Below are 72,089 nucleotides of genomic sequence, written 5' to 3' on the forward strand. Positions count from 1 at the left end.
ACTCCCTGTCCCAGGCCATCACCCAAACCCTCTGCAACCCCCTCCCAGACCCTGCACCCCCTCCTACATCCCTCCCCCAGGCCAGAATCCTCTCCTGCACCCATACCCCCTGCCTGATCCTGCACCCCAAACCCCAACCCCAGATCACAGCCCCCTCCTTCACCCTCTAAGACCCCCACATCCCCTCCTGCACCCCAATCCCTTACACCAAGCTTCCTTCTGCACCTGACCTCCGTCCCATACCCCACACCTTCTCCATTCATATCTCGGAAGGATGAGGCCCTCAAGCACTTACCAAATTCTTGGTGTGACTCCCCCCATCAGAATTACTGCCCACCCTGCCCTAGGGGGTTCACAAAGCTCACAGGGCCGGCTGCTCTACGCCCCTTTGCAAAAGTGCGACCTGCTCTCTGTTCTGCGTGTGGGGGCCGCTGATTCCGGCTCCTTCTGGGGGTTTAGCACTAGGGGCCACCCTGTCCGGGAGCACTGATTAGGGTTGCCCCCTCTGTGAGGGAACAAGAGGGAAAGGGTCCAGGCAGGCCCAGGGCTCCTAGCTGCCACCACTACCAGTGTGACAGCAGCGGTGCCTATAGTCCCGGCCCTTTAAATCGCCGCCGGAGCACTGCACAGTGTGCTCCAGGAATCTCTGAGGGCTGGGGGAGGGGAGGGGAAGGGAGGGGAGGGGAGCGCACTCTGGACAGATGGCTGCCCTGGCCCCGCCCCTTCTACCTGATGCCACACCCCTTACGGAAGCACAGAGCTGGCCCCTCCCATCTTTCCCAGGGGCCCACCATGTCCGCTTCTCTGGCTCCAGGCAGCTCCTCACACTCACTCCGGAGCAGGGGTGATGGACCAATGTTACAGGGAGGCTGCTGAGAGCCATCGAAGCGAACGGTAAACCCTGTCTACAATGGAAGCCGCTTCAAGCCCAGGCCAGCACCGATGCCCCAGGGCACTGCCAAGCGCAGTGAACCTGCTGGTGAGCCTCCTCAGCGGGTCACCGGACACCGAGCAGTGGGGATGTGCAGCAAAGAGCATGCCTGGCTCCGGGCTCATTAACCCTTTCAGGCTTGCTCACTGCAAAGGTATTCAGCTCACATAATTCCTCTCCATGATTCTGTGCGGCCAGGCACAGACCATTACAGATCTGACCCTGGTAGGTGCTGGGCACTTATTTTCCATTGACACTATGGGGCACAAGACTATGCCCTATGTATCCACCAAAACCGACCCAACACTGCTCAGCATTGCTTTTCTTAGGGACACCTCCCCCAGGCTGCACTGCTGTAGACACAAGGCAACCCCCAAGATCTCTGCCTTACACAGTGGCTGTGTCTACATTGGCACCCTTTTCCGGAAAAGGGATGCTAATGTGACACTTCGGAATTGCAAATGCCGCGGGGGATTTAAATATCCCCCGCGGCATTTGCATGAACATGGCTGCCGCTTTTTTCCGGCTCGGGGTTTTGCCGGAGAAAAGCACCAGTCTAGACGGGATCTTGCGGAAAATAAACCCTTTTCCGGAAGATCCCTTATTCCTACTTCCAAGTAGGAATAAGGGATCTTTCAAGTAGGAATAAGGGATCTTCCGGAAAAGGGTTTATTTTCTGCAAGATCCCGTCTAGACTGGTGCTTTTCTCCGGCAAAACCCCGAGCCGGAAAAAAGCGGCAGCCATGTTCATGCAAATGCCGCGGGGGATATTTAAATCCCCCGCGGCATTTGCAATTCCGAAGTGTCTCATTAGCATCCCTTTTCCGGGAAAAGGTGCCAATGTAGACACAGCCACTGTGAGCAAGTGCAGGATTTAGCTCCTGGCCTACAATGGCCTCAGAGTGACATTCTGGGTTTAATTCCGCTTACGCACAGCCCCTGCTAATCCGTGCTACACCAATGTATGGCTGATGGGCCAGCTAGCGCCAGACTGCATGGCTGCGTCTTGACTGGCCAGTTATTCCGGAAAATCAGCCGCTTTTCCGGAAAAACTTGCCAGCTGTCTACACTGGCCGCTTGAATTTCCACAAAAGCACTGACTTCCTACTGTAAGAAATCAGTGCATTTTGCGGAAATACTATGCTGCTCCCGTTCGGGCAAAAGTCCCTTTTTTTGTGCAAAAGGGCCAGTGTAGACAGCTGAGATTTGTTTTGTGCAAAAAAGCCCCGATCGCAAAAATGGCCATCTGGGCTTTTTTGCGCAAAAGCACGTCTAGATTGGCCACGGACGCTTTTCCGCAAAAAGTGCTTTTGCGGAAAAGTGTCTGTGCCAATCTAGACGTTCTTTTCCGAAAATGCTTTTAATGGAAAACTTTTCCGTTAAAAGCATTTCTGGAAAGTCATGCCAGTCTAGACGTCCCATGTGCTTTACCTAAGCTCTGCCATCTGAAGCTCCACAGGGATGGGAGCTCTCTTCTGCCATCTACTGGTGAACTAGAGAAAGAGACAAAAGGAGCCAGGCCTTATTTGCATGTTGGCTACCCACCATTCCCGAGTTAACATTTTGGTCATTTTAGTTAAAGTTCATTTGTGTTTGGGGGGTCAGGATAATGAAATGTTATTACATTAATTATGTGACAAAAGGGTAACTGAGTTACTTCAAATATTACCTGAGTGAAGAGTTACTGTAACCAAAATCTCAGTCTTGTTCTGTTGGGCTTGTGTGACAGTCGTAGCAGGGTGGTTGTTGTTTTGGTTTTTAAGTTAGTGTATTAGAGGGTATCAGTACAGCTGCCTAAATTCTATTCAGGTTTTTCCTATCAAGTACTAATGCTGAAAACACCATCTATGGTGAGATTTGGCTCTGATCCTAGCAGTATTTCCCCTGAGAGTGACAATGGATTATCTGACTGCATTCCTGGATTCTGGGATTTTGGTAGCCACCATCAACAAGCCGTGAGTGTGATACTGGGGTGGGTGATGGGGAAGTGATGTGTTAAATGAGACATTGGTTCATCCTGCATTCACAGGAACAGCTGGGCTGTGTCTACACGGGCAGCTTCTTGTGCAAGAACATCTTGCACAAGGGTTCTTGTGCAAGAAGTCTCGTGCAAGAAAATGTCTACACTGCCATGTGCGCGCTGTGCTTTTGCACAAGAGCATCCATGGCAGTGTGGACGCTCTCTTGCGCAAGCAAGCTCTGATGGCCGTTTTAGCCATAGGGGTTTCTTGCACAAGAAATCCCTGTTGAGCGCCCACACTGCCCTCTTGCGCAAGAGCTCTGCGGAAGAGAGCTTACACCTGTTAGAAAAGAGCATAGCTCTTGCGCAAGACACCCTCTCTTACCACGCCGTACTGTAAATCTTCTCGCACAAGAGCGGGTGGGCAGTGTAGATGCTTTCCGGAATAACGGCCGTTCTCGCGCAATAACCCGCCAGTGTAGACATAGCCCTGGAGAAACTGCCCAAAATACTGTGGGATTGGGTGTTTTAATTATTTAGATAGTTGATTTATCATTGCTATTTTTCTCTCAAACTTGTGTTCCATTTTCCCTTAACGGAGTTTGCTTTGAGGAAGGGGCAGTATTATCTACTATACTGAAGGAAAAAAACGTTATTTTTCCCAATTATGGGCTGAGGGCTTGAGGAAAAGCCGTTATTTTTCCCAGTTACGGGGATGAGGGCTCAAGCTGGCGGTGGTATTTGCTCGTTTGAAGAGGCTCTCAGAGAGGTCTGCACCCGTCGCCTACGATACTAGCAGAAAGGTGACGTGTACAGTCATGTTCCACCTGCAGCAGACGCACAGCACCACGCTCATCCCTGTAGCAATTCCAGCAAAGTCACGAGTCATGTGGCCTTTGACCTAGGACATGGAGCCCGATTCTGGTGGCCTCAAACACAGGTAACTCCAGTAATGTCCATGGGCCTGATTCTGATCACATTGACATTAGTTTTACATCATATGACATAAACCCAGCCCTTCTAGACCAGACCAGTGGTCCATCCAGCCCAGTATCCCGCTCTGACAGTGGCTAGTGCCTGATGCTTCAGAGGGAATGAACAAAACTGGGTGATTCCAAGGGATCCACCCCTGTCACCCGTCCCAGCTTCTAACAGTCCCTGTTTTGGGACACACACAACATGGAGATGCATCCCTGACCAACCTGGCTAATAGCCAGTGATGCACCTGTCCTCCAGGAGCTGGTCTAGTTCTTTTTTGAATCCAGTTATGCTTTTGGCCTTTACAACATCCCCTGGCAAGGAGTTCCACAAGTGACTTTGTTCTGCTTCGTTGGTGGAGGCAATTTCCTGACACATATCAAACTGGGGTCAGAATTGGGCCTCAGGGATTTGAAAACTAATTTTGTCCCCATCCACACTGCCTGGCCAAAGTAGGATATAAACCAGATTAGAAGGGAGCCTTCTTAAAGATGGTTGTGAGGCCAGTGTAGATGACATGAGGAGAAGGGACATGAATGGGTAGCAGGTTTAAAACTAATAAAAGAAAGTTCTTCTTCACACAGTGCATAGTCAACCTGTGGAACTCCTTGCCAGAGGAGGCTGTGAAGGCTAGGACTATAACAGAGTTTAAAGAGAAGCTAGATAATTTCATGGAGGTTAGGTCCATAAAAGGCTATTAGCCAGGGGATAAAATGGTGTCCTTGGCCTCTGTTTGTCAGAGGCTGGAGATGGATGGCACGAGACAAATCGCTTGATCATTGTCTTTGGTCCACCCTCTCTGGGGCACCTGGTGCTGGCCACTGTCGGCAGACAGGACACTAGGCTAGATGGACCTTTGGTCTGACCCAGCATGGCCATTCTTATGTTCTTATGTGTGTAGGTTTAAAATGGGGTTGTTGTTTTTTCAATATGTCTTTCAAGTTGCTTGTACACCCATTGGCTACGTCTACACTGGCATGATTTTCCGGAAATGCTTTTAATGGAAAAGTTTTCCGTTAAAAGCATTTTCGGAAAAGTACGTCTAGATTGGCAGGATGCTTTTCTGCAAAATCAGTTTTTGCGGAAAAGTGTCCGTGGCCAATCTAGACGCGGTTTTCCGCAAAAAAGCCCCGATTGTCATTTTCGCGATGGTTTTTTTTTTTGCGGAAAACAGTACTGTGCTGTCTACACTGGCCCTTTTCCGGAACAGTGTCCGGAAAAAGACTTTTGCCTGAACGGGAGCAGCATAGTTTTTCCGGAAAAGCACTGATGATTTTACATGAGATCGTCAGTGCTTTTCCAGAAAGTCAAGCGGCCAGTGTAGACAGCTGGCAAGTTTTTCCAGAAAAGCCGCTGATTTTCCAGAATAACTTGCCAGTGTAGACACAGCCATCATCTTTGCAATAAAGCCACTGATGACAGAAAACTCCTCTTCTGCCTATTACGCAGAAGATCAGTATTCTACCAGCATGTGTGGCTGGATATTTTAACCCATGAAAAATGTCTGTGGATCCAAGTCAGATTCAATTCACATCCAAAGTTCTCAGCTCTGCAGAACTGGGTTGTAAGTACCTTTCCAGCAGCGTTGTGTTGTTGTTGTGTTTGTGTGTGTGTATGTGTGTTTTGTGAGAGGAGCAGAGATGTTCTGGTACCTGTTACTTCTACTCAAGCCCAGAATACCAAGACAAGTTGAACCTCTCTAGTCCAGAAACATCCGTGGTCTGGCATGTTGTTAGTGAGCCAGATATTCATTTACCATGGGGGTGGCCAAAGTTTCCCAAAGTCCCATAAAGTTTGTTTACAGCCACCAGTCCTGGCACTCGGTGGTCTGTGCTGTGATTTAGCTCTAATTCACCACTCAATATCCCAGTGAGCAGTGGAAGTGTTGGTAATACTGCTAGGCTGTGTCTAGACTGGTCAGTTTTTCCGGAAAATCAGCCACTTTTCTGGAAAAACTTGCCAGCTGTCTACACCGGCTGCTTGAATTTCCACAAAAGCACTGACTTCCTACTGTAAGAAATCAGTGCTTCTTGCGGAAATACTATGCTGCTCCAGTTCGGGCAAAAGTTCCTTTTGCGCAAAACTTTTGCGCAAAAGGGCCAGTATAGACAGCTGAGATTTGTTTTCCACAAAAAAGCCCCGATCGTGAAAATGGCGATCGGGGCTTTTTTGCGGAAAAGTGAGTCTAGATTGGCATGGACGCTTTTCCGCCAAAAGTGCTTTTGCGGAAAAGCATCTGTGCCAATCTAGATGCTCTTTTCCGAAAATGCTTTTAACAGAAAACGTTTCCGTTAAAAGCATTTCCGGAAAATCATGCCAGTCTAGATGTAGCCCTAGACAATATTGACCTCCCCTGCTCCGGCAAATTCTCTGGTTCTGCACCAGTCATGTCCCGAGGGTGTTGGAGTGGAGAGATTCAACCTGTACACATTTTGTTGGGGGGAGGGGGGGAGAGTTTGGTGTATCTGGATGTGGTTAGACCTAGTCAGAATCTGGAGAGACAGATGTAATAGACAATGAGAAGTCCTGTGGCACCTTATAGACCAAAGCTATGTCTACACTGGCGGGTTCTTGCACAAAAACAGCAGTTCTTCCGCAGACTGTCCACACTGCCCGCCTGCTCTTGCGCAAGAAGATTTACAGTAAAGCGTAGGAAGAGAGGGCTTCTTGCGCAAGAGCTACGCTCTTTTCTAACAAGTGTGAGCCCGTTTGCTCAAGAGCTCTTGCGTAATAGGGCAGTGTGGACACGCGGCAGGGGTTTCTTGCACAAGAAAGCCCTATGGCTAAAATGGCCATCGGAGCTTTCTTGTGCAAGAGAGCATCCACACTGCCATGGATGCTCTTGCGCAAAAGCATGTGGCAGTGTGGACGTGTTCTTGTGCAAGAATTCGCCAGTGTAGACATAGCCTAACAGAGGGTGTGTCTAGACTACAGGGTTTTGTCGACAAAAGTGGACTTTTGTTGACAAAACTATACCTGCGTCCATACTGCCTTGTTGGGGGGGGAGAGTTATGTCAACATAATGTCGACAAAACTCAGCAGTTTTGTAGACGTATGTAAACATTCTACGAGGAATAACGCCTTTTATCGACAGAGTTCTGTCGATAGAAGGCATTATTGCATCTACACTGTCCTTTGCGTCCACACTGTTATGTTGACAAAGCGGCTTGCTTTGTCAACAGAACTGGATGTAGTCTAGACGCTCTTTGTTGACAGAAGCTTTGTCGACAGTATCTGTTGACAAAACTTCTGTCAACAAAACCCTGTAGTCTAGACATACACAGATTTATTGGAGCATATGCTTTCGTGGGTCTTTGCCCACGAAAGCTTATGCTCCAATAAATCTGTTAGTCGATAAAGTGCCACAGGACTTCTCGTTGTTTAAGCAGATCCAGACTAACATGGCTACCCCTCGGATAGATGTAATAGATTGGCCAAAGTGTGCTTATCTCGTTACTGGTGCGTTGGTAAATAATAGCCTACTACTGTTATCTAAAGCTTCATGTGCTCCCATGGTGCTGAAAGTTATGTGTTTAAATCCCACGGAGGAAGTTACTGTACAAAGGTAATGTGGGCATGACAAATTGAATGGGACAAGGTCAACTTTATTAAAACTTGTTTGAAGCAGGAAAAGTCGTAACGAAGGGATTTTTTTTGCTTTTTGCAGGCAGTTGTGACCCACAAACTTGAAAAGAAGGGGAACATGAAACATAACTGGGTTGAAATTATTTTAACCTATCCCAGGCATTTTTCTCCTGCTCAGAGTTTGCGCTTAAAAACGGGGATGGATATTTATTAGCTATAGGTGAAAATGAGTACACCAGAGGGAATCTCTCTGGGAAACCGTAAGGACTGGGCTAACTCACAAGTCTGAATTCTTAAATGTTAACACCCTCCGGAGAAACTTCTCCTGGACTGGGGTCAGTTGGAATGCAACCTAATCTATTGCTTCCTGGCCCGGGTCAGAAAATCAGAACCAGACTTAGTTCTGATGATCTCCATATGGGGGTATATGACTTGGTCATAAAGAAAATTCTGAGCGGGGTTCACCCTGCAAACACCGACTGCAGCGAGTAGCATGTGTTTCATCCACAGCCTGGCTTGGGTTGGGTTTTTTTGCCCAGCACTTCTTGGGAATTCTCAGCAGAGGAAGCAGCTACACCCAACGGTCAATGTCAGCAGGATCAAGCCCTTAAGTTGGTCCTGACTCCTGTGAAATCCAAGTGTAACGCAGGACCTGGGACCAGCAGCGGATATAGGGCAGGGTGAGCGGGGCAGATGCCCCGGACCCCGCGCTGCAATAGGCCCCACACTGAGCTGCCGCGCGGGGCCCAAACGGCTGCTTGAGCCGCTTGCTCCCGCACAGCGGCCCGGCTGAGCGGAACAGAACTCAGCCGAGCGCCACGGCAGAAGGCAAAGGGGGGCGGGGTGGTGATGTACACGGCCAGGAGGTGGGAGGTGAAGGGCGTGACAGAGGCTCCAGGTCCCGCCCCCTGCCTGTGTACAGCACCGCCCCGCCCCCCTTCACCTCCCGCCGTGGCGCTTGGTTGAGTTCTGCGCCACTCAGCCGGGACGCCGCGCGGGGCCCAAACAGCTGTTTGGGCTCCGCGAGTGAGAGGCAGGAGGGGGATGACTAAGGAGATGAAAGAGAGAGAGAGAGGCAGGAGGAGAAGAGAAAGAGAGAGAGAGGCAGGAGGGGGAGGAGCAGAGAAAGAGAGAGTGAGGCAGGAGGAGGAGGAGACGAAAGAGAGAGAGAGAGGCAGGAGGAGAAGAGAAAGAGAGAGAGAGGCAGGAGGGGGAGGAGCAGAGAAAGAGAGAGTGAAGCAGGAGGAGGAGGAGACGAAAGAGAGAGAGAGAGGCAGGAGGAGAAGAGAAAGAGAGAGAGAGGCAGGAGGGGGAGGAGCAGAGAAAGAGAGAGTGAGGCAGGAGGAGGAGGAGACGAAAGAGAGAGAGAGAGGCAGGAAGAGAAGAGAAAGAGAGAGAGAGGCAGGAGGGGGAGGAGCAGAGAAAGAGAGAGTGAGGCAGGAGGGGGAGGAGACGAAAGAGAGAGAGAGAGGCAGGAAGAGAAGAGAAAGAGAGAGTGAGGCAGGAGGAGGAGGAGACGAAAGAGAGAGAGAGAGGCAGGAAGAGAAGAGAAAGAGAGAGAGAGGCAGGAGGGGGAGGAGCAGAGAAAGAGAGAGTGAGGCAGGAGGGGGAGGAGACTTAAATACAAATGAAAATTTGTAATTATTAATACAGAATTTTGTTTAAGAATGACTTACAGTATAATTAAAGTAAAAATTATCCAGCGAAATTAAGTTTCTATCAAATTTACCCAAATCACATTTAATATGAAAATAGCCTTCAATTTGCACATTTGACGCCTTTTTTTTATTTTTTCTCCAAAGGGGGCCCCAGAGAAATTGTGCTCATCTTCCCCTGCCTGGGACCTCTGGAGCTTAGTGCAGGAATCGCTACAACTGGAGCTAAAAGCCAGGTGGCGCTCAGTGAAGCTGTAGAGCACAAGTTAGCAGTAGGGTCCTAATGGGTAAGGCTTCCCAGCAGATGATTAAGGTACCAATAGGTAGGGCTCCCTGGGGGAAAAACAGCGTTCCTGTGTGAACGGCTCCATGGACTACTTAGAGGATTTTAAGGGGGGGGACTGTGTGGGAGGGACAGGGTACCAAAGGGCGTTTTCCCACAGGCTCGGGCCAGGGTTCCGGTGCACCAAGCTACTGATGGTTCTAGATCCCAGTCTGCACCACGCTACTGAGGGTTCTGGGTCCCAATCCGCACCACACTACTGCTGGTTCTAGATCCTAGTCCGCGCACACTGCTCAGGATTCTAGATCCCAGTCCACCCCACGCTGCCGAGGGTTCTAGATCCTAGTCTGCACCACGCTGCTGAGGGTTCTAGATCCCGGTCTGCACCATGCTACTGTGGGTTCTAGATCCCAGTCTGCACCATGCTGCTGAGGGTTCTAGATCCCAGTCTGCACCATACTGCTGTGGGTTCTAGATCCCAGTCTGCACCATGCTGCTGAGGGTTCTAGATCCCAGTCTGCACCATACTGCTGTGGGTTCTAGATCGGGGTGTACACGACAATTTTTGGAGGCTTCGAAGTGTGGTGCTGCTCTGAGACTTGTCCCCCCCAAAGAGGCAGCAGGGCCAGGGGCAAAAGGGGCTGTGTGAGGGGCTAGAGTAGGCAGAAGGGACCAGGCGTGATGGGGATCAGGCATGATGAGCCCTACTGCCTCTGGGAAGGTGAAGAACTCATATCAGCTGCTCGCTCCCGGAGCGTTTATGGCAGGGGTGGGCCAGATCCGGCCCTCGGGCTGCCCCGCCTGCACCCTCAGGCACAGAGCAACCCCAAGCTGCGGGCTGCTCCCTCTCTGTTTCAAGTGGCGAGGGGGGAAGCTTTGTGAGCTGCCCCTGCCCCCCAAGCCAAATCTCTCAGCTCCAATTGGTCAATAGGAGCTAAGAGATTTTGCTAGGGGCCAAGCCTTCCCCGCTCCTCACCTGGAGCAGGGAGCCACAGGGAGCAGCCAGCTGTTTTGAGAAACCTGGGGCTGCGGCAGGCAGGAGCTGCTGGCGGGAGCCATCTAGGTAAGCACTTTCCAGCCTCTGCCACTCCAGCCCCACTCCAGCCCCTCGCTCTGCCCAACTCCCTACCCCAGGCCATCACCCAAACCCTCTGCACCCCCATTCCCCACCTCCTCCAGGTCAGAACTCCCAGACCCTGCACCCCCTCTCACACCTCTCCCCCAGGCCAGCATCCTCTCCTGCAGCCATACCCCCTCCCGGACCCTGCACCCCCTCTCACACCTCTCCCCCAGGCCAGCATCCTCTCCTGCAGCCATACCCCCTCCCGGACCCTGCACTCCCTCTCACACCTCTCCCCCGGGCCAGCATCCTCTCCTGCAGCCATACCCCCTTCCGGACCCTGCACCCCCTTTCACACCTCTCCCCCAGGCCAGCATCCTCTCCTGCAGCCATACCCCCTCCCGGACCCTGCACCCCCTCTCACACCTCTCCTCAGGCCAGCATCCTCTCCTGCAGCCATACAACCTCCCAGACCCTGCACCCCCTCTCACACCTCTCCCCCAGCCCAGCATCTTCTCCTGCAGCCATACCCCCTCCCGGACCCTGCACCCCCTCTCACACCTCTCCCCCAGGCCAGCATCTTCTCCTGCAGCCATACCCCCTCCCGGACCCTGCACCCCCTTTCACACCTCTCCCCCAGGCCAGCATCCTCTCCTGCAGCCATACCCCCTCCCAGACCCTGCACCCCCTCTCACACCTCTCCCCCAGGCCAGCATCCTCTCCTGCAGTCATACCCCCTCCCAGACCCTGCACCCCCTCTCACACCTCTCCCCCAGGCCAGCATCCTCTCCTGCAGTCATACCCCCTCCCAGACCCTGCACCCCCTCTCACACCTCTCCCCCAGGCCAGCATCCTCTCCTGCAGTCATACCCCCTCCCAGACCCTGCACCCCCTCTCACACCTCTCCCCCAGGCCAGCATCCTCTCCTGCAGCCATACCCCCTCCCGGAACCTGCACCCCCTCTCACACCTCTCCCCCAGGCCAGCATCCTCTCCTGCAGTCATACCCCCTCCCGGACCCTGCACCCCCTCTCACACCTCTCCCCCAGGCCAGCATCCTCTCCTGCAGTCATACCCCCTCCCAGACCCTGCACCCCAAGTCCCTGCTCCAGATCACAACCCCCTTCCTTCACTCAAAAGCCCTCTCAGACCCCACACTTATAGAAGAGTGTGGCCCTTGACTACTTACCGAACTCTTGGGGTGCCCCCCCCCCATCAAAAATTCTTGCCAACCTCCCTCCCCTGGTTTATAGCTTCAGACAGGGACTGGGCTAAACTGGGGCTGGTAGCCCTGGGGAGGGACCTCTCATTTAACCCTCTACCCCCAGGCAGCCACAGCTGCAAGACAAGTCCCTGGTGGCCCCATGTGGCTGCGTTTAAGAAACTGTTCTAGATGGTAGGGCTGCCGGAGCTGGGGAGAGGGTTCCAGTGGGCAGACTTCTCCAGGCTGGTGTTAAGGGCCTAAGGGCCTGATGTTCCCAATTTTCAGGGCAGGCCGGGCTCCAGGCAGAAGGTACCTGGGGCAGGCTGCCAGGGGGCAGGGCTGCCCAGGTAGGGTGAGGGTACCAGTGGGTAGGACTTTTCCAGGGCCCCAAAGGGCAGGACTTTCCCAGTCGGGTAAGGGTGCCCAGGGGCAGGCCTCCTCAGACGCGGGTACCAGTAGCAGCGACACCATTGGCACACGGGCTGTACACGCCACCTCCTTTCTCAGAGCCCCGGGTAATTACGCTGGCTCCGAGCCACGGTGCAGCCCAGTGGCCGCGGCTTCTCTGCTCTGCTGGCCGGGCTCTCTAGCTTCATGCTTGCTCGGGTAAGTCTCCATCCCCGACAGCCACGCCCAGTGATGGCAGTGCAGACCTCCCCTCAGACCAGGGGTGGGCAACAAAATGGAGACCGTTCCCCAGGGCCAGCCCCTGTGGGGGGCTGCTGCCGCTATATTTACCTGCATCTCCGCAGGTCCGGGCAATCGCAGCGCCCATTGGCTGGGAATGGCGATCTGCAGCCAATGGGCGCTGTCATCCCCCGTACCTGCAGAGGCGCAGGTAAGTACGGCAGCGTGGGGGCCCGGTGGGGCTACCCCGTTAGACCAGATCTGGCTGGCCCTGCCTGCGACCAAGGGGCCAGCCGGCTGGACCCCTTTGGCTATGTCTACATGGCAGCTGGCTGCGAGTTTCCCCACCCCGGTGCACGTACACACACTCTCTCTCTCTCTCTCTCTCTCTCCCGCCCCCCCACACACTCTCTCTCTCTCCACACACGCACGCACACACACACACACTCTCTCTCTCTCTCTCTCCCCCCCCCCACACGCTCTCTCTCTCCACACACACACTCTCCCTCTCTTTCTTTACACACACACACTCTCTCTCTCTCCACACACAAACACTCTCTCTCTACACACACACACACACTCTCTCTTTCTCCCCCCCCACACACACTCTCTCTCTCCACACACACACTCTCCCTCTCTTTCTTTACACACACACTCTCTCTCTCCACACACACACTCTCCCTCTCTTTCTTTACACACACACACTCTCTCTCTCTCCACACACAAACACTCTCTCTCTACACACACACACACTCTCTCTCTCCACACACACACACACTCTCTCTCTCTCCACACACAAACACTCTCTCTCTCCACACACACTCACTCACTCTCTCTCTCCACACACACACATTCTCTCTCTCCCCACACACACACACACACTCTCTCTCCACACACACTCTCTCTCTCTCTCTCTCTCTCCACACACTTTCTCTCTCTCTCTTTCTCTCTCTCTCCACATACACACTTTCTCTCTCTCTCTCTCCACACACACTCTCTCTCTCCCCACACACACACTCACACACTCTCTCTCCACACTCCCTCTCTCTCTCTCTCCACACACACACACACTCTCTCTCTCTCTCTCCCCACATACACTCACACACACTCTCTCTACACTCACTCTCTCTCTCCACACACACACATACACACACACACACACTCTCTCTCTCCCCCCACACACTCTCTCTCTCCACACACACACATACACACACACTGTCTCTCTCTACACACACACACACACTCTCTCTCCACACACACTCTCTCTCTCCCCCCACACACACTCACACACTCTCTCGCCACCCTCCCTCTCTCTCTCTCTCCACACACACACACACTCTCTCTCTCTCTCTCTCTCTCTCTCTCTCTCTCTCTCTCTCTCTCTCTCTCTCTCTCACATGTTCAGCTCAAACAAGCACATTACCAGGAGTGGCAGTGCCCAGGCGGTGGCATGGGCTGTCACGGCCGCCCGACCCCCCCCCTTCCCCCCCCGTGGCTGAGCCTCCATGGCTCACATGAGTCTCTGCCCAAGCTGCAACACCCATGCGGGCTCTGGCTGGAGCCCAGCTAGCATGAGTGTGCACGCTCCGGTCAGGATGCTTCTGGCCAGCTGAGGTTCAGTCTGTCTCCTAAAAAAAAAAACCTAGTATGAGGGGGGACGGGGACACTGGTCACAGCCTGTGAGAAACAACATTTTTTATTTTAATTGACCCCTTTCCCTGAAGGGGAGAGACCCAATCCAGCGAGGGGCTCTGTTCCCAGGACAAGTGATGCCAAAGGCAAGGGAGGCAGGGATGGGCCCCTTCAGCCTGTTCTCTGAGTGGACTTTGAGCCTGGGCGTCCTTTTGTCGTGTGTGAGGTGGGGCGGGGGGAGAGCCGGAGTGGTGTGGGGCTGTCTCTGACGCTCTCCCGGGGCTGGACCCAGTTTGGCGCTCACATGACGCATCTTTTGTGATTCCCAGTTGAAAATCTCTGGGTCAATTCACACATGGTGGCTGTTTTCTTGCTTGAAATGTTTTGTGAGGAAAAAGAATCCTAGAATTGGAAGGGACCTCGAGAGATCATCCAGTCCAGTCCCCTGCCCTCATGGCAGCACCAAATACTGTCTAGACCATCCCTGATAGACATTTATCTAACCTGCTCTTCAATATCTCCACAGATGGGGATTCCACAACCTCCCTGGGCAATTTATTCCAGTGTTTGACCATCCTGACACTTAGGAACTTTTTCCTAATGTCCAACCTAAACCTCCCTTGCTGCAGTTTAAGCCCATTGTTTCTTGTTCTATCCTCAGAGGCCAAGTTTTCTCCCTCCTTCTTATGACACCCTTTTAGATACCTGAAAACGGCTCTCATGTCCCCCCTCAATCTTCTCTTTTCTAAACTAAACAAACCCAGTTCCTTCAGCCTTCCCTCACAGCTCATGTTCTCTAGACCTTTAATCATTCTTATTGCTCTTCTCTGGACCTTCTCCAGTTTCTCCACATCCTTCTTGAAATGTGGTGCCCAGAATTGGACACAAGACTCCAACTGAGGCCTAACCAGCGCAGAGTAGAGCGGAAGAATGACTCCTCGTGTCTTGCTCACAACACACCTGTTAATACATCCCAGAATCATGTTTGCTTTTTTTGCAACAGCATCACACGGCTGACTCATATTCAACTTGTGGTCCACTATAACCCCTAGATCCCTTTCTGCCGTACTCCTTCCCAGACAGTCGCTTCCCATTCTGTATGTGTGAAACTGATTGTTCCTTCCCAAGTGGAGCACTTTGCATTTGTCTTTATTAAACTTCATCCTGTTTACCTCTGACCATTTATCCAATTTGTCCAGATCATTTTGAATTATGACCCTTCCTCCAGAGCAGTCACAACCCCTCCCAGCTTGGTATCATCTGCAAACTTAATAAGCATACATTCTATGCCAATATCTAACTCGTTGATGAAGATATTGAACAGAGCCGGTCCCAAAACAGACCCCTGCGGAACCCCACTTGTTATACCTTTCCAGCAGGTTTGAGAACCATTAATAACTACTCTCTGAGTACGGTTATCCAGCCAGTTATGCACCCACCTTATAGTAGCCCCATTTAAGTTGTATTTGCATAGTTTATGGATAAGAATATAATTCGAGACCGTATCAAATGCCTTACTAAAGTCTAGGTATACCTAGGTTCACTGCTTCTCTCTTATCCACAAGACTCGTTATCCTATCAAAGAAAGCTATCAGATTCGTTTGACACGATTTGTTCTTTACAAATCCATGCTGGCTGTTCCCTATCACCTTGCCACCTTCCAAGTGTTTACAGATGATTTCCTTAATTACCTGCTCCATTATCTTCCCTGGCACAGAAGTTAAACTAACTGGTCTGTAGTTTCTTGGATTATTCTTGTTTCCCTTTTTATAAATGGGCACTATATTTGCCCTTTTCCAGTCTTCTGGAATCTCTCCTGTCTCCCATGATTTTCCAAAGATGATAGCTAGAGGCTCAGATACCTCCTCTATCAGCTCCTTGAGTATTCTAGGATGCATTTCATCAGGCCCTGGTGACTTGCAGGCATCTAACTTTTCTAGGTGATTTTTAACTTGTTCTTTTTTTATTTTATCTTCTAAGAAAGGGGGCTAGGCTACCACTAGCCTTCTATCCTAGGGCAGGAAGGGGGGGCTGGTAGATCAAGCAGTGGGGTAGGACTTGAGGGGTCCTATTCCTGGTCCAGACCTACTTCGGCAAGTCACGTCACTACCTTGTGACTCAGTTTATCACTCTGGGGATTCAGATTCTGCCCTCCTCTGTAAAGTGCTTTGAGATCCGCTGGTGAAAAGCGCTGCGTGAGGGCCAGGGATTATTATTAATGTAACAGAGACATTTTCCGAAGGGTATTGTTGATCTGTGTGGTGGCAGGTTCTCGTAGCTGTGGTCACAAAACCAGGTCCACGGTGTACAAGGTGCCGTACAAAGAACAAAAAAAAGTAGCCCTTGCCCCCAAAAGCTTACGGTCTAAGCAAGGATCTGCAATCGCCTTGCAAACCAACATGAGTTGGACATAACAAGCCCCCTGGAGTTAAGAGGTGTGGGGAAGGGAGGTATAATTCTCTTCAGCTGACATCTGGGGAAACTGAGGCATGGAGCGGCGAAGAGATCGTGCCAGACCAGGTTTGATCCGAGTCACTTTGCTTCCCAGTGTGCTACCGGCAGGGAGTAACGGAGCGTGTGTTTACTGCTGCCACCTTCTGTGTGGAACATGGCTCGCTGCCTCTTGGCAGATGCCTTGTGCTGTGAGGGCTACGGACTTACCAACCACATCTTAGCCCTGAGCTCAAAGGCTTGTTTCCTGTGGCTTATGTGGGGAAGGCCTTGGTGTTTCCTGTCAGGGCTCAGGCTGGCATGAGCCAACATAAAAGATCGGTGCCGCAAAAGCTTGATTCTTGCCGGAGGGCAGCTGTTTGGCTGCAGTTTTCTTTAGCGACTGATTCCATGGGGCGGAGCGGAAAGGCCTGGCCTTGTTGGTGAATGGGGGTCCTATGTGAAAGAGGGCTGGGACACGCCCTGTGCAGTCTGTCAGTCACCCTGCTGCTCCTGAGTGGCAAACCAGCAATCCTGTGACTGCGGCCACCTACCACAGCTGTGGGGTGTTTTAGAAGCAGCAGCTGTTGTTGTGTAACAACACTGGATCGCCTCGTCTCACAATGTCACCCGGAGTTTGCGCAACATCCCTGGGAAGCTTCTGACAAAATCTGAGGCAGCTTTAATGCTCTGGTTTCTAGAGAGGGGAATGTGGCCTAGTGGTTAAAGTCGGGAAAGCAGCTACTAAAAGAGATCCCTGGTCTGCGTCAGTGTGGCTGTCCTTATGTCATTGGAAGGCCTGGGTTCTGCTCCCACTTCTGCCCTCCTGTGGGATATGGGGAAGTCCTTGCCTTTCTGTGCCTCAGTTTCTCCAACTGCAAAATGGTGATAAACACAGGTGTGTGAAGAGGCTTACTTTCCTACATGGGCAGCAAAGAGTTAATCATGGGCATTTCAGTCAAGCAGCAGAAGGTCTAACATGATCTCATGGCTGGAAGTTGAAGCTAGACCCATTCAGATTAGACCCATTTTAACCGTGAGCATAATTAACCTTGGAACAACTTACCATGGTGAATTCTCTGCTACCGACCATTTTTAAATCAAGACTGGCTATTTTTCGAAAAGATCTGCCCTAGGGAAAGTTCTCTGTGCTCTCTCTGGCTATGTCTAGACTGCAGGCTTCTTTCGAAAGAGGCTCTTTCGAAAGCATCTTTCGAAAGAGCCTCTTTCAAAAGATCGCGTCTAGACTGCAGGCGGATCTTTCGAAAGAGAAATCTGCTTTTTCGAAAGAGAGCACCCAGCGAGTCTGGATGCTCTCTTTCGAAGACGGCCTCTTTACATTGAAGAACGCCTTTCGAACTTTCGAAAGAAGGCGTTCTTCCTCGTAAATTGAGGTTTACCGCCATCGAAAGAAAAGCCGCGTTCTTTCGAAATAATTTCGAAAGAACGTGGCTTGAGTCTGGACGCAGGGGAAGTTTTTTCGGGAAAAGGCTACTTTTCCCGAAAAAACCCCTGAGTCTGGACACGGCCTCTCTGAGGTGCATGGGTTCATCAGCCCTCCGTAATACTGCCCAGAAAGAATGAACTGGTGCTGTTCAGGGACAAAGGCTCTGAGGCAGATCCATTGCCCGCTCCAAGAGCTTAAGTGGCGTTCTCCATATTTCTTTTACATGAGGTCTCTTTCTAGGCCGCCGTCTCTTGCCTTCTGCCCAGCCTTGATGTGGTCACCAAACCTGGAGGCATGATGATGGATGAGAGAGCTGAAAGCAAACACCGAGCGCAATGGGTTTTTCCTATTTATAGTGGCTGGATCAGAGACGGCCCCTTACATACGCATTCCTGATAAGTGAATAATCTCTGGCAGGACATAAAAATAGCTCTGTGGCTCTGACCATAATGACTTGGTTCTGGTTAGGCGACGAGCCCTGCATCAAACAGGCAAGAACTGCCGGGAAGGGATACAAATGGGAGGGGACAATCGAAAAGCGCAGTATAAAATACGACGTGTTCGCTAGAATCTGTGCTAAATGTAAGAATCTCGTGTTGCAGGGCACAGGTTCAGGGATGTGGCACAGGGGAGGTTCTTTGAGGGACGCAGAGCCGCGAGATGGCTTGGGGGTGGAATCTTCTACGTCCTCCTTAGAGCAGGAAAACCCAGGTCCCTGCCCATGAAAGAGACAGAAGCCACTTGCCCTCTGTGTGACCAACTTACCAAGAGACAGTTGCCTGTGGGAGCAGAGAGGAAATCTACCTTTCTGTTGTGCCCCAAATGCAAACACCATGGCTACATCTAGACTGGCATGATTTTCTGGAAATGCTTTTAACGGAAAAGTTTTCCGTTAAAAGCATTTTCAGAACAGAGCATCTAGATTGGCACAGACGCTTTTCCGCAAAAGCCCATTTTCGCGATCGGGGCTTTTTTGCGGAAAACAAATCTGAGCTGTCTACACTGGCCCTTCTGTGCAAAAGTTTTGCGCAAAAGGACTTTTGCCTGAATGGGAGCAGCATAGTATTTCTCCCAAAAGCACTGATTTTTTACAGTAGGAAGTCAGTGCTTTTGCAGAAATTCAAGCGGCCAGTGTAGACAGCTGGCAAGTTTTTCCGGAAAAGCGGCTGATTTTCCGGAAAAACTGGCCAGTCTAGACACAGCTCATAGGAATTATAGAATCACAGAGCACTAGAACTGGAAGGGACCTCACAAGGTCATCAAGTGCAGTCCCCTGCCCTCATGGCAGGGCCAAGCACCGTCTAGACCATCCCTGACAGATGTCTGTCCAATCCGCTCTTACTTATTTCCAGTAATGGAGATTCCACAACCCCCATAAGCAATTTATTCCAGGGTGTAACCACTCTGACAGGAAGTTTTTCCTTAATGTCCAACCTCAACCTCCACTGCTGCACTTTAAGCCTCTTCTTATTCTATCAAGGCCAAGGAGAACAAGTTTTCTCCGTCCTCCTTGTAACACTCTTGCTAGACCAGATCAACCCCCAGGTCCATTTAACCAGTATCTTGTCTCTGGCAGCTGCCAGCACTGTTTACTTCAGAAGAAGATAAAAGAAACCCACCCTCCATCCCAATTCTTTTTTAGGGATTGGTTTAGGATCTAAAACGTGCAATTTTATATCCCTTCCAAAACACTCTCTCCCTCTCTCTATGTAGTACTTGCTGCTATAATACTTGCTAAATTCTTGGCCATGGTAACATCCTGTGGCAATGAGTTCCACAGTCCCAAATGAGCCACTTCCAGCCTAGGCACACATGGGTATATCTTCACATTTGCATCCAGGGGAGCAGCAACCATTTATTAATATTCCAGCTGCAGTCATTGTGCTAGGCGCTGTGCGTGCTGTGAAACAATCCCTGCTCTGGAGAAAGCCTGCAAGGGGAAGTAGTGTCGCCAAAAGCACACAGTAAGCCAGCGCCAGAGACTGGAGGATTAGAACCCGCTCTCCTGAAGACACCCCCTCTCCCTCCAGGCAATGTCCTTACTGGCGCTGCTTCACGAATGGAGGCGTTTGGTCCACACACACAATACTGTGTCATTATCTCTGCAAAATCCAGAAGGAGGTCTGGTAGTGGAAGTACTGGAAATAGAACCAGAAGTCCTGGGTTCCATACAGGTTCTGCCACTGACTCATTTTGTGACCACGGGACAGTCACTTAAGCGATCCGTTTTTCAAAAAAAAGTCACGTCCACATTGCAATCGCGTTCTTGCGAAAGAAAATTGAAAGGACAGAGGGGATTTTCCAACATTGGTAAACCTCATTCTACGAGGAAGAAAGCCTTTTCCGAAAGAGCTCTTTCAGAAAAAGGCATGTGTGGACACGGAAGAAGGAGTTTTTTCAAAAGAAGAGGAAAGAGGAAAAAGCACAGATGCCCTGGTGCCTCCTCCGTCCATAGTAATCATAGCTGAAATGCGAGAGAGCATCCATTCAGTGTGGACACTATGGCTGTGTCCAGACTCAGGGGTTTTTTCGAAAAAAGTAGCCTTTTTTTGAAAAAACTTCACCTGCATCTAGACTGCAACCGCGTTCTTTCGAAATTAAATCGAAAGAACACGGCTTTTCTTTCGATGGCGGTAAACCTAATTCCACGAGGAAGAACGCCTTTTTTCGAAAGTGCTCTTTCGAAAAAAGGCGTTCTTGAAAGCAAACAGGGCTTTTTAGAAAGAGAGCATCCAGACTCACTTGCTGCTTTCTTTCGAAAAAGCGGCTTGCTTTTTCGAAAGTTCCGCGTGCAGTCTAGATGCTCTCTTTCGAAAGAGGCTTGCAGTCTAGACATAGCCTATCTGTTGAAAAAGCAGATCACTTTTTCTATGCGCTTTGGCAGTGTGGATGCACTTTCAGAAGACCTTTTTTCTGAAGATCTCTTCCAGAAAAGCTTCTTCCGAAAGAAGCCTGAAGTCTAGACGCACCTATGTATCAGGTGGGTCGTAGGATCTGGACTTCTAATATTCCTGTCATCTAAAGAAGTGGGTTGCACCCATGAAAGCTCATGATCCCATCTATATGTTTTGTTAGTCTTTACGGGTATGTCTAGAGCACATGCCTCTGCCGACAGAGGCATGTAAATTAGACTACCCGACATAGTCAATGAAGCTGGGATTTAAATATCTCCAGCTTCATTAAAATAAAAACAGCTGCCATGCTGTGCTGGCTCAGCTGATCATCGGCACAACGCACGAGTCAAGACGCAGATTGGTTGACAAGGGATGCCTTTGTCGACCGCTCCTGTAAACCTCATTTCACAAGGCATAGGGGAGCGGTCAACAAAGGATTCCTTGTCGACTGATCCACGTCTTGACTCGCACGCTGTGCCGACGATCAGCTGAGCCGGCACAGCGCGGCAGCCTTTTTTATTTTAATGATGCCGGGGATATTTAAATCTCTGCTTTATTGACTATGTCGGGTGGCCTATTTTACATGCCTCTGTCAGCAGAGACATGTAATCTAGACATACCCTAAGGTGCTACTAGTCTATTTGTTGGGGTTTTTTTTGGTTTATATATTAATCATGAGAATTATTCACGAGAACTGTTTTTCCTCTTCAAATACTGTACTGGCTGTGTCTAGACTGCATCCCTTTTCCATAAAAAAGCGCCAGTCTAGATGCGGATCTTTCGGAAAATAAAGCCTTTTCCGAAAGATCCCTTATTCCTCTTAAAATAAGGAATAAGGGATCTTTCGGAAAAGGCTTTATTTTCCGAAAAATCCCCATCTAGACTGGCGCTTTTTTCCGGCAAAGCTCCAAGCTGGAAAAAAGCGGCAGCTATGTTTATGCAAATGAAGCGGGGGGGATATAAATCCCCGCTTCATTTGCAATTGCGCTGTGTCTAATTTGCATCCCTTTTACGGAAAAGGGATGCAGTCCAGACACAGCCTACTGTGTATTGGTTTGACCACGGAATGCCCCAAGAATAGAGTCACTTATATCTTATATCTATTTTAAACAAAGGGCCCTCCTACCTCAGCCGGTCTGAACCCAGCCCATGACAATGTTTCACCACCGTCCAGAGGTTTGGTGAAGATTAATCCGCTAACAGACCTACGCGGAGCTGAGGTATGATGGGGAGGGGCAAGCGTGGGAGAGCAGAGAGCGCTTTTTAAAAGGCCCCTGTGTTCATAACCCACTAATAAGCTGCCAGACGGACAGAAGCCTTTCTGACAACAAATGGCTGGAATTAAGAAGATTTGCGCTTCGCCAGGCAGCCGCCACCCGAGCGGGCCGCGTCTCCGAGCCCTGCACACGTTGCATGTTGTTTCAGTATCTCGTGGCTTCTCATCCATCATTGTTAACGCCACATGAGCGCATTTCAGCTTAATACCCCGCGAAACTCTAGAGCTGTAACAAAGGGGGGAAACTGAGCTGTGCACCGTGTTCTTTCAAACCACAGCGTCTTAAGTGGCAGCGAGTAACATCTTAGATGTCAGATCATTAGGCCACATGGTTCAGATTAATCATTTGATTATAACGAAAATAGGACAGGCCCCTTGCCTGCCTCCAGACTGTGATTTAACACAGACCCTCGCAAATCCCAGCCGTTGAGGCTCCCCTCCGCCCCCAGCCTCCTTCCTTCTCGACAGTGTTTCAGAGCTAAAGGAAGCAAATATTTGTACCTTTGTTCTTTGAGACAAAGCTCGCGATTATTCTTATTAACAACACCTAGAAGCCCCAATGGCCCGTTGTGTCAAACACGCTGTGTGCTCTGAGTGTGAGAAAAACCCCTGCCTCAAAGGCTGCATCTAGACTGGCATGATTTTCCGGAAATGCTTTTAACGGAAACGTTTTCCGTTAAAAGCATTTTCGGAACAGAGCGTCTAGATTGGCACGGACACTTTTCCACAAAAGCACTTTTTGCAGAAAAGCGTCCGTGCCAATCTAGACACGCTTTTCCGCAAAAAAGCCCCGATCGCCATTTTCGCGATCGGGGCTTTTTTGTGGAAAACAAATCTCAGCTGTCTACACTGGCCCTTTTGCGCAAAAGTTTTGCGCAAAAGGGACTTTTGCCCGAACGGAAGCAGCATAGTATTTCCGCAAGAAGCACTGATTTCTTACACGAGATCGTCAGTGCTTTTGCAGAAATTCAAGCGGCCAGTGTAGACAGCTGGCAAGTTTTTCCGGAAAAGCGGCTGATTTTCTGGAAAAACTGGCCAGTCTAGACACAGCCTCTGAGTGTGAGAAAAACCCCTGCCTTAAAGTGTTTACAGCCGAACCAGACAAGACAAAGGGAAGATTGTTTATCACCCTTTTCCAGATGGGGAGCTGAGGCACAATGCAATGTGAGGGCCACATTTGCACCCACAATCCAGGCCGGCTTTTCCAGAATACTTGGCACTCTGAAAGTCTTGACTTGAATGTCGTCAGTGCATCTGGGCTTTTAGAGAATCCGAACCCACATGCAAAGGGTGGCAGACTTGGAAACCCAGCCGGAAGCTACACAGGAAGCTAACGGCAGGCCCATGGGCCCATCGCCCTGACATGGAAACTATCGTGCGACGGGTCTCTCGCCTGTGTAGTGCGGGAGGTCAGACTAGACGAGCACTGCAACTTGAGCCCACTGCTCCTTGTTCTGTCATCTGTCACTACTGAGAACAGCCTCTCTCCAGCCTCTTTGGAACCTCCCTTGAGGGAGTTGAAGGCTGCTCTCAAATCCCCCCTCGCTCTTCTCTTCTGCAGACTAAACAGACCCAAGTCCCTCAGCCTCTCCTCGTAGGTCATGTGCTCCACCCCCTCATCATTTTGGTTGCCCTCCACTGGACCCTCTCCAATGTGCCCACATCCTTATTGTAGTGGGGGGCCCAGAACTGGACACAATACCCCAGATCTGGCCTCCCAGGTGCTGAATAAAGGGGAATAATCCCTTCCCTAGATCTGCTGGCAATGTTCCTCCAAATGCACCCCAATATGCCGTTAGCCCTCTTGGCTACAGGGGCACCCTGTTGGCTCAGATGGGAGGGTGAGAATAATTCTTGCTGAAGGCAGGTGGACCGAGACCATGTGGACACACTGAAAGCAGCAGATGGTGCTTTGTGAGTGGCCAGGTTGAGAAAAGGAGGGAGAGGCCAGCCCTCCCCTTCCACTGCTGCTGTTGGGAGAGGCGTGTCTTGCCCTGCCTCTCAACCAATCAGCACTGGGCAGGGGCAAGCTCTCTTCCGGGCTGCAGAAGAACGGTTCCCTGTGGGCTTCACGGGCCACTGCCACGGCACAGGGAAATACTCTTCTTGCGGCCGCAAGGAGACCCCACCCCTGCCTGGCACTGGTTGGCTGAGAGGTGGGGCAGGACATACCTCTCCCAATAGCTGCGGGAGAGGGGAGGCACCAGGTGGCATATCCCAGGTCCCACCCCCAGAGCCACCGTGGCCCAGCAGCTGGCGGTCCGTGGCCCAGCAGTTGGGAACCACTGTTCTAGATCTTTAATCATATATTTCTCGTCTCTATTGGAGATAGCCTGCTTGGTGAATCCTAAGATGGCACTGGCCCTTTTTGTGTTTGCGACACCTTGACAGCTCACAGCTGTCCTGTGATCGACCAATACACCCAGCTCTTTCTCCTCGTCTTCCACTTCCATTGGATACGTCTCCAGCGAATAGCAAGCATTCTTATTGCTAGGTGCACGACTTCGCATTTTTAAATTCCATCCCATTTCTATTACTCCAGCTTTTCAAGGTCATCCACATCTTCTCGTATGATATTCGGGTCCTCCTAGGGTGTGTCTAGACTACAGAGTTTTGTCGACAAAAGTAGACTTTTGTCGACAAAACTATACCTGCGTCCACACTACCACTGAGTTCTGTCGACATAACGTCGACAGAACTCAGCAGTTTTGTCGACGCTGGTAAACCTCATTTTACGAGGCATAACTCCTTCTGTCGACAGAGTTTCTGTCGACAGAAGGTGTTATTGCATGTAAACTGTCCTTTGCGTCTACACTACCATGTCGACAAGGCAGCTTGCTTTGTCGACAGAACTCAATATAGTCTAGACGCTCTTTGTCGACAGAAGTTTTGTCAACAGTATCTGTCGACAAAACTTCTGTCGACAGAAGCCTGTAGTCTAGACGTACCCCTACACGTTGGAAATACCTCCCCACGTTGTGTCCGCCACCGTTTTTATTGGCGGGCTCCCCCTTTTTGTGCCAGGGTCGTCAAAGATAATGTTAAATAAGATTGACCCCCCAAGACCTATCTTTGAGGCACTCCCCTAGGAACCTCCCGCTAGCTTGACCGTTCGCCTTTCGGTATGACCCATTGTGGTCTCTGCTTTCACCAGTTCCTCATTCATCTTTCAGTTCTCATGTTAATCCCCATCTTCTCCAAATTAACTAGTACTTTTCCATGTGGAACTGCATCAGATGCCTGACTGAAATACAGGCAGATTAGATCTATTGCATTTCCATAGTTTAAAGACATTTTCTCAAGGAGGTCAGATTGGTCTGCCACGGTCTACCTTTTGTAAAATCGTATTGTATTTTATCTCAATTACTGTTTACCTCTATGTCCTTAACTACTTTATCTTTTTCAAAATTTGTAAGGCTGAAGTCAAAGAGTCCTGTAGTTTACCGGATCACTTTTCCCCCTTTCTTAAAAGTAGGTATTATAGTAGCAATTCTCCAGTCATAACTCATAGGATATTGCCCCCAAAGTTTATAGACTCATTGAAAGTCCTTGCTATTTGGCTTGCAATTTCACGTACCACTTACTTTCACACTGTGTTTTCATTTGCTGCTCGGAAAGTCCGTGATACATTCCAGCTATCTGACACGGAGAAAGAACAACATGGGGAGGGAACTTAACAGTCAGCATCTTCTGAAGACATGTGTTGATTCTTCTAGCAAATGGTGCACGTTCTAACAATCCGGGGAGAGGTCCAGGCCACCAGACTTTTGTCAAACCCCCAAACTGCCAAGCAATTGCTACGTATGTGTTGATGGATTAACATTGATCAGCCAAGAATCACAGTTCAATTGCAAAGAGGAGCAGTGAGCGAAGGAATCAGAAATTTGGTAGGTAGCTTCCCCTTCCCCTAACTGAAAGCAAGGTCAGGGTTTGGTTGTGCCAGGACAACCAGAAGCCCTGAGGAAAGGACTGGTTTCCGTAGCACGCAAAGGGAGGGGCTGCTGTTCAGGGGGATGCAATATGAGAGTGGCCACTGGGGGCAGCGAGCCCGGGGGGAGAGCTATCCTGCAGAGAGAGCTCACTGGGGGGCAGCTGTACCATCAAATTGGGGCTCTGCCCTCCTGCCTTCCAGCACACAAAGTGAATAGTGCCCCCGCCCTAACCCCTTTCCCTGTTTCATCCCTTGGCCTCAGTGCTGGGGAGGAGGGAAAAGAAGGCCTCTGGGTGGCCGGGGAAGAAAAGGCCTCTGGAAGCTGGGCCCCCCACCCTGAGCCCCTCTTCACCCCCAACCCTCACTCTGACACACACACTGCCCCTAGTCTCCTGCACTCCCCCTCCCACACATATCTCCACGGCCCTTCTCTGAGTCCTGCACCGCCCACACCAACAGCCCCCTGCCTCCAAGAACCCAGGAAACCTCAGGTGAGTCTGCTACTAGTAAATAAATAAAATGGCTCTTCTTCACTTCCAGCTGAATGCATGCTTTGTGCAAACGTTGTTCTGTGCAGCTCATTTTGCCTGATGTCTGCAATCACAATGCAGTGTCCAACACAACAGATACCCCGCACCTATCCAGGATGATAGCGAGTGAAGCTGCATTACGAGGTCCATTCCGTCCAGTAACTTGCCGCCATTCTATTCCTGCTACCTTGGATTCAAACACAAAGAAAACAACGCACCGGGCTATCGTCTCTTCAACACAGCGGAAGGGAGGGGTAGCAAATGGAGCTTCAAGACACTTCCCTGCACCGTGCTGGGGTGGTCTGAGCGACAAGTCAGCCCCTGGCTAGTATAAATATCACCTTTAGTGCTGATCCAACTGACGCTGGCTCCCAATTGGCCATTTTGCTGGGGAGGATCAATGGAGTACAGTATGCTCCATCACCATGCCCTCTGTGGCCAATGAACCAAGAAGTGTTGTCTTTGGATTAGTCATGGTTGTTCCCATCCAGGAAACTCGTCCTGTTCCCCTTTGGAGAAGTTTTATAGTCCCTGAGGCCCACTCCAGCCCAAAATCTTCAGTATGTGCCAGGCACTGGCCACGGTATCCAACCATTGCATCATGCGATACAGGGAGACAGAAAGTAGTGTAGAGGATTTGCCTCTTGGCTGCCAGAGATTTTATGAGCTGCACCTTGCCAATATTAATCCTCATGTTGTTATCCAGCCCTGCCTAAAGCCCAACCATATCTGCCTAGCTCAGTGTCCTCCTGTGGCAGTGAGTTCCACAGATTGTCTATAGCTCTGTTATGCTTTTTAACTGTATATGATTCTACTAGTTTCAAACACAATGTGTGCTGTGTCAGTGGGGGTTGTGGTGTAGTGGGCTATGACTCCATCCTGTCGTAACATGTTATTCATCTTACAAGGACAGGAGGAGTGGTCCACAGGGGAGGGTCACTGACTATAAGGTGGACAGAAAATTGGCTCGATCCTTGAGCTCAATGGACAGTGCTCAATGGTTCAATGTCTGGTTGGCGGTCGGTTTTTAGCGGAGTGCCCCAAGGATCGGTTCTAGAGCCAGTTTTGTTCAACATCTTTATTAATGACCTGGATGAGGGGATTGGTCACACCCTCAGCAAATTTGCGGATGACACCAAGCGAGAAAGAGAGGTAGATACGTTGGAGGACAGAGACAGGGTCCATAGTGACTTAGACAAATTGGAGGATTGGGCCACTAGAAATCTGATGAGGTTCAACAAGGACACGCGAAGAGTCCTGCACTTGGGACGGAAGAATCCCAAGCATTGGTAGAGGCTGGGGACCAACTGGCTAAGCAGCAGTTCGGCTGCAAAGCACCTGGGGATTACAATTAGGACAAGCAATGAGAAGCTGGAGATGAGTTAACAGGGCGCCCTTGTAGCCAAGAAGGCTAATGGCGTATGAGGGTGCATTAGGAGAAGCATTGCCAGCAAACTGAGTCTTTTCTGTTCGGCACTGGTGAGGCCAGTTCTGAAGTATTGTGTGCAGTTCCCCACACGCACACAATAGAAAGGATGTGGACACATTGGAGAGGGTCCAGCAGAGGACAACAAAAAAAGATTAGGGGGCTGGAGCACATGACCTAAGAGGAGAGGCGGAGGGATTTGGCCTTAGTTAGTCTACAGAAGAGAGGAGTGAGGGGGGATTTGAGAGCAGCCTTCAACTACTTAGAGGGGGGTTCCAAAGAGGCTGGAGAGAGGCTGTTCTCAGTGGGGGCAGATGCAGAACGAGGAGCAATGGTCTCAAGTTGCAGTGGGGGAGGTCTAGGTTGGATATTAGGACAAATGATTTCCCTAGGCGGGTGGGGAAGCACTGGGCTGGGTTCCCTAGGGAGGGGGTGGATTCTCCATCCCTAGAGGTTTTGAAGTCCTGACTTGACAAAGCCCTGGGTGGGATGATTGAGTTGGGTTGGTCCTGCTTTGGGCCGGGGGCTGGACTCGATGACTTCAGGGGTCTCTTCCAGCCCTGGGATTCTATGAGTCTATATCTGTTCCATTTCCTGTAATAAAACCATAAAACCTACTTCCAGTAAAGTGTGTGCTGCTTCCTACTGCAGTGGCTAGCTCTGCTAGTGGTTAACATCCTACTACTGCCACTAGCTAATGAAGTTACACCTTTACCTCAAGGAGAAGCAATCTGAGAAGGTCAGCGAATCATACAATACTAGGACTGGAAGTATCAGAGAGGTCGCCGTGTTAGTCTGAATCTGCAAAAGCGACGAGGAGTCCTGTGGCACCTTATAGACTAACTGAAGTGTAGGAGCATAAGCTTTCGTGGGCAAAGACCCACTTCGTCAGATGCATGCATCTGACGAAGTGGGTCTTTGCCCACGAAAGCTTATGCTCCTACACTTCAGTTAGTCTATAAGGTGCCACAGGACTCCTCGTCGCTAGGACTGGAAGGGATCTCGAGAGGTCATCGAGTCCAGTCCCCTGCCCTCATGGGAGGACCAAATACTGTCTAGATCATCCCTGATAGATGTTTATCTAACCTACTCTTAAATATCTCCAGAGATGGAGATTCCACAACCTCCCTGGGCAATTTATTCCAGTGTTTAACCACCCGGACAGGAAGTTTTTCCTAATGTCCAACCTAAACCTCCCTTGCTGCAGTTTAATCCCATTGGTTCTTGTCCTGTCCTCAGAGGCCAAGATGAACAAGTTTTCTCCCTCCTCCTTATGACACCCTTTTAGACACCTGAAAGGTCCAGGGTTCGGATCTTGCTGATGACCTGTGGTGAGGGCAGTTAGAAATATGGTCCCTGAATTGAAATTTTCTCAGCTGCCTGGGACAAGTTTTGCCTTTGCAGAGGAAGTTTGTGTGAGTCGTGTCTCCCTCTAGTGGCCGGTTCATGTCATTTAACAGGCTGCTACATTCTGCCGAAGAACGGAATTGCAAGTTCCCCAAGTGAGGCCTGCACATGGGCCGTGAGGGCCCCGGAAGCCAGCCCTGCAGATGAGCCATGCTGCCCCAGCGCTTGACACGGAACTGCAGGACTCCCGGCTGCATGCACAGTTCAATGGATGTGGACGTGGGTTTGGTTCAGCGAGGATAGAGGCAGGACGCAGCCAGGACGTTGAGATCCACGTTGGAATGTTGATGATGTTTTCGAGGCGCTCAGACCCAGCGTGGGGTGAACGTCAAGAAGCTCAGGGGTGTGGATTGGACCATCTGAACCATCCAAGACCAGCAATGGCAGCTGCCCATTATTCTGCTTGCTGAGAGGCTGTGACACTTGGTCCCTATTCCTTCACACACACACACACACACACACACAGCTGGTGGAACACACACACACACACACACACAGAACTGGTGGAACACACACTCACACATACACACACACACAACTGGTGGAACACACACACACATGCACACACAACTGGCGGAACACACACACATACACGCACACACACACAACTGACGGCACGCATACACACACACACAACTGACGGCACGCATACACACACACACAACTAGCAGAACACACACATACACGCACGCACACACAACTGGCGGATCACACACACATGCACACACAACTGGCGGAACACACACATACGCACACACAACTGGCGGAACACATACACGCACACACAACTGACAGCACGCATACACACACACACAACTAGCAGAACACACACATACACGCACGCACACACAACTGGCAGATCACACACACATGCACACACAACTGGCGGAACACACACATACACACACACAACTGGTGGAACATACACACATACACACACACACACACACAACTGGCGGAACACACACACAACTGGTGGAACACACACACACACAACTGGCGGAGCGCACACATACATGCATGCACACACAACTGGCAGAACACACACACACACACACAACTAGTGGAACACACACACACAATTGGCAGAACACACACATACACGCACGCACACACAACTGGCGGAACACACACACATGCACACACAATTGGCAGAACACACACATACACGCACGCACACACAACTGGCAGAACACACACACACACACACAACTGGCAGAACACACACACACATACAACAACTGGTGGAACTGTTCCCAGCAAATACTGGATTGGCTGACTCCAGCCTAGCTGAGGTGCTTTAAGGCAGGCAGGAGGCAGCCCGGGGAGTGGGGTTAAGCATCATGGCGCTCAGAGGAGTTGGGAACCCCGTTGGGTAGAGAGGGAGATGGGAAAAGGTTCTGCAAGTGGGAATTCCTATATAGCCAGCCCCCCGGAGGGGATCAAGACCTGATCCTGCATGGGACGAAGGCGCAGGGAATTCACGGAGGTAAGCCAGCCCATCTCTTGATGCCATAAGAGCCGTTCCTGGCCTCCATTTCGGTGCTCCGGGCCAGAACCGCGTAGCACAGAGACGTGAAAAACAAAGGGGGAAGAGGCCAAAGTGAACTGAACTCTGAGTTTCCCAAGAAGCGAGGTTGGGAACCAGATCCAGTTCGGGCGATAGTCTTGTTTTGGCTCTGGCTCCAATCCCCCCGCCGCCATTCCGGCGGGACGTGCAGACACGGTGGAATACCAGCACCTCGCAGAACAGTGACTAGCACTCTCCTCTTTTAGGAAGGTGGTTTTAGCTGCGCGCCAACTCCCAACCACGGGGTGCAAGCCATTGGGAGCCTGTTCTTTTCTCTCCGTTTCACGTTCCTCCAGGATCCACACATCAGCCGGCCCAAGGATGTTGACATCGCTGCGGCTACCCAAACCACAGCCTAATTGGCCGTGTCAGCGTGCCCCACGGCGGGGCATCCTGCCGATGGAATACTTTAAAACCAGAAACGTTCGGCCGCAAGGTCCCTTTTTTAATCAAATAAAAATGAAGGGAATAAATCTGGATTAAAGCTACAGCCATGCCCAGAGTCTGTCACGTCTGTCTGTCTGATCACCACGGGGCCACGTGTTCGAGAGATTCCGTGGTTTCCAGCGCCCTGTGCCCAGCTCACATCAGGATCCCTGGGGTTCACGGGCCTGGTGAACCTTCCCACCAGCTCCTAGGCCGGCATAACTCAAGAGACACACCCTGCGCACTTGTGTCAATCTCCCCTTCTCACCCTGCAGGCCTGGCTGGTTATGTCGACCACCGACATGGCTGAGCAAACGAGTTGCTCCATAGTTCAGACCTTCTGTGCATCAGCACATCTATCAAGGTGCCTGGCTTCTCGGCCTCATTGTTTTTTGCCTGCTGCTGAGAGATTTAATGGCTTTATAGGTTCTGTGGGAATCTGAGACCCTGGTTTGTTGACTAAAACCTAATCTGGGCCGTTGACTAAAACCATATCGTTCTTTCTCCCCGAAAGTAAGTGTCTTTCTCCTCCAAGCTGGCAGACTGGGGACTGCTGCCCTGCGTTTAGCACATTGCTGCTTTGCATTTCTCCAGCCTCTGTCTCTTGCCTTCAAGACTGCCTCAGCAAAACTTAACCCTGACGTGGTCTCTATGAGAAGGAAGGATTTGGGATTATTTGGTCTGCAGAAGAGAAGAGAGCGGGAGCAGCCTTCAACTCCCTGAAGGGGGGTTCCAAAGAGGATGGGGAGAGGCTGTTCTCAGGGTGACAGGTGGCAGAACGAGGAGCAATGGTCTCAAGTTGTGGTGGGGGAGGTCTAGGTTGGATGTGAGGAAAAACTATTTCCCTAGGAGGGAGGAGAAGCGCTGGGATGGGTTCCCTAGGGAGGGAGTAGAATCTCCATCCTTAGAGGTTTTTAAGTCTCAGCTTGACCAAGCCCTGGCTGGGCTGATTGAGTTGGGGTTGATCCTGCTTTGAGTAGGGGGCTGGATGTGATGACTCCTGAGGTCTCTTCCAGCCCTGGGATTCTTTGATTCTATGATCGCACCCACTATGCTGGAGAGGAAACTGAGGCACAGCGCAGTGAAGTGACTTGTCCAAAAGCCCACAGTGAGTTACTGACCCAAAGTGCCTGACTCCCGTTCCTGTGCTAACCACAGAACAAGTTCAAGTATAAGTACAAAAGCGACGAGGAGTCCTGTGGCACCTTATAGACTAACTGAAGTGTTGGAGCATAAGCTTTCGTGGGCAAAGACCCACTTCGTCAGATGCATGTAGTGGAAATATAAGTATAGGATGCCTCATGGACACAACCTGAACCCTGCCTATTTTACTCCACTGAGTCCTCAGTACTTATAAGTGTTGTTATCCCCACTGAACAGCTGCAGGCGTGAAACACCGACAGACAAAACGACTAGCCCGCAGGCTCACGGGAAGCAGAACAAGGACCTCAAACCAGATGTCCAGCTTGTGCCGTATGCATTGGGGCATCCAGCTTATGCTGCCAGGAGCCGTTCTGCTCTATACCATCCCAATGCCTCCTGAGAGGGACACTGATCCCCTTCCATGAGTACATCGGGGGCACATGCCGGGGAGGGAGAAGAGCTAGTGATGCTAATGGACAGTGGTGGAACAAGAGGAAGAGGGATAAACTGGCCAGGAATGAATGTAGGCTGGAAGAAGGCTTCTGCCCACGAGAGGAGGGAGTTTCGGAGACAACCTCCAAAGACAGTGAGTCGGGGGTGCCAACCTGATGAGTGTCAGGGTGCAGCCGGTTATGTGTATGAAGGGGATGGGATGGTAGGCCTGGCTTTCATAGCAAGCACCTGGACTGCCCCTTCCAATCTCCTGTACTACCCGGTTGTCTTAAATTGAGTGTAGTAGGGCAGGACAGTTATGCAGTAAATTCAAGATTCATGGGTGTAGCATCCTGGCAGGTCTGCTCCGTCAGGCATGAAGGAAGTTAGGTCCATCAAAGGCTATTAGCCAGGCTGGGCAGGAATGGTGTCCTTACCCTCTGTATGTCGGAGGGTGGGAATGAGCGACATTAGAGTGATCACCTGAGGATTCCCCATTCCCTCTGGGGCACCTGGTGTTGGCCACTATCAGCAGACAGGACACTGAGCTAGATGGACCTTTGATCTGACCCAGTCCGTACGTTCTGATGTTCTTAGGATAAACATTCAGCTGCGTGTGTTTTCATGTGCTCCCTCAGTGTATCACACCAGCTCTGTAGACTTCACAAGAGCCCCAAAAAACCACAGACTCAGATTAGATACGAAGGCACCTGAGTCAGGTTTATTGTTGAACGAAGTACATGGACATAAGAACAGAAGAGCGGCCGTACTGGGTCAGACCAAAAGTCCCTCTAGCCCGGTGTCCTGTCTGCCGACAGTGGCTAGTGCCAGCTGCCCCCGAAGGAATAAACAGAACAAGGAATCCTCCCTCTCCTGTCATCCATTTGTAGACAAATAGGGTGGCTACGTCTAGACTGGCATGATTTTCCGGAAATGCTTTTAACGGAAAAGTTTTCCGTTAAAAGCATTTTCGGAAAATCGCGTCTAGATTGCCAGGACGCTTTTCCACAAACGCACTTTTTGCGGAAAAGCATCCGTGGCCAATCTAGACGCGGTTTTCCGCAAAAAAGCCCCAATCGCCATTTTCGCCATCAGGGCTTTTTTGCGGAAAACAGTACTGTGCTGTTTACACTGGCCCTCTTGCGCAAATGATTTGCGCAAGAGGGCTTTTGCCCGAATGGGAGTAGCACAGTATTTCCGCAAGAACACTGACGATCTTACATGAGATTGTCAGTGTTCTTGCAGAAATTCAAACGGCCAGTGTAGACAGCTGGCAAGTTTTTCCGCAAAAGCAGATGATTTTGCAGAAAAACTTGCCAGTCTAGACACAGCCGGTATGTCTACACTAGTTTGTTAATTCAAGGTAGGTAGGCAAAGCAGGCAACCGGAGTTTAAATATCCTGGGCTTTATTTGCATGTTCCCGTCCAGTCGCCATTTTGAAATTCCACTAGCCTGAAGTAACTGCCACGCGGCTACACGCGGCAGTGAAACAGTAATTCAAACTAAGTCCTTGGTTCGAATTAACTGTTACTCCTCATTCTATGTCTACACTCACGGCTGTTTGCGCAATAAATATGCAAATGAGGCTACACATGGAATATCGCCGAGCCTCATTTGCATACCTAATGAGCCGCCATTTTTGCAGAAGAGGCTCTTGCACCAGAAGGAGCTGTCTACGCTGCCCCTTCTTGAGCAAGAAAAACCCTCTTGCGCAATGCCGTTCTTCCTGAAAATAATCAGTCTTGCTCACTTTGGTTCAAGCACCAGACCCATGCGTCAGGCCCTTTCTTTCTCCTACACCGAACCCCCCTGGCTCCATCGGAAGTGCGGCCCATTGGTAACCATGGTGACTGATGAGATCGGACCCGGATTGTCCACTAGGAACTGGATTGAGAGTCCCCCACACAAGGCCACTGAAAAATTTGAGGTGCTTGGAACAGGGCAGAGTCCTGTCCTATAATTAATCGGCAAGAACCAGCTATTATGGTCCATATTTTCCTCTCACACGGGCATAAATCAGGAGTAATGCCTCAGAAATCAGTGGTGGTCTCTGCCGCAAAACCAGCAGACGCCAGGCCACAAAACCATCAGGTCCTCTCTTCTACCAGTGACACACAACGTAATGTGGTGTCCAACCAGGTCTGAAGCAATAGTGGCTGCTGCCATAGTGAACGAGCCACACTCAACTGGCCAGAGAGCCACACATGGCTAGTGGCTGGCGTGCTGGACACCGTGGCTCTAGGAGACGGGTTTCAGCGCCTGGCGCATGAAAAAGTACTTGTCCCACAGTGCAGCATTCAGCCACAGCAGCTGCGGCGTAGAAAGCGGTTAATATCCCCTCACATGGAACAAACCAATTTGTTCATACACGGCACATACTCTTTTCACTCCAGTCACCCTGTGGTTTTGGCTTCCTCGTGCCCTGAGTTACAGAAGCTGGCAAGGCCCGTCCACGCACAGGCTCGCTTGAAATTCTACCAGTTCCATATTACTGGAGCCGTCCTCTGAGGACAGAAAGCGGCTTGTGAATTGATTGGCTCACTAGAAGACAGCCACGCTGGAACGGGCCGAAGCACTCTCCCACCTGAGCCAGGCCCGAATGGATTTCCCAGCTGGTGTGGGCAGGCACAATTTCTGGGAGGTGCTCTCTTCCAGAAGAAAGAGAAGGCCGACGTCCCTAACCACCAGTGTGTGGTCAAAAAAAAACCTGTGGTATTTTTTTTGCCAGTGGAAGGGTGTTAACCTCAGCGTCCTGGCAAAAATTCGCCCTGCCCTAACTGCATTTTGCCTTCTTAAATCCTTCCGAGAGTTTCAATGGCAGAGCGTGTTTCTGCACTTGCTCGCCTAGGCTATTCTGTAGAGAGGCGGGTGCAGCGCACGCTTTGAACACAAACCTGGAACTGGACACATGGAAGAAAGCTGCTGCCCCATGACGAGCCGGGCTGGATTTTCCCATGCTGTGAAGCCCAGGGCTGCTCCAAACGTGAGCAACTGTGCTCCGAATTTACAGCTGCCTTGACAACTCGCTTGCACAAACCAGCTGACAGGGCGTGCGCGTGGCCAGTCCCACGCCAGGCAGAACCACTGGGTGAGCAATTCCATTTGGATAACCTCAGAGATGGAACCCGGGATTCTAGTGCTAAAGGCTTGAGCCTTTCCTGCTGAGTCCAACGGAGTCGTTTCTTGGGTCACACTTGGCGCAACTTCATTATGAGTCAACAGTGCATCCTTGCAGCCAAGAAGGCTAGCTGCATATTGGGGGGCATTAGGAGGAGCGTTGCTGGCAGATCTAGAGAAGTGATCATTCCCCTTTATTCAGCACTGGTGAGGCCAAATCTGGAGTATTACATCCAGTTCTGGGGCCCCCCACTACAGAAACGCATTGGAGAGGGTCCAGCGGAGGGCACCAAAAGGCTTATGGGGCTGGATCACATGACTTATGAGTAGAGATGAGGGATTTGGGCTTGTTGAGTCTACAGAAGAGAAGAGTGAGGGAGAATTTGAGAGCAGTCTTCAACTTTCTGAAGGATCCCAAAGAGGATGGAGAGAGGCTGCTCACAGTGGTGGCAGATGCAGAATGAGGAGCCATGGTCTCAAGTTGCAGTGGGGGAGGTCTAGGTTGGATATTAGGAAAAACTATTTCCCTAGGAGGGTGGGGAAGCGCTGGGCTGGGTTCCTGAGAGAGGGGGTGGAATCTCCATCCCTAGAGGTTTTAAGTCCCGGCTTGACCAAGCCCTGGCTGGGTTGATTGAGTTGTTGCACATAAGTCTGCGAGGAGAGCTGTTAGAAAAACTTGACTGAAAAATTGCCGGTGATGACGAAAGCCTCGTGACCCTCGGTGAGTTGTTCCAATGGTGAATTGCCCTCTCTGTTAAAAAAACAGGCCTTCTTTCCACTCAGAATTTCAGCTTCCAGACACTGGCTCCCCTCAGACCTTTTGTCTGCCAGATGGAAGAGCCCGTTCTCAAATATTTGTTCCCGGTGGAGATTCAGCTTGACTGTGGTCAACTCACGCCTGACCCTTCCCTGAGTTATGCTGCATGAACTGAGTTCTGTGAGTATCACGATGTGGCACATTTTCTAATCCTTTAATTAGAAAAAAAAACCAGTCAGCGTCCATGTTGCAAAGCTTCCAGCAACCTCAGAACTGACGGTGTCATGCCGGCTCGCCACAGGGCAGCTGAGAAGTGCGATGCCAACGGTGGAGCATCGTTTATGGCTGATTTTCTAAGCGTTTCACCTTGAGTGTTCTGGCAAGGATAGCCAGACCCCATCCTCGAAACAGCTGACGTAAGGAAAGCCTCAGAAAGCTCGGAGACGGGGGAAACGTTCTGTCAGAATTCTTTTTCAGTGGAAATTTGGTTTTTCAAACTCATCGAATTTCTGCAGAAAATGCTGACTTTTCATTAAATGAACAAAGCCCCTAAAATGTCAGCAGAAAACCCAGCTGAATTCAGTGGAAAACTGTAGGAATTATGTCTCATTTCCCTTTAAGGCATAGGTTGTCCAGTCAGACTACATCTCCCATGATGCATCACAGCCATGGGACTCCCATAACATATGGAGCTATACCATCTCATAGACTTGGAAGGGACCTCAAGAGACCATCGAGTCCAGTCCCCTGCCCTCACAGCAGGACCCAGCACCATCTACATCATCCCTGACAAATTTGCCCCAGATCCCTAAGTGGCCCCCTTAAATGTTGAACTCACAACTCTGGGTTTACCAGGCCAGTCTTAGCCTGCTAAACCCAGGGTTGTGAGTTCAATCCTTGTGGAGGCCATTTTGGTGCAAAAATTTGTCAGGGATGGTACTTGGTCCTGCTGTGAAGGCAGGGGACTGGACTCAATGACCTTTTCAAGGTCCCTTCCAGTTCTAGGAGACAGGCAATCTCCATTCATTTTATCCCTCCCATGATGCAGTCTGCTCTCCTTTCTTGCTAAAGTTCCACAGTCTAGGCCAATAAGATTTCCAGGCTCATAGAGGGAAAGGGGGATCCGAACAACATTGACCTTTTCCGTTTTCAACCAAAACTTTTCAGTTTTGGCTCGAAACTTTCCATTTTTCAGGGTGTTTTTTTTTGTCAAAAACGTCCATAGAACCCTCGCCCCCCACATCTGTTTCGGAAGTACCAGACTATGGGTGCTACAGGGAACAAAGATATTACAGGGTCCCAAGCTGCGAAGACTCAGCGAGCCACACATGACGTTTCCATGTTAAAGAAGCTAATGAACCATCGTTTGAGGACTTCAATATCTGAGATCTAGGTAAGAGGATTATTCTAGCAGCGGGTGGGTGAGATTCTGTGGCCTGCGTTGTGCAGGGGGTCAGACTAGATGATCATAATGGTCCTTTCTGACCTTAAAGTCTATGAACAGAAGAACAGAAGAACGGCCGTACTGGGTCAGACCAAAGGTCCATCTAGCCCAGTAGCCTGTCTGCCGACAGTGGCCAGCACCAGGTGCCCCAGAGAGGGTGGACCGAAGACAACGATCAAGCGATTTGTCTCCTGCCATCCCTCTCCAGCCTCTGACAAACAGAGGCCAAGGACACCATTTTATCCCCTGGCTAATAGCCTTTTATGGACCTAACCTCCAGGAAATTATCTAGCTTCTCTTTAAACTCTATTATAGTCCTAGCCTTCACAGCTTCCTCTGGCAAGGAGTTCCACAGGTTGACTACACGCTGTGTGAAGAAGAACTTTCTTTTATTAGTTCTAAACCTGCTACCCATTAATTTCATTTGGTGTCCTCTAGTTCTTCTATTTAGGGAACTAATAAATAACTTTTCTTTATCGGCCCTCTCCACACCACTCATGATTTTATAGACCTCTATCATATCCCCCCTCAACCACTGAGGGGAGCCACTCTTGGTGGCTTTCCTTGTACACATTTAAAATCATAAACCATCCCCTACATCATGTGTCTCACTTTACACACAAAAGCGATACACACACCAAAATAAGACCCAGCAGATCATGACATGAAGATTGACAGGTGACATGAGATAATTTGCCCAAAGCATCTTTCAGTTATGCATCTTTGCAGCCATAGGTCCATTTCATAAGGCAGTGTGTTTCTCAACCCTACCCCCCTATATCCCAAGTTGATTCATCACAAAGCTGGGGATGAATGTCATGGTGGGGCTTGAACCCTTGACCTCTGGAGGCAGGTATCTTATCTACTACCAGCCCTGCTTCCCTCCACCACTGTGGGGCTCCCTTAGCCTGCCTTGCTTCCACAGGTGCCAGCTCCATCCACCACCAAGCTGGTGATGGCTGTGCCCAGGGGATTCGAACCCCTGACCACTGGCTGCAGAGGCTGGTGGGTACGTCAACACAGCTGCAATTAGGAGAAAACCTCCTTTTTGTTTGAAGTTTTACAGCGCTTTAGTATTGTTGTACGTTTTATACCCAAACATTCATCGCCCGCCCGGTACGATGAAGTTGTTTAAACAAATGTGTTGCAATGGTAGAAAAAGAAATTGCGTGTCTGAAAACTGTAGATACTGGGGGGACTTTTTTTTAAAGGGGGGTACTTTATAAAAAAAAGTTTGAGAACCAGGCATGGGGAAGGGGGGTCCGTCACGGGCAGGTTGGTGCTCCGTTCGGCTACTCGGCCTGGCTCAGTGCGGGTCGTACGGGAGGTCTTGAGGGGGTCCGGTGGGGACCGGTGTTCTGGTGATGGTTTTCCATCCATGAGCGCGGGGAGTTTTGGCTTGTGCACCCATATCGCGCGGTCACGGGCGCTTGTTCGGACGAGGGCCGCCTACCAGCAGTGCTGCTCCATGAGAGACTCTCCCCGTGCGGAGACCCCAGCCTGCCCCCCCCTTGCTGGGACCCCGAGCCCTGCTCCCGGGCAGCCTCTGTGGGGAGGTGCGACCTGCCCCAGGGCAGCCTGCTCGCAGTCCTGCCTCAGAAGCAACTGGGCAGCCGCCACGCGGTCCTGAGCCCAGCTCCGCCCTGGGGGGGGGGGTTGGGGACAGCAGAGGGTGGCCTGGCTGAGCCTCCACCCCCCCGCCAAGCCCACCCTTCCCCCAGCAGCAGCAAAACTTGCACCGACACCCTGCTGCCCTGCTCTGCTAAGAGGTGAGCGGGACTAAAATTCTCCCTGCAGGTCCGTGCACGCAACTGAAGTGCAGTTGCAGAGACATGCAAATATATATGCAAATATATGCAAATCGACGGGCATGAATACAAAGATTAAGGCAAGACTACACAACACGCAGGCCCCGTTTCAGTCAGTTCTGCTGGCAGTAATAAAATGCAAGAGTTACCCAATTTCCACCCATATGTCAGCACGTTTAATGAGCAATGACAGTCCAGGAATTTAACTGCTGAAATGCATCTCAACAGACGACCATTACATTGACTACTTTTTTGTTTTGGCTCCCAAACAAACAGGCCACAGGCCGTATGTGGCCCGTTTGCTGCGTGTTGAGCAGCCCTTCCCTAAGGAGTCAATCATCTGCTTCGATCTCCACCTACACCCGGCACTCCTCTGCGGCTCCAGATAGTGGCCAGACCCCAGTAAACCACGTCAATCAACGAGCTAACCCGGGCGGGGAGAGCAGCTGTGTCTTTTACAGCCGGACTGCCCCTCTCTAGAATGCGAAGACTGTTCCAGCAAACCGGGATGAGGAACTCGATTTGTGATTCTACGATCCTGGAGGCTGAGGGGTGCGGAGAACATGGCCAGCGGTCCTGGTCACCCACGGCAGCTGAGGAAGTTGCCCATTGTAACGTTCTTTCATGCAGCTGGAATTTGGCTCCCGCGGCGGAGAGAGTCTGGGACTGCTTTGTGCAACGGCTTTCTCGCGCAAAAATTTCCCGTGGGGGTTTTCTCGCAAAGTTCATCCCATCAACATCGATGGAAGCTGGGGCAAGGAGGGAAATTGCAGCCTAGCTCATAGTGTGGGTGTAGCCTCCATGAAGGCAGGTCCCTTGTAGTCAAAGGAAATGAATGTGGCGCTACGTTTACGAGCAGCAAATCACTCAGCCCCTGGGTATCTCTGGGAGCCCTCCAGCATTCCACACAAGGTGTGATTGCTGGTAAACAAAGGAAACCAGGCTGGCACACGAGCTATGTGGGAGCTCCTTGGCTTGTCTTTCAAATTGCAGCTGTTTTCTTAAATAGACATGTTAGGGAAAATTCTCAGATGGGGTAAATTACCACAGCTGCCTTAAGGAGCTATAACAATTTACAGCGGCTGAGGACGTGCCCTCTCCTCATTAAGGATTGTGATTCACTGTCTTGTGACACAGACGACAATGTTTATGGAGCTCGAGGAGAAGGTTTCTGAGTCCTGCTGGGTTTATGTGTCATTTACATGGTAACGGCGCCAGCTGCCTGGAAGCTCAGAAGTTCTTTGGTTCAGAGGTTCTTCTGTTTCTGATTTCTCCTTCTGGCTGTGGGGGAATTCTGTCTCGCCGCCAAGCTGTCTCAGAGAGCGGCAGCGTCAGGAAAAAGGCGGATTTGGAATTCTGCTTTGAGACTGCTCGTTTAGGTGGAGCGCAGACGTTGGAGAGTTTTTGCAGAGACTCGACGTAGCGTTCAATTTCCTTTGACTTCCCGCACCTGAGTGGCCTGTGAAGTGAGACAAGAAATTCAAGCAATGGCAAAGTGGGGGTTTGTCTCCCCGGAGAAAGCAAAAGGGAAGATATATTCAGAACCCATATCCACCCTCTTTCCCCCCCAGTTATCACTGATCTCAAATGAATTGTGAGACGTAGCCTCGGCCATAAAATGCAGGGTTTGGGAAACACAAGAACAGCGCCTTTTGACAAGTATCTGGAAGGCAAAAGAGGTTGTCAGATGCTTGGGCCCTACCACGGCACCAGCTGAAATAAATAGTTTGCAAAGGACAGTTCTTGGAATGGAAAATCCTGGGAAATTGCAGCAGGGGAAAATAACTTGGATCTAATTGCTCCTGTAGCTTAAGAAGGTTTCATCAGTGTGAATCCAAGTGCTGAGAGATCCTGGGAAAAGTCACTTCTGGCAAAGGACGGGTCACAAAACACAATCTGGAAGGAGGAGGAAGAATCCTCTCCAGAGGTCATGAAAGGGACTCCTAATTAATGATGATGGAGAATTTAAAGGTGATGTGTCTCTTAGCTAAGGCACAACACCAAGGATTTAACGTTCAAGATGCTACTCTCCACTGCTCCCAAAATGTACACATCTAGAAAGCCACCGTTTTTGAAGGACCTACCTATAAACAACCCCAGCTGCTTCTTTGGCCCCTTGTACTGCCCGTACCGAAGAAGTTGACCCCAGTTCCCTACGTTGCCCTGACTTTGCCGAGAAGCACTAGCAAAGGTATGAGTCAGAGGGCCAGAATGCAAGGCCGGGATTCTGTGCTCTGACACAGATTTTCCCCCATAGCCTTGGGCAAGGCACTTAGCTGCTCAGAAGGTGCTAGGTGCCTCTGAACTGGTTCTAGTGTCTTGGCCACACACAATTCCTGCTGAACTCTGCAGGTGCCTAAACTCACTCGGACCTAAGCTTCCAGCGTGCACATTTCCTGAGCACCTATGTTTCAGCCTCCCAGCGTGCACACGGCTGCCACTCTTTCGGGGCGACCCAGACTCGGGGTGTCCATGTCCGTACTCAAGCAACCACACTGTATTGTAAATTTGGGAGTCCAATGGCTGCATCTCCCAGCCGGGTTCGTGTGTCCATATTGCGCTACATCCCCATTCCGATGTGGGGCTGCGGCATGAGCTGTGTTCACACTGAAAACTGAGAGAGCTCTGAGCTGCATCTTGGTGAGACTCAGGTTCTGGCCCACCCCTCAGCAGAGTCCTGGTGCACAGTGTAGACATACCCTAGATCAGTGTTTCTTAAACTGTTTAAGACCGAGGAACACAAACCAAGAATTCTTTTTATGGGGAACACCAAGGATTTTTTTGTTGAGAAAAAAAAAAGCCCCCAAGGAAAAGTTGGTGAGCAAAAAAAATAAAGAGGCTTGCCCCTTTAAAAGCAGCCATTCCTCAGGGAAAAATTGTTGATCAAAAAGAAAAGCCCCCAGAGAAAAGCTGTCGAGCAAAGAAAAAAAAAAAAAAGGCTTGTCCCTTTAATGGTGGCCATTTTGAATGCCATTATCTCTGCAGCACACCGACTGCCAGTGTGCCATGGAACACACTTGAAGAAACGCTGCCCTAGATGGACAGTCCCTAACCTCCCTCCTATGTCCCAAAGCAGTTCATGCACTGGAAGAAGACGGGCATTCGGCTGTCTGAGTCAGAGCTGGGGCCTGATCGGGTAGCTGTGCTTGGAGACAGCCCAAGTTTGGATTCCCAGCTGGAGCGGGAGGAGGTGGTGATGATGCACAATGGTTAAAGCATTGACCTGCAAAGTGAGAGGCCCAGGTCCAATTTCCATTTCTCTGTCAGCAAGGGAGACGGGATTTGGATAGGAGTCCCCCATCTCTCAGGACTGAGCACTGAGCTATTCCAGAACATAAGAACAGCCCTGCAGGATCAGACCAATGGACGTGTTCATCTAGGCCAGTGTTCGGTCTTCCAACAGTGGCTGATGCCAGATGCGGCAGAGGGAATGAACAGAACAGGACGATGTACCTAGTGATCTAGTGTCTCTCTCACTGTGTCCTTGCTTCTGGCAATCAGAGGTTTAGGGACACTCAATGACATCTAAAAGTCTGGGGATGAGTCTCTGCCCATCCTGGCTAATAGCTATTGATGGACTTATCCTCCGTGAACTTACCTAATTCTTTTGTGAACCCAGTTATACTTTTGGTCTTTACAACATCCTCTGGCGATGAGTTCCACAGGTTGTATGCTGTATGGAGTAATTCCTTTAAACCCGCTGACAATTAATTTTTGGGCTGAGCCCTGGTTCTTGTGTGAGGTGAAGGGGTGGAACTGCAGCTCTGTATTTCTTAAATGACTCTTCCCTTCCTAATTCCAAAGCATCTGTTTTCCCGGCCTCTGAGAAAACAACAACTCTACCCTCTCAGCATTGGGAGAGGGGTTCCCATCCAGCAGCAAAAGCGTGGAACACAGAAGTAATTGGCCTGGATTTTTCACAGTTGTTCCTCAAAGGCCGGGGTTACGATTCATGGCAAGGCGGCTGGAACGAACCCCAGTCTGGAGCTCAGGCCTTCCATCCAGAAACTCCCTTGCTCACGCCTAGGAATCGCAGAGATATGTTTGAAACAACCCCAGCCGGGAATGGGGGAAATAGGCTGAAATCCCAATGTACCTGGTGGGAAAAATCATTGCAGGGTTTGAAACGTTGGGATGCAGAGCCACTTCCTGGAGCTAATCCTTATGCCCAGGAAAGCCCTGCTCTCCAGCTCCCCAGCTTGGTTTCTGTAGGGACCCATAAAGGGGTTTTCAGAGGCCCATGAAGAATGAGGATGAAAGTTCTGTTTGTGGGTGGAGCAAACATAAGAGAAACAAGATCATTTGGCGGTGGCTCATGCTGAGAGTGTGAATTCATGGATCTATCTAGCTCTTTTTTGAACCCTGTTAAAGTCCTGGTCTTCACCACATCCTCTGGCAAGGAGTTCCACAGGTTGACTGTGCACTGAGTGAAGAAAAACTTCATTTGATTTGTTTTAGACCTGCTATCTATTCATTTCATTGGTGACCCCTAGTTCTTACATTGTGGGAACAAGTAAATAACTTTTCCTTAGTCACTTTTCCCACATCAATCATGATTTTATAGACTTCTATCCTATCCACCCTGAGTCCTCACCAGCTCTCAGGGTAGGCAAGCCCTTTCAGTTGGATCGTGCAAGGGGCTGAAATTCCGGCTGTTGATTTTTCCAGTGGCTGGTGCTGAGTTCTCGGTTCAGGGCTCAGTTGGGCTCAGGGATCCAAACATTTGGATGCTCCTCTGGAATATCTTGGAATGATCCCGACCACGTGGATCTGAGCGGCGAGGTTGGGAGTCCAACGGGACTAAGGGTCTTCATGGACTTCTAGCCGCTCTCCTTCAGTGTGGCTCTCCGCTTCGTAAAACCGTTGTCGTTAGAGACTGAAGAGACCTCCAAGACGTCTTGTCTCGCTCTCTCAGCCAACGTGGGACTTCTTCTACCTCTTCCCCTGGTACTTTCCCACAGCCAATAGAACTTAATGGCTGGAAGATTGTCCTGTTAGTCATACTCAATGTCCATCTTACCTTCATCCCATAACTCCTTCGGACCATCTGAAGCAGATCCTTTTCCTTCCTGATACTGAGACATCAAATACGGGTGGACTATCACATCCCACCCTTGGTCATACAGGGCCAGACCTTCCGCGAACGCCCATTCTGGCCATCTGAGCTGTGTCCATGTACACCAGCGTGGGGGGCTAGTTCACACTGGTTAACGTGTATTTTTTCCTTGGAAGGCAACGCTTCCTGCCCCTTGTTCACTGCTGCTGCTCTTCTCTCAACTCCCTCCACGTTGTCAGTGTCGTTCTGCTCACGCGGTGACTTCTGTGGCAGGGTGTGCAAGCCCCACCCTGGATGGGAAGGGGTTAATTGGCATCTCTAGTTTTGGACCCCCCCGCTACAGAAAGGGTGGAGACAAATTGGAGAGGAGCCAGTGGAGGGCAACCAAAGTGCTGCGGGGGCTGGAGCACATGACCTACGAGGAGAGGCTGAGGGATTTGGGCTTGTTCAGTCTGCAGAAGAGAAGAGTGAGGGGGGATTTAAGAGCAGCCTGCAACTCCCTGAAGGGGGGCTCCAAAGAGGCTGGAGAGAGACTGTTCTCAGTGGGGGCAGATGCAGAACAAGGAGCAATGGGCTCAAGTTGTAGTGGGGGAGGTCTAGGTTGGAGATTAGGAAAAACTATTTCCTGAGGCGGGTGATGAAGCACTGGGCTGGGTTCCCGAGGGGGGGGGTGGAATCTCCATCCCTAGAGGTGTTTAAGTCTCATCTTCACAAAGCCCTGGCTGGGTTGAGTTACTTGGGGTTGGTCCTACTTTGGGCAGGGGGCTGGATTTGACGACTCTTGAGGTCTCTTCCAGCCCTGGGATTCTATGACTCGATGATCTCGGAGCTGCAGAAGCACATTAATAACCACCCCAGGGCTTTGTCTACACTGCGGGTTCTTGCGCCAGAAATATACAAATGAGGCTAAGCGTGGAATATCGCCGAGCCTCGTTTGCATACCTAATGAGCCGCCATTTTGCGGAAGAGGCTCTTGCACCAGAAGGTGCATCTACACTGCCCCTATTTGCGCAAGCAAAACCCTCTTGCACAATGTCGTTCTTCCTGAAAATAATCAGCGTAGCTGCATTGCGCAAGAGGGTTTTTCTTGCGCAAGAAGGGGCAGTGTAGACAGCTCCTTCTGGCGCAAGAGGGATCATTAGGTATGCAAATGAGGCTTGGCGATATTCCACGCTTAACCTCATTTGCATATTTCTGGAGCAAGAACCTGCCAGTGTGGACATAGCCCAGGAGTGGTCTGTAGGATCGACATTTTTCTCCCTCAGACCCCCGGAAATGCCCACAGCTCCAAAAGAGGCTCATTAAAATGGGGAAAGAGAATGAGACAGAGAATATCTTATTGCCTCTGTATAAAACTATGGTACGCCCAGATCTTGAATATTGTGCACAGATGTGGTCGTCTCATCTCAAAAAGGATCTATTGGCATTGGAAAAGGTGCAAAAAAGGGCAACAAAGGCGAGGAGAGGTTTGGAATGGGTGCCCTATGAAGAGAGATTAAAAATACTTGGACTTTTCAACTTAGAAAAGAGGAGATTCAGGCTATGTCTAGACTGCAAGCTTCTTTCGAAAGAGTCTCTTTTGAAAGCATCTTTCGAAAGAGCCTCTTTCGAAAGATCGCGTCTAGACTGCAGGCGGATCTTTCGAAAGAGCAAGCCGCTTTTTCGAAAGAGAGCACCCAGCGAGTCTGGATGCTCTCTTTCGAGGAAGCCCTATTTACATTGAAGAACGCCTTCTTTCGAAAGAGGAACTTTTGAAAGAAGGCGTTCTTCCTCGTAAAACGAGGTTTACCGCCATCGAAAGAAAATCCGCGTTCTTTCGAAATAATTTCGAAAGAACGCGGCTTGAGTCTGGACGCAGGGGAAGTTCTTTTGAAAAAAGGCTACTTTTTTCGAAAAAACCCCTGAGTCTGGACACAGCCTAAGGGGGGATAGGATAGAGGTCTATAAAATCATGACAGGGTTGGAGAAAGTGACTATGGAAAAGTTATTTACTTGTTCCCACAACGTAAGAACGAGGGGTCACCAAATGAAATGAATAGGTAGCAGGTTTAAAACAAAGAAAAGGAAGTGCACAGTCAACCTGTGGAACTCCTTGCCAGAGGATGTTGTGAAAGCTAGAACTTTCACAGGGTTCAAAAAAGAACTAGATACGTTCATGGGGGTTAGGTACATCAATGGCTATTAGCCAGGATGGGCAGGAAGAATGTTCCTGGCCTCTGTTTGTCAAAGGCTGGAAATGGGCGACAGGGGAGGGATCATGTGAGAATTCCCTGTTGTGTTCCCTCCCTCTGGGGCCCCTGGCCTTAGCCACTGTAGGCAGACAGGACGCTGGACTGGATGGACTTTGGTTTGACCCCGTCTGGCCGTTCTTATGTTCTTACGTTCCTCTGAGCAGGCCCGCCGCCCTGGCAGGAGAGACGGGCCCTGACCTCAGAGTGAAGGAGGCGAGGGTCAGTCCCTGACATGGGCCTGCCCCCGAATTCCCCACTTCTGCTGCCATCCCAAACTGCAGAGCAAGAAGCTCGCTCGCGGGATGAGTCGGGCCAGCACCACCGGTTAGCCTCCCTGGTTGTCAGGGCAACCAAGCAAGGAGGATGTTTGTGAGTGCTCCAAAGCGCACCCCGCTGAGGACACAACAGAAGACCCAGGTGCTGGAGAACCAGATTGCAAAATGCCACCTGTGTCCACTGCTCTTCTGGCCTGCATGGCTCACTCCTCTCCCCCTGGCCGTTCCCTAATCCGGAGCCTGGGCCTCTTGCATCTCCCTCTCCCCAGCCGTGTGGGGTGAGGAGCTGCCAGGAGCTGTGAGCCTTCCCCAGGCGTGGTTCTTGAAATGCCGCAGCACAGTGCTGCTTGGGGAACAACCCCCAATACTTACGGTCCTTAGAAAATCCAGATTCCCAGCCTGGTGTCTGCTCAGACTTTGCTTCCTTCCTTTGTCCCTTTCTTCTTTTCAGTGCACATCAGGGCTAAAAGGAGAACTGCCCTGCCTAATTGGAGCCTCCAAGGGAGGGGCTGCACAGAGGCGCTGGGGGCGGGGGAAAGCTGGGAAACAGAAAAGGCAGCTTGAGTAAAACAGGAGGATCAACATGGATGTTAGGAAACCCACAAATAACACTTTGAATTCCAGGGTCGGCAGAGACCTCAGGAGTCGAGGTCTGATGCGCCACGCTGAGACAGCGACCCAGTGAGCGACAGAGCAAAAGGCCCGATCCACTGTCTACGGATGCCAGCGAGCGTCGTTCACGGAGGTCTAGAGGCTTTGGGAGCGCAGCTGAAGAAAGCAGCTAGACACACAAGTTCTTTAGAAGGTTGTCGGGGCCGGGACCTGTCCTTGACACCAGATCCATATTCCTTCAGGGCTCTGGGGCATTCAGATCAGATCAAGCTCTTTAGTCGAGTAGCCTGCGTGCACCGTGAGAAAGGAGGGTTCAGTTCCTGGCTCTGACACTGATACACTGGCTGATCTTGGGCAAGTCACTCAACCTCCCTGGGACTCACTCTCCCCATTGGCAAGGTGAAGCCCTTCATGGGCTACAGGAAACAAGTGACAGACAAGAACACCCGCATGCCAGCAGGCAGATCTGAGTTCTATCCAGTGCGATTCAGACGGAAACCGCCAGCACCCAATAATCCATGACCCATGCCTATTCAGAGCCACTTCGCCCAATGGAGGACAGGTTCCAAGTATCCATATGCCTATTTAGATCACCGACTCCATCAAACAGGCAGCCAGCAAGCCAGGTTTTCCTTAAGTTGGGTAGTTATGCTGGCACCAGTACCTAAGAAACTTTAGACTGTAAATCCCATTGATGGGTCAGGCCGGTTTGCAGAAGAAACTGACTCGGGATCCTCTACAAACTGAGCCGCCGGTGAGATGCTAAATCAAAGAAGCACTTCTCGTTTTCTCACCAATTCTCATCTGCAACAGGGTGCTAGGAAAAACCAGACCCCAGGGCTAACGTTAGAATTAAACCACGCTAGGCATGCCGCAAACAGAATGAGTAGCTCTGTATGCTACCTGTGTGGACACAGGCGTGCACACAAACATGTACTTTATCATTTTTAAACCTCTGTGGCTTTCTGCCAGCTGCTGTACACTTCACCTGGAGAGAGGAATCAAGTCCAGGCCTCATTAGGTTTTTATATTCTCTCTGATTGTTTTCACAGACCTCAGAGCCAGCCTCCCAGGGCCCACTGTGTTCAAAGATCAAATAAATTTTCTGGCAGATTTATCAGGTCTCATGCTAGGTAGCCGTGTAGTAAACTTCCTTTGCCTGCCTTTCTTTCTTTCTTTCTTTCTTTCTTTCTTTCTTTCTTTCTTTCTTTCTTTCTTTCTTTCTTTCTTTCTTTCTTCTCCTGATTCATCAGTCTATAACAAGGGATATTAAATGAACACAGCACTGGGTCTGAGTCACTTTGGCCTTATTCCCGTTTTAGAAGCCTGACAATTTTGACCAAGTTCTACTGGTGCAAACCTGGAGCAGCCCAGCCATGAAACAAGGCCAGTATCAAAGAGGTGGAACAATCCAGAATTCAAGCTGCTTGGGTCTGCCATCAGCATGAAGGGGGAAACGATCAAGAAATACACCTCTTCAAAGCCACCTCATTACCCACCTTCAAACTCGACCTAAAAACTCCCAGGAGGCCTGCAAAAATGTTGGCAGCACATAAGCAGCTGTTATGCTGTGGCCATCCCTTATTCTGCTGACCAGTTTTCCTTCTTCCCTCCCTCCCTCCCACCCTTCCTTCCATCCTTCCTCCTTCCCTTCCTTCCTTCCATCCTTCCTCCCGCCCTTCCTTCCTTCTGTCCTTCCTCCTTCCCTTCCTTCCTTCCATCCTTCCTCCCGCCCTTCCTTCCTTCTGTCCTTCCTCCTTCCCTTCCTTCCTTCCATCCTTCCTCCCGCCCTTCCTTCCTTCTGTCCTTCCTCCTTCCCTTCCTTCTTTCCTTCCTCCTTCCCTTCCTTCCACCGTCCCACCCTTCCCTCCATCCTTCCTCCTTCCCTTCCTTCTTTCCTTCCTTCCTTCCTTCCCTTCCTTCCTCCTTCCCTTCCTTCCTTCCTTCCTTCCCTTCCTTCCTCCTTCCCTTCCTTCCTTCCTTTCCTTCCTCCCGCCCTTCCTTCCTTCCCTTCCTTCCTCCTTCCCTTCCTTCCTTCCTCCTTCCCTTCCTTCCTTCCTTTCCTTCCTCCCGCCCTTCCTTCCTTCCTTCCTTCCTTCCCTTCCTTCCTCCTTTCCTTCCTTCCTTCCTTCCTTCCTTCCTTCCTTCCTCCCTCCTGCCCTTCCTTCCTTCCTTCCCTTCCTTCCTTCCTCCTTCCCTTCCTTCCTTCCTTCCTTCCCTTCCTTCCTTCCTTCCTTCCTCCTTCCCTTCCTTCCTTCCTTCCTTCCTCCCGCCCTTCCTTCCATTCTTCCTCCTTCCCTTCCTTCTTTCCTTCCTCCCTCCTGCCCTTCCTTCCTTCCTTCCTTCCCTTCCTTCCTTCCTTCCTTCCTTCCCTTCCTTCCTTCCTTCCTTCCTCCCGCCCTTCCTTCCTTCCTTCCTTCCTTCCTTCCTTCCTTCCTTCCTTCCTTCCTTCCCTTCCTTCCTTCCTTCCTTCCTCCCGCCCTTCCTTCCTTCCTTCCTTCCTTCCCTTCCTTCCTTCTTTCCTTCCTCCTGCCCTTCCTTCCATCTTTCCTCCTTCCCTTCCTTCCATCCACCCTCCTTTCCCCCTTCCCTTCCTCCCGCCCTTCCTTTCTTCCATCCACCCTCCCTTCCCCCTTCCCTTCTTTCCTTCCATCCACTTTCCCACCTGTCTCAGTTCAACTGTGGGCACCTCAGCACAGCGATTCTCCTTTCGTTGTGTGTTTGAATCGCACCTGGCATATTGGGGCCCTGCTGTACAGAGCAATCCCCAACCATTACTGCCACGCAGACCCATCCCTCAGGAGAACTGGAAATTCAAGGGGCCTGCCTTTCAGAATTGCTCCGCGCCTCCCCTCAGAAAGCGGGCCCTTTTGTGGCATCCCACACGGAGCACTCCAAAACTGAGCTCCCCCCACCGCCTCCGCCCCAAATCACGTGTGGCGTTTGAAGAGTGGAGCTGAAAGGCAGCTCTCTGAGCTGCGGGGAGGTGGGGGGGGTCAAAGAAGATAGAGGGCTGGGATAGGGTCCAGACGTACCTAGATACATTGGTGGGTTGGGTCAAAAGAAATCTGATGAGGGTCAACAAGGACAAGTGCAGAGTCCTGCCCTTGGGACGGAGGAATCCCAAGTATTGGTACAGGCTGGGGACCGACTGGCTGAGCAGCAGTCCAGCAGAAAAGGCCCTGGGGGTTACAGTGGATGAGAAGCTGGAGAGGAGTCAACAGGCGCCCTTGTACCCAAGAAGGCTAATGGCACATTAGGGGCATTAGGAGGGGCATTTCCAGTACATCTAGGGACGTGATTATTCCCCTTTATTCGGCTCTGGGGAGGCCACATCTGGAGTATTGTGTCCAGTTCTGGGCCCCCCACTACAGAAAGGATGTGGACGCATTGGAGAGGGGCCAGCGGAGGGCAACAAAATGATTCGGGGGCTGGAGCATATGACCTATGAGGAGAGGCTGAGGGATTTGGGTTTATTTGGTTTACAGAAGAGAAGAGTGAGGGGGGAATTGAGAGCAGCCTTCAACTCCCTGCAGGAGGGTTCCAAAGAGGATGGAGAGAGGCTGTTCTCAGTGGGGGCAGATGCAGAACGAGGAGCAATGGGCTCAAGTTGCAGTGGGGGAGGTCTAGGTTGGACATTAGGGAAAACTATTTCCCCAGGAGGGTGGGGAAGCCCTGGGCTGGGTTCCCTAGGGAGGGGGTGGAATCTCCATCCCTAGAGGTGTTTAAGTCCTGGCTGGACCAAGCCCTGGCTGGGCTGATTGAGTCGGGGTTGGTCCTGCTTTGGGCAGGGGGCTGCATTCGATGACTCCTGAGGTCTCTGCTAGCCGTGGGGTTCTAGGAGTCTATGATTCTAGGGGTCAGAATGCCAGGAGATGAAGGGGTGGAAGCCATGTTGAAGCTGATTCCTTCCCCTCATTTTTGCCATCAACCACCATCACAGCAGTTTTCATCTGTTCATCCATTTTTCCACATGCCCCTCCTCCTTCTCCCCCCAACATGCACACAAACCTGAGGCTCTTTGTTTTTAAGAGCCCCCCAACAGGGAATGCTGGACGGAACAGCCCATCCTTGTGATTTTACCAATAGGCTGACTTTTCGCCCCACCGCAGGTTTGGCGTATTACTGTTTTGTTTACCCATCCCCATTTCAGTGCAGCGCTGGAGTTCGCTGAGTTGGCCTTTTTGTTTGTACCAAGTCCACGTGTATTTCTTTTTGCAACTTTTCCATTAACGTTTATGAGTGTCGATTGTTGTGACACATCATGAACTTTGGCACACTCTTTTACAACTGAGCTAACAATTAGGGGAAATTTATAGTCCCAAGTATTGCAACACGTCGTCCGTCTGGCATGGAGCTGAGAACCTTTGCCACAGACAAGAGAGTCGAGATGTCATCCTATATATCTTCTGGGGCAAAATGGACCACGTCCAAGTCTGAAGGATTACTTCATCAAAACACCCTTTTATCATCTGACTGACAATTATGAGACAGAAGAGTTACTGAGTAAGTGCCCAGAGTTATTTGGCATCGCCAACTTGATGCGGTATCTGTCCTCACGTCTTATCCTACACTGTTGCACAGTGTGGCTGGGTGTTGTTCAACATCTACCATGTACCACCCCAGAGTTGGTTGCATTTCAGTGAAAATGGCAGCAATTCCTCTATGGAGCTCGCTAAATGCTCTGGGATTGAAAGGTGTTTTTGTAAAAGTTGCTTCTCATCCTACTTCTTTCCATATACTATCACCTGTATTTTTAGGGGTTCTGTTGATTAAAATATTTTTCCACATGCCAGCTGAGCTATTGTTATGTAAATGATTTTCCACAAGTATGAAAATGAATCTGTTCTCATTGTGTCCCTCCATATATTTGTAATATGTCAAGCAGCGGAAAGCTCTCAGGTTTACTGCACTGGATGGTAAGAAATAGCTTAGCCATCAGACTGAAAAATGTTCGAGAGACAAGATAGCATTTGAAATGGGATGTTTAAAAATAACAGAGTCTGTCTAGATTAGGTAGATATCAAGATAGGGCATTAGTATTATTATTTCTGTATTACAGCTCAGAGAGCCCACACAAGATCAGGAGTAGAGAGGCTAGTAGGAATTTTTATGTTTAAATATTTTTAATAGAAAGTGGCATTTTGGACAAAATGAACATTTTTGTGGAAAAAGGTCCATTTTTTGTCAAAAAAAAAGCTTTAGGAATGGAAAAGGCTTGGTAGCTGAAAGCCAAAACCTTTTTTTGGTTGTCAGGTTTGAGGGTTTTGACAAAACCTCCAAACATACTGAAGGGGAAAAATATGATTGTAATGAATTTGTTTTTTCATTCAAACTTTTGTCCCAAAAAATAATTTCCAGTTGGCCTGGGGGCTGTATGTAAGCATAGCAGGAGGTTTTTTCCCATCTAACCAAAACAGAGGAAAGTTTGTGATACTGATTCAGGTCCTGGAGTTTTTTTACTCCAGAAAGATTAAGGGGCCTTAGAAAGGTCACGCACAAAAGAGGTAGGAATTGAATTTGTGCCTCCCAGTTTCAAGCCAGTGTCTTAAATACAAGGCCAGACTTGCTCTCATTTGTGGCTGCCAATTAGGACATGCATAATTACCACATCTGCAGCAAGGAAAACATCCAGACCATCTAGACTCAATTAGCTCAACTAATTAACTCCACATACGAAATTAAAATTCAAAATAATTCTGGACAAACAGGAGAAATGGTCTGAGGTAAACAGGATGAAATTCAACAAGGACACATGCGAAGTGCTCCACTTAGGGAGGAACAATCCGTGTCGCACACACAGAATGGGAAGCGACGGTCTAGGAAGGAGTACGGCAGAAAGGGATCTAGGGGTCGGAGTGCACCACAAGCTAAATAGGAGTCAACAGTGTGATGCTGTTGCAAAAAAAAAAAGCTAACATCGTTCTGGGATGTATTCGCAGGGGTGTCAAGACGTGAGAAGATCCACCCCCACCTTCTCTCCTTCTACTCAGGCTCCGCCCCCCAGGGGAACCTAGCTCCTCCCCTCCTGCCTGGTGCCTGACCCGACCTTCCCCTGACCTGGAGCATGGGGAGGTCAGGCATTCAGGGGCAGCAAGACTCTGCCCCCAGAAAGCTTACAGCAGGTGCTTTGGGGGTGGCGTCTGGGCGGGGCCAGGCTGGCGGTTTGGGGAGGCAACGCCTTAGTGAGAATTCATTTGTCTGCTCGACTCCACAGAGCTAAGGGTTTAGCTGGAGTACTGTCCAGTTCTGGGCACCACCCCTCCGGAAAGAGGTGGACAAATTGGAGAAAATCCAGGAAAAAAAACAAACAAAAATGAGAGTCCTGGTCCTTGGGTCCAGTTGTCTGCTATTTCAGGCAATCCCGTTGATAAACTCGATCTTAAAACCAGGTCACTTGCTGGCATCCACTTCTCCTGCTGGGAGGCTGTTCCCGACCCTCCTTAGAAGCCTCCTTCTAGTGTCCAGCCTCAGTTTACTCATGGCCAGTTTGTGTCTCTTTGGTTGTGTGCCGACATTGTCCTTTGGCACCAGCTGTTCATCTCTCCCCGGGGTGTTTACCCCCCCCCCCCCCCCCGTGTATTTAAAGAGCACAAGCATAGCTCCACTCGTCCTTCATTTTGCCAGGCTAAATAACCGAAGCCCTCTGAGTCTCCTCTCGTCAGACAGGTTTTCCATTCTGCGGAGCCTCCCAGTAGCCCGGCTCTGCACTTGGTCCAGTTCGAACTCATCTTCCTTGAACGTGGTGACTAGAATTGGGAACCGCATTGACCTTGACTTGGGCCTTGGGGCGGGGGCCTTTCTTAATGCTAATAACTCAAGCAATGGAGCTGCCTCTAGAACTTCCTTGGAAAGATTCCCATGCAGCTGAGTAGGACGATGGCCTCCGTTAGGACATGCTTCCGGCTCAGTTTCCCTTTCTTGAACTTCACCTTGGGCCTCGCTCTACTCCCGTGGGTACGCAAAGAAATATCTAAAAGGGTGTCACAAGGAGGAGGGAGAAAAATGGGTTTCCTTGATCTCTGATGAGAGGACAAGAAGCAATGAGCTTCAACTGCAGCAAGGGAGGTTTAGGTTGGACATTAGGAAAAACTTCCTACCTGTCAGGGGGGTGAAACACTGGAATAAATTGCCTAGGGATGTTGTGGAATCTCCATCCCTGGAGATATTTAAGAGCAGATTGGATAAACATCTATCAGGGATGATCTAGACAGTGCTTGGTCCTGCCGTGAGGGCAGGGGGCTGGACTCGATGACCTTGCGAAGTCCCTTCCCGTTCTAGTGTTGTATGATTCTACGATTCCCTGCTGTCCCCATTATTCTGCTCTCTCCCTCATGCTCAGCATCGCAGATGACACGTAAGCCCATCTCTCGTAATGACAAACCCCCTGGCGCATGCCAGCAGGCTGTCTGATGCTTGCTTTCCATCCCCCGCCAGCCCCGCGTGCAGAAGAAAAATGTTTTCTACATCAGCCGCTTGAAAGACGACAGATCCCCTACAAGTATTTTTATGGAGGCCGTTTGGTTCTCGTTCTGAATTGTAAATACTTTATGTCTTCCAGGTGCCAGCTACTTGGCTGTTGCTCGAACATGTTTACCGTGTGCACAGCTGCGCCGCGCAGGTGTGTAGAACAGCCCGCCCGAGTGAATCAAACCCGCTTCCAGATGGGGAGCCACTGAAAGTCACTTTCTGTCCCAGCGTCTTATTAAAGTTGACGCCACGGGGGGCAGCATTTCGATGATTCGCCGCAGGCTAACTGTGCTTCCAGGAGGGTCTCTCCTGCAATCGGGGTTGCGAAATGAAGCTGGACAGCGAGGGGAGCGTGCGCTAGCAATGTCAGAGCACTGCGCGGTCAACAGACGGCAACGTTCAGCTGTGAACGGACTCTCGGCTGCCTTGACAGCCCCTTCTGAATTCTCGCTGCCTCCGGAGCAAAGACGAGTCTTTGGCCGAGATGTGACGAGAGGCGGAAAATCCTGGAGGCGGAATGTGTCAGTCACAGTTGGGGAACACCGACTGTTAGATGGGTGTGAATCACAATCGGGGAGCATCCTCCCGGCCTCTTTTGCAGCGGTGTAAGTCCTTCTGTTGGAGGCGAGGTGGGGCAAATCGACACTATCAACCACTTCAAACAGGCCGTGACGGGGAACCCTGTATTCTGCACGTTAGAGGGAATTTCGAGAAGCAGAGCATAATTATCCAGGCTGGAATTTGGGAAGGTTCTCCAAGGGCGACCTGCATGAGATCGGGAGAGTACAGAGCCGTTCCTCACTTTTTTCGTCCTACCGTTTGAGACCCTGTGACGGCGCGTTGGGGTTTTCCCATCTCCTGCACCCCCGAAATGGCACGAACAGACTCCACCAGCCAGTAGAATAGAGGTGGTTTATGGCTTCTCCAGGATACAGCACAGCACAGATGTCATCTGGTTACAGGGCAGGCCTAGGATGCCTCAGCCCCCCTTGATATGGGGGGTGGTCTGGGCCTCTAAACCCCCCAGCCTTTTGCTTAGGCTGCTTCCTCCATGATCCCAGACAGAGACTAACTAACTCTCTTCCAGCCCTGCCCCCCCAGTTGGGACAGCTTCCCCCGGGGAGGCCTGCAAGCCGTAGCCCAGCTAGGGCAGGGGCCAGCCCAGCAGAGCTGCGGCGGCTGGAGATCCAGCTGCGGATGAAGGAATTGGAAGTAGAGGACCGAGAGAAGGAGCGCCAAGATCGAGAAAGGGACCACCAGGACGGAGAGAGGCAGTGACAGCATGAGTTGGGCAGACCCCTCTAATACATTAAAGGCCAAATTTCACTCTGTGAATCATTGTGCGTAGATTTCAATCAGTGAACACAAGAGCTGTAAACAAAGCATCCAGTTAAGACCCAGACCTCCAGCAGAAATTGAACAAAAAATCCAGAACCCAACCATCTTAGGTTCCCTTAGAAAAGGGCTTAATAGCAGTGACACCCTCTCTAGGCTCAAATTTTCCACACAGTTCTTTGGCAGAGTCTCTCAAGAGGGAGAAAATACACAGACGGAGGTGGGAGGAAGAGAGAGAGCATGGCAAACTGAAAATCACACTCCACGTGTGCGATCAAAATGAGCAATCCTGACTCGCACGTGGAATTTTGACACAATTAGAAACCCACAGAAGATGCCGGTGCCTAATTCACATTGGCATCGTTGCACCTACCTACCTTTAAGTTTGTCTCCACTACACCAGAGATCGACGCTGCTGCGATCAACCCACCGGCTGTCCATTTATCACGTCTGCTTAGACATGATAAATCAATTTCCGAGTGCTTTCCCGTCGAAACCCGTACATTCCACCAGGACGAGAAGAGTAGCCGGCATCAACGGGAGACCAGATCCCGCTGACTTTACCAGAGATGTAAAATCCCGTTTAATTCGTGAACCAGTTATACGTAGTGTTAAACATAACATGCAACTGGTTAACCAGTTAAAGGGGGAATGAAGTTAATGGGTAGCAGGTTTAAAACTAATAAAAGAAAGTTCTTCCTCACACAGCGCGTAGTCAACCTGTGGAACTCCTTGCCAGAGGAGGCTGTGAAGGCTAGGACTATAACAGAGTTTAAAGAGAAGCTAGATAAATTCATGGAGGTTAGGTCCATAAAAGGCTATTAGCCAGGGGATAAAATGGTGTCCCTGACCTCTGTTTGTCAGAGGCTGGAGAGGGATGGCAGGAGACAAATTGCTTGATCATTGTCTTCAGTCCACCCTCTCTGGGGCACCCGGTACTGGCCACTGTGGGCAGACAGGATACTGGGCTAGATGGACCTTTGGTCTGACCCAGTACGGCCTTTCTTATGTTCTTAATGAGTGGGGGGCGGGGCGCCACAGGTGGGCTGGAGTGACCCCCTCCCGCCGCAGGCAGGGGCTGATCTAGCCCAACTGTGGCTCCTGGCCCCACATGGAACTGCCAGTCCCACTCAGGCTAGGAGCCGGCAGCATGGGGCCCAGTGGGGCTGGAACAGCCCTCCACTAATGGTGAGCTGCAGCTGGGGGACTGGTACCTGGTAACCAATTAACCAGTTATCTGTTCACATCCTTAGATCTTACCTCGCACAAGATGCCACAGAGAGGGCGTCAACGTTAGCGATGCTATTTGCATTGCGGAAGTAAGGCGGCGGCGGGGGTTAGTGTAGACTAGGCCTTACAATCTGGCCTTTGTAGTAAAAAAAAGTTAATGGAGATTGCCTATCTCCTAGAACTGGAAGGGACCTTGAAAGGTCATTGAGTCCAGTCCCCTGCAGGACCAAGTACCATCCCTGACAAATTTTTGCCCCATCTCCCTAAATAGCCTCCACAACAATTGAACTCACAACCCTGGGTTTAGCAGGCCATTGCTCAAACCACTGAGCTATCCCTCCCCACTTTGCACTACTACAACAGACAGGCTGTAAATGTTTTCATCGGCATTGTTCAATGTCTCTGTTTCATATCACGGACAAATTAGAGCAAACTTCACAAGCTGCTTGTGGGCAATTAGCAAACGGGAAAATATATTAAGTCTAACAGGGGAATTAAGCCTTGCTAAAAGACGATCACCTTCCGCTGACTATCTTCCCTTGCTTTGGAAATGGGAAATTCATCTTTCAGGAATGCCCAAGCCATTCTACTGTGTGTTTTTCTAAAACCACATGAACCCAAAGCGTTTGCCTTCCTCCTTGAGTTTCCGGACTTTTAGCAGCTTTGGAAACGCCCTTCATTAAATGTGCGTGGCGGGCTGGTGGGAACATGTCTGTCTCTACATATGTTGTGGCCACGGGCCCGTCCTTAGATGCCAGGTTGGAAATGGAAAACGGGCCGTTAGTGAAGGAGGAAACTGTATCTGCCTCGCAGGAAATCGTCAGAAAGTTTACAGGCGGCAGCTGGCTGTGAAGACATGTTGTCCTGGAGAACCTACGCACAGGTTCAACCCCAGAGCTCTCCTCCCCAGCCTGCGGCGGTGACAAAGGAGAAAATGTTTCCAGGCCCTGCATCTCTGAATGGAAAGAGAACAAGTGCATTAAAGCGGGAGTCATGCAAAAGCAAATCGACCCAGCTCGGCTGCAAGTTCAGCTTTGCAGGAGGTGCGTCTCCAAGCCTAACTGAAAAGGAGTCGGCCCACCCTCTGAACTTTCCCGGTGGGATCCGGCGGAGGGGAGCTGCTTTCTGTCTCCCAGGCACGTGCAGAAGTGAACACCATGCCGAGCACATCAAAGAGGGCCATGTGTTCTGCACCCCGCCCTGGAGGAGCACGCCGAGGTGGTGGACTCCTGCTCCGTTCCCTTTGATGCTGTCCAGCACTCGGCGTCCTCCTCAGCAATAAAACAGAACTGTGCTCCTCACTCTTTGCCTGTTTCATGCTGTGACGGCTTCCAGTTCGGGCGCGAGCTCGTAACCCTCTTACGTCGGGGTTACGGCCCAGCGAGCCCACCGTCTGTCAGTTAGTTAGGGGTGTGACGGCTTTTAGTTTGGGGTTACGGCTCAGCGAGCCCGCCGTCCGCAAGTTAGTGTGGGATGTATGCAGGCTGGTCCACTCAAGGAAGTGAGAGAGGGGAATGGGGACTAGGGAGACCTGGGCCCTCCCTCTCCACCAGGTCCCAGCCTGGGGCCCTACGGGTATGGGTCTTTTAGCCCTTACTCAGCTGACGGGGTCTCACCCCGTAACACATCAGCCCACGGGCGCCAGAATGGCCCTGCCCCGGGCTGCTTCCTAGCCTCCCCCTCGCGGGTCTGGCGCGACCGGGACTGCAGGGACCTTACCTCCCCAGCGGTAGCCTGTGTCCGTCATTCAGCGTCCTCCTCCAGCGTCCGAGACTTGCTCCTCAGTCGGGGTGGGAGGGATCGCCTGCCTGGCGTCCTCCTCCCCACTCTGGCCCCGGTCCGGGGTTTAAACGCCCCGCCAGGGCTCGCATCTCTGGCGTCCGCCCCGCTCCCAGCATTGTCGGCCCTCCTACGTTGCAGCGTAGAAGGTGGGGCTATGCACCGGCTTGCCCCGCCCACGGCGTGCTCAGGCTTGCTGGCATGGCCGGGAAATGCCTCCTGCCCCGCTCCGGGCGCGGGTAATGCGGCATCCCAGCGGGGACTCTGCTGGGGCGTACCGCCAACGTTTGCTGAGGGGGGGTGTAGCCGCTGCTCCCCCCCGAGTGTGGACCGGGATCGGGCCGTCACACACGCCTGGTGGATTTTTGCTGGACTCCACAGTAGCTCATGTTCTGTCTCGAGCATACTAATGAGGATAGTCTGGTCAAAACTGGAAAATGAATATTTGGGGAGGGGAGGGGGAAGTACTTGCTTTCCATGGTAAAATGTTGATTTTTTTTTCATCCAAAAATCAACCCTCTGAAATATTCTAATTCAGCTGTCTTACCCTAGTGCCTCATGGGAGTCATAGATCGGTGTCCTAGTATCCTCGTCCACTTCTACGAGCCTCGCTCCCCAGCTAGACTTCATTTCCCATGATGAACCAGGATGAAGGACTCCCATGATGCAACCCCCTCCCCTCGCCAGGAGAGGATACTATGGAGCATCCTTGGAGATGTTGGGCCTCAGCTGGAGTTTTGTGCTCAGTTCTGGGCACTGCATTTCAGGAAAGAAAAATTGGAGAAGGTCCAGAGAAGAGCAACGAGAATGATGAAAGGTCTAGAGAACATGAGCTGTGAGGGAAGGCTGAAAGAACAGGGCTTGATTAATTTGGAAAGGAGAAGACAGGATAGCGGTTTTCAGGTATCTAAAAGGGTGTCATAAGGAGGGGGGAGAAAACTTGTTCATCTTGGCCTCTGAGGACAGGACAAGAAGCAATGGGCTTAAACTGCAGCAAGGGAGGTTTAGGTTGGACATTAGGAAAAACTTCCTACCTGTCAGGGTGGTGAAACACTGGAATAAATTGCTCAGGGAGGTTGTGGAATCCCCATCTCTGGAGATATTTAAGAGTAGGCTAGGCAGACACCTGTCAGGGATGATCTAGACGGTGCTGGGTCCTGCCGTGAGGGCAAAGGACTGGACTCAATGACCTCTTGAGGTCCCTTCCAGTTCTATGATTCTATGTAGTCCAGCTAGGGACCATGACCGATAAAGAAGAATGAGAATGTGACACTGCCAAACTACAATTCCCATGATGCACTGTGGCAGGCCCTCCAACTACAGCTATTTCAGTTTTGCTGACATTTTTGCATGGAAAAAAAGGTACTTTTTTTTTTAACCAGCCCAGCTATTTACCCCTGTTCCCTGAGGGTGGAATTCACCCCTCTGCTGAGGGCTGCTACCCAGTCTATGCAGAGTTGAAGTCTAACTTCTGACTCATCACCTCTCGTGTGCGCCTCTGGAGTCGGAGCCGCTGCTCCTAGCAGCTAAGTTACGATTTTGTGCCTCTTTAGTCCTGTCGGAGTCCGGGAGCCCCCAGCTCTCTCACGCCTGGAAAATGGGGCTGGGGTCTGTTCCATCTGGTGCATCAGCAGCAGCAGCAGCAGCAGTGGATGGAGGAGAGGAGACTAGGCCAGATGATACCCCACGCTGCAGAAAAAAATGCCTCGAATGCCAATTTGTGTCCATGCTACCCTAAGGGTTAAGGGGCATTTCTATGACCTGGCCTTCTCTCTGATAACCCCCGGGAATGGAGAGCAGAGAGGGAGATGCTGAAACATCCCAAACAAAACTCTCTGCTGCACGCCTCTCCCGCCGGGGAGAGGGCGAGTGAGCCCACACCCGGCAGATGATAGTAACGTTGTTTCATGCACAAGGAGAGGCTCAGATGCTCTGCTGCTGAGAACCAACACAGAAGGGAAACCAGAGCTTGTAGACCAGCCCCTCGGGCCCAACGGTAAGCATGCTGGGGTAAGGATCATGTCTGCATTCTATGTCTGTACCGCACATGACATGGTGGAGCCCTGATCTCCCATCTCTAGGTACTTCTTCTCCGTCTTCACCCTTGTACTCCGAGGGGGCATAGGTCATCTACAAGTCTCCTCCACGTCACTCTGTCTTGAGACAAAACTTCCAGCTGACTTCAGGAGTACCCCAGCTGCTGTCCTTCAGTCTCAGTAGATCTTCTTCACGTTGTCCGAGGTCTTCCTCTTTTGCGTTTTCCTTGCGGGTTCCATGGGAGAGCTTGGCGGACGATGCTTGGAAGATGGTTTTCTGGGAGTGTGGCCTCGCCAGCCCCACTTTCTTCTCTTGATTTGAATGTCGAGTGGTTCTTGTCCTACGCTGTTCCAAAGCTCTTCATTTGTGACAAAGTCTTGCCGTTTGCTGTGAAGGATTTACCTCAGGCATCTGTTGAGGAATGGCTGTCGTTCCGATCTCTAGGCACTGCTGCCACGCAAATCAAAAGTAATAATGCCCTCAAAAAATAGCCCTTCTGCACTACACTCACTTGGATTTGACTCAGGAACGAAAGGCGTTAGAGCCCATTGCCAATGGCGAGCAATACACTCCCTTGCTCAGCTGTCAAATGCAAGGTTGGGTAGCCAGGATGGGTCGGGATGGTGTCCCTAGCGTCTGTTTGTCTGGAAGTGGGTGACAGGAGAGGGATCACTTGATGATTCCCTGTTCTGTTCCCTCCCTCTGGGGCACCGGGCATTGGCCACTGTGGGCAGACATGACACTGGGCTAGATGGACCTTTGGTCTGACCCAGTGTGGCCGTTCTGATGTTCTTATGCAAGGTCCCAAGGCACACGTACCGTATCTCAGCTGCATTAGGTCAGTAGCTCTGGTATTTTAATACCCTGACAGTTATTCAAAACATATTGTTTGCGGGTTACACACTAATCTAGCCACTGCAGAGCTGTTAAACCTCAAGTTTCCAATAGTCACGTGCTAGTCATTTAACGCGAACCATTCCTTAATAAATCAGAGCTTGATGGAATTTGGGGATGGCCGCTTGTCGTGAAATCACGGACTGAGGAGGACTGCAAACGCATTTAGCAGGGTTTAACAAGGACCCAATGAAGCAAGCCTACGCAGCTGTCATTGACCCAGATCTAACTGCCGCCATCAGCCCTCACCCAAGCAAATCTTCGCATGAGCTCACTCCTCAAACCCTTACACCCAACCCATGTTTACAGCCTGAGCATTCAATCCAGTTATGCTGCTGTAAAAGACACACACCAGTGACAGGGCGTAGTACAAAGCCTCAACATCCCTGTGTGACAGACCGGGCCGTGTCTGGGCACAGCTGAGGGCGTCCGCTCAGGGCGAATTGCTCAAATCCGGGGCTTCTTACAGCCCCCAGACAGGTGACCTCTCCAAACAGGCCACAAACCAGTCCCACAGAGCGCTTCAGATGCCTGCCTGAAGCCTCACGAGCAAAACCCCTCCGACATGCCAGCAATATCCGTGCCCCAGATGGCCCCGGGCCTCATACACAGGTGGGGGGGTCCTAGCACCCAATCCCACCTACCCCGAACAAGTTCTGTCCGGTTCCAGGAAACCAGCCACAGATCTCTGGCCAATTTATCCTTTGGACCTTACCCACAAATCACGCTGGGCCAATCCTTTAGCATCTAACAACTAAAGGTTTATTAACACAAGAAAGAAAAGCATGAGAGTAAGGTTGTTAAAGTACAGTACATTACATGCACCGAATCTCCCAGTCCTCGATGCAGGCTCTAGCAGAGATGTTACAGCTGCTGGTTTAAAAGTTCTTGTTGCACATCCTAGGGTCAGGATGGGTTCACAGGTCTTCCGGGCTCTTCGATCCCTGCAATGCTGCCTCTGGGATGAAGTGCTGAGCTGAGAACCAAATGGCATCGACCACATGGCCTCTTTATACCTCCTTCCTGGCCTCTTCTAGTATGCAGCAAGTCACCTGGACAGAGGCCAATCTCTGTGTTTCCTGCTGGCTGCTCTCAGGTGACAGCCCCCATTCTTTGGGTGTGTCTTTGGCCCATCAAGTGCCATTGTCCCACAGGGCCTGGCTAATCAGCCTGTCCATAGCCATGCTTAACCACATTCCGAGAAATATTCAGCTTCCACACAGATTACAGATTCCTACCTACACACACAGACATTATATACTCACATAAATAGCGTACATAGGATCAGCAAACAACAAGCTCCCATTCAATACCCCACATGGCTCCCTTTTATACCAATTTCTGGGGCCAACACCCCCACCTAGGGGTGCAGCAGCGATCTGGCTGCTTCCCTCCAATTAGGTAATGTGACAACCTGTTAAGTGGTGCCCAGACTTTACTCTGGGCTGAATTTCACCCACCAGAAATCGTCCAGCTGACGTCCATGTGGATGGGCAGCGACATGTGCAAAGATTGCATGACTGCCTCTTGCAGTGTTGATAGGATAAACGGTAGGGACTTGACTGATCTATTTGCTTGAGTAAGAACCCAAGGAGTTGCCGCAATCATTCCTATATTTGGAATGAGCCCCCTCACCCTGTGTTCATATTGTCTTATCAGTCCTTTCTTAGGCCAGGTCTACACTAGGCAGCCATGTTGATCTAAGGTATGACATGCCAGCAGTGTGAATAGTGCACTAGGAGTCGGCATACCTTAGATCGAGACATCGCACCATCTCCATTGTGTGTGGTGGGGGTCAATGGGAGAAACTCTCCCGTCAACTCCCCTTTTACTCTTCTCGACCAATGGAATACCGGAGTTGATGGGAGTGGGAGCGCAATCAGCAATCGATTTAGCGGGTCTTTATTAGACCCGCTAAATCGACCCCCGCAGTGCCGCTCTCCCGGTAAGTGTAGCCCAGGCTTTACGGGAGCTGCTGAGCACCTCGCAGATTTTAACATCCGCGGTGCACAGGGAGTGTGTGCAAACGAGTAAAGAAGCAGCCTCCTCACCCACCAGTGGTTTGATGGATTCATTACTCGTTTTTCATCCAGCTACATAATTCCCTTCCAGGGAGCAGGCCAGAGCTGCCCGCCCTCAGGCCTGTGTTCTCAGGGGCGTGTAGATGCCCAGTTCCCATTGATATCAATGAACATGAGGTGCCTAACCACTGTCGCGAATCCGCGCTGAAGCATCCGTAGCACAAAAGAAGAGTTTCCATGGAAACAGATTCCCCTACTTGGACAGAAAGAGCCAACTCCGCCACTCACTGGGTGTACTTTAGGCACCAAGGAGAACCCATCGCTGCCTGGGATGGGCCGAACAAGCACAGTCGCTGGATTCTTCTTAGTTCCTGCGAGTACGTATAATACTCACCCTCGGGTGTCGGCAGCCTCCTTGTGAAGAGGTGGGGACTGCCCCTCATGCTGTGGTGGGGAGCACAAACCACAGGCCGGATAAAAGCTTTACAGAGAGGCTTGAGCCATTGGTGAAAATCTGTTTGGGAGACTGCCAGGCACACTGGAGGCATCTGTACCCAGCTCTTGTTGTACTTTTATTTCTATTCTGACTCTCGAAGGTACAGGCTGCCTCTTACTCCAGATCGGGTCTGCACCCCGCACAACAGAGCCCGTCTCTCAGTCAAGGCCTTTGACCAAGCCAACCTTGCACTGGAGTGAAGTTCAGCATCAGCCTCTGACGTGTGCCTGCAGCCCCTATTTCGATCACGCGCCCAACCAAAATCCTGAATCCAAAGATCCCAGAATTCTGGAGCTGTTGAAAATGACGGCGGGTCAAGGACAGAGGACGTCAGACCAAGGGAAGTCCACTTATCTGTCCAGAGGCTCCTGGAGTCCAGCTCCTGGCATTTCCAGTATCTACAGGACATGGTAGAGTCCGTCCCTATGTTTTTGGTCCCTCACAGTAATAGCTGGGTTCTGGGGTTCATCTCCTGTGGCAACTTTGGGGCTAGCATCCGAGACGTTATCGTGTGTTCACAGGGAGTCCTAGTTTATTTGTGATGTCATTCCCGATAACGATCTTGGGTTTCCATCGAACTGGCCTCCATCCTAATTACCCTACAGACCGATGACAGATGTGGAGAGGGGTAGGATCCAGTAGCTAGCCCATCTTCTGATAAGTACATCAGACTGTTTCGGGCTAACAGTCCCCAAAACCAGAAGAAGCCAAGAGGACAATGCATGAAGGACAACTTGAAATCCCACCAGGGTTTCCTTCGGGGGCCAACCAAAACTTTTCTCGCACGACTCCTGTTTGGCTAAAGCAATGTTAGGAAACGGCCCCAAAGGTGTAAATCAGACGTCCCAATGAATTGTGTGACGGCACCACCATCAAAAATACTTCTTTCATGGCCCACCTGGAATGAGATAACTCTTCTGGCCTCTTTGTGAGCGTTCAACTTCCTCTGCCTTTGATCAAAAGCCCCTGGGGTTTCTTCCTACTTCTTTCTGGGCCATTTTTTTTAACATAGGAAGAAAGAAAGTAGTGTAAAGAAACACATTATTTGGCCAGCTGGAAGCCTTTGGCAGGCAGGTAAAGCCATGAATCTATATTTTATCAAATTGTCTCATTTCCCTGACAGATGTAGACCAAAATAACTTAAAAAAACCCCAACTCCCTGATTTCTTCCTTCGAGCCAAGGTCAGGCAAGGATGTGTGCAGAGAGAAATCTTAAGCTTTCCGTCGATGTTTTGCATGGATAAAAACTTTATTTTGGGTCCTGCCATGTCAAAACAAAAGAAAATGAATCACAAGGCCCCGTTCGAACGGAACGTTGCTGCTGCTTTTTAATCGTTTTTCCTTTCCACGCTGGGAGGAGAGCAAGCCAAAGGCCAGGGAGTACTCAGAAGTAGATACAATATATTCCCCTCAGCGGGACACTTAGGTTCTTCCCCGACACCCCCATCCACAAACGAAATGAATTTCTTCCGTAATAGCGAGCGATGGCTCGCGCCGCTCCGCACATGGCACCGGGACAAGAGGGGAAAGCGATCCAATGAAGATGGTCTTGAAATATCAGCTACTGCTCGCGCTAAGATTTCCTGCTGGCGCCAAGCATTTCTTTTTTTAGCTGCTCCGTCGAGGCCGACGGGGTGGCCAGCACTGCTCTCACTGGAGCCAAGGAAAATGTTCTTGCCTTGTTGGTTTACCAGCCACTGGGAGGAGATAGAAACGGTTGGGGATTCCCGTCAGGCTGAGCTACGGAAGAGATGGCGTGTGCTGCAGGGACAGGCATGGGGAGCGGAGGACCGGGGCGAGAAGGGAGATCAAGGCATGGCTGGGGTCGGCAGGCTGATCTGTGGAGTAGGGCTCAGGAAGGGAGCTAGAAAAGCATTTATTTAACCGATTCCCTAGCGTGAGAATCCGCTCTCTGGACCCTGTGTCTCGCAGAAAGTCATCAACCCCCCTGGAGGAGGTGGCCTTACGGGACGATTCACCGGAGTGTGGGGATGGAGATGGATGGGGCTCCTCATAAGAATGGCCAGATGGCGTCAGACCATAGGTCCATCCAGCCCGGCGTCCTGTCTGCCCACAGTGGCCAACGCCAGTAGCCCCGAGGGAGGGAACAGAGCAGGGAACCATCCAATGATCCCTCCCCTGTCACCCATTCCCAGACTCTGACAAACAGAGGCCAGGGGCACCATTCCTACCCATCCTGGCTGCTAAGGATAGACGCCTCTGCCGTTGATACCCACCGGTCCGTTTCAGCGCTAGACGGAATTCACTGGGCACTGATTCTGTACAACCTGAGCGGGTAGCTTCCATCCAGCGTCTCACAGCTGGCTCCAGCTGGCCCTCCCGGTGGAGCTGCTGGGGATTAAAGGGGGGTTGGGGACGGATTTCCCCTCCGGCTCCCGGTGGACAGCTCCTCAGACAGGGCCAGCGATGGGAGACTCGCAGAGCTGCAAACCGTTCCTCTCCCCTGCGGCTCCGGGAGTAGAGACCTCGGACGGAAGCAGATCCAAGGCGTCCAAGCCAAACAGATGGGATGAGGACGAGCGTGTGTGTGTCTGGTGGGGGGCTAATCCGGAGCACGCAAGGAGCAGCGTGTTGTGGCCACCTACAAACTAGGAAGCATCCAGCCTGGAATCCCTCTCCAGCCGATAGCGTTACCCGGCCATCTCGTTAAAAGCCTGTCTCTTGGAAGCCGCTCGATGGAATTCCTGCTGTTTTACTGCTTCTGCAGGCCAGGTTTTCCAGGCTCTGGGTTGGCCAGCGCCCCGGATTCCAGCCTCGCACGGGGATCGGTTTATTTCATTCTCAGCAGCTACTTGAACATCCAGACACTTTGAGATGATAGCCTGGAACGCAGCACAACAATCCGCTCTGTTGGAGAGACCTAATGTTTCCGGGTAGGTATCGTTACGGAGCCCGCCGGAATTCCATTGGGCACAAGAGAATAAAGACCTCACACCGAGCACTACACCGCTTTCCAGTCCGACGGCCGCAGGAGGGCAGAGCGGCCTAGTGGGTAGGACCCTGCATTGAGGAGTCAGCCAATCTATTCCAGGCCTGCTGTGGGGTGAGGTCACAGCCAGGCTAACACCCTTGGTATCTTTTCCCCAGTGTCATTTACCTCCTCACTGGCAAAATCCATCACCTTGCTTGTAGATGTGCGAGGAGGGGCCAGATACAATAGTCCAGCATTGGCTTCCCGTTTAGCTCAAGTGAAAACATTCAGTGCTGTGGTGTGGCAGACCCCAGTCTGTGACCAAAAGTACAAGTTTCAGAGGTAGCCAGGTTAGTCTGTTTCAGCAAAAAACAAGGAGTCCGGTGGCATCTTAAGGACTAACCATTTTATTCTGACATAAGCTGGTGTAAGATGCAACTTACTTCCTTGGATGCCTGTGGAACTCCTTGCCACAGGATGTGGTGAAGACCAGGACTTTAACAGGGTTCAAAAAAGAGCTAGATAGATTCCTGGAGGCTATTAGCCAGGATGGGTAGGAATGGTGTCCCTAGCCTCTGTCTGTCTGGAAATGGATGACAGGGGAGGGATCATGTGAGGATTACCTGTTGTGTTCCATCCTTCTGGGGCATCTGGTATTGGCCACTGTCGGCTGCAGGATACTGGGCTGGATGGACCATTGGTTTGACCCAGTGTCGCCATTGTGATGTTCTTATGAAGCAGTCCTGTATATATTATATCATGAGCTTTTGTGTCAGATGAGTTGGCGTGGAAATTATAGATCCAGGATATACATCACAGCAAAAGCAGTTATCTGTATATATACCCTGGATCTGTAATTTCCACTCCAGCCCATCTGATGAAGTGGGTTTTACCTTGTGATCGAATAGATTTGTTAGTCTCTAAGAGGCCACCGGTCAGCTCATTGTTTTTAAAGTTACTCCGCTGAGACTTTTCAGACGCATGAAGTGAAAGAAGAAGAAACAGAGAGCAGGGATGCAGAGATGGGACGGTTACATCAGAGGGTGGATGTGGATAAGAAGGTGAATCTACCTGAAGTGGAAAATGACTTATGGTAATGGGCGAGCCCATTCAGATCCTATTCAGATCCATTCTGACGGTGTCGAATTTTCATTGGTTTCATGTTGCAGCCCGTTTTTGAAGCTGTTGTTGTTGGGAGTTTTTATGCTTGAGGATGGCAACTTCCAAGCCTGTAAGGGTGCATCTACACTACACCTGTAGCTTGAAATAAGCTACTCAATTTGAGCTACACAAATTGGCTGTGTCTACACTGAGCCACTTATTCCGGAAAATCAGCCGCTTTTCCGGAATAAGCTGCGAGCTGTCTACACTGGCCCTTGAATTTCCGGAAAAGCAACGACGCTCTACTGTAAAAAATCAGCTGCTATTCCGGAAAAACTATTCTGCTCCCGCTCGGGCATAAGTCCTTATTCCAGAACACTGTTCCGGAAAAGGGCCAGTGTAGACAGCCCAGTAGTCTTTTCCGGAAAAAAGCCCCGATCGCGAAAATGGTTTCTCTCTCCCAAGGTTTGTGAAAGCGAGGGATCATCATCTTGGCTATCTAGATCCATAATGATGTGTAGGAGGGGTTTTAGCTGGGGGGGCTGTAGGTAATGGCCAATGGTGTTGGGCCTATCCTCTAACAGGTGACTTCTGGGTACCCATCTAGCTCTGTCAATCTGTTTCTTCACTTCTCCGGGTGGGTAGTCTAGATTTAAGAATGCCTGTCTGTGGGATTGGGGCAAATCCGGCTGTATCTTCGGGCTTGGCTATAGACAATGGATCGCGTGAGGTGGATGGAAGCTAGAGGCAGGTTGTGACAGACCGGGCCGTGTCTGGGCACAGCTGAGGGCGTCCGCTCAGGGCGAATTGCTCGAATCCGGGGCTCCTTACAGCCCCCAGACTGGTGACCTCTCCAAACAGGCCACAAACCAGTCTCACAGAGCGCTTCAGCTGCCTGCCTGAAGCCTCACGAGCAAAACCCCTCCGACACCCCAGCAATATCCGTGTCCCAGATGGCCCCAGACCGCATACACAGGTGGGGGGGGTCCTAGCACCCAATCCCACCTACCCCGAACAAGTTCTGTCCGGTTCCAGGAAACCAGCCACAGATCTCTGGCCAATTTACCCTCTGGATCTTACCCACAAATCACGCTGGGCCAGTCCTTTAGAATCTATATCTAAAGGTTTATTATTACAAGAAAGAAAAGCCTGAGAGTAAGGTTATTAAAGTACAGTACGTTACATGCACTGAATCTCCCAGTTCTCGATGCAGGCTCTAGCAGAGATGTTGCAGCTGCTGGTTTAAAAGTTCTTATTGCACATCCTAAGATCAGGATGGGTCCACAGGTCTTTCGGGCCCTTCAATCCCTGCAGTGCTGCCTCTGGGATGAAGTGCTGAGCTGAAGACAAAATGGCATCGACCACATGGCCTCTTTATACCCCCTTCCTGGCCTCTTCTGGTATCAGCCGGTCACCTGGTCCTCAGCCTCTCTCTGCTGGCAGCTCTTAGGTCTCCGCCCTCCTGCTTTAGGTGTGTCGTTGGCCCATCAAGTGCCATTGTTCCACAGGGCTTCGCTAATCAGCCTGCCCATAGCAATGCTTAACCACATTCAGAGAAAAATTCAGCTTCCACACAGATTACAGATTCCTACCTACACACACAGACATTATACACTCACATAAATAGCGTACACAGGATCAGCAAACAACAAGCTTCCATTCAATACCCCACATGGCCCCCTTCTATATCATTGTTGGGGCCAACACCCCCACCTATGGGTGCAGCCACGATCCGGCTGCTTCCCTCAAATTCCAGTAACGTGACACAGGTATGTAAGAACAGCAGTCAGTAGGTTTCCGGTATAGGGCGGTGTTTATGTGACCATCATTTATTTGTTCTGTATTGTCCCGGAAGGGGATCTCTCATGTGGACTGGTCCAGGCTGAGATTGATAGTGGGGTGGAAATTGTTGAAATCCTGGTGGAATTCTTCCAGGGTCTCCTTCCTGTGGTCCAGATGATGAGGTTGTCAGTGTAGCACAAGTAGAGGAGGGGCACATGGGGATGAGAGCTGAGGAAGGGTTGTCCTAAGTCAGCCATCAAAATGTTGGGGTAGTCTGGACCCTAACCCTAACCCCGAACATGGATCCTAGGCATGCTCAGAGCCAGAGTCCTGCCGTGACACTGGTCCGATTCCTGTCACTTTGCAGTGTGGCCACAACGCAATCTGCAGTCCCGAGGCAGAAGGTCTGCAGTGCGGACACGTGAGCAAGGCTGGGAGACCCAGATCCAGCAAGCGTATCCCTGCAGGCTGCATGCCCAAGCATGGGCTGAGAAACAGCAAGTCCACAATCCTGGGTTCAAAAGACCTAGGCTTACAATGCCGACTCTCCTGACCCCTGAAGGTGACTATAAGGAACTTGCAGGAAAAGCACAAAGATAGGCCACAAAAATGCAGCTACCTCTAGACAGGAACTCAAATATTCCACTGTGTAGGAAAGATAGACAGTACGGCAGGAGACCACCTCGGCTCAACCGGGAGATCTTATCGGGGTGGACAACCCACGGCTTCTGAGCTGCATGCAGCTCGTCACTGCGGAAAATGTGGCTCGCGAAGCATACCTCGCAACCCGCGAAGCCGTCCCTGCACCCCGGAGCCGTCCGACATGGTGAAGCAAAATGGCTCCGGCAAAATGGCTCGACCAAACGCTGCAGCTGGGGCTTTTTT

This window comes from Pelodiscus sinensis, chromosome 5 (genome assembly GCF_049634645.1).
Source record: "Pelodiscus sinensis isolate JC-2024 chromosome 5, ASM4963464v1, whole genome shotgun sequence".
Lineage (NCBI taxonomy): Eukaryota > Metazoa > Chordata > Testudines > Trionychidae > Pelodiscus > Pelodiscus sinensis.